The following is a 72,089-nucleotide window of genomic DNA, read 5'->3' as shown; positions in this document are numbered from 1 at the left end:
CTTGAGCATTTCTGTCATAACAAACATTGTCCCCCAATTGTGGCACCCTTTCCTCTCACAAATTTTTGAGTGGTGCTGGAACACACTCTGATATGATTCCCTTTCATTTCTGACACCGTTATGTCATTTTATGGATTTGTGCTGACAGCATTTCATTTCGACATCATTATAGCATCTCAACTGACTTTCCACACTGAGCACACCAAGAGGCTTTTGTGATGATGCTATACTAAGAACAGTTAGAATAAATAGGTTATTAACGTGATTACAAATAACCTCGCTAAAGAGTAATTATTATGCATGAACATGATTTTCTTGCTTAAATTTTCAGCTGTTGCAAATTTCATATTTTCTATCTTTTACAAATGGTCAAGAGATCCAAGGTATAGGTAAAGCTACCTTGCAACTGGAGGATGCAGAGCCTGGTGGGTTCACAGACTGCTGTTACGGCTAGCAAAAGCGGGCACAGCACTCACCAGGAGTCAGGAGCCAGTTCATCATCTCTGGTTCCTTGGAAGTCAGGTGCCTGAGCTGGGCAGCAAGGTGCTCAGGTGTCTCAATTCCCACCACAGAGAGCAGGAGGAACCAAAGGGGGTTTGACCTGTCAGTGTTAGACCAGTCTCTTAAGGCGTGATGGGATGAGATTTTGTTTGGACCATGGTGGTACCAACTGCAAGGGAGACTGGAGAAGTGAAAGGGCAGTTGGAACTAGATGATCTTTAAGGTCCCTTCCAACCTAAACTGTTCTATGTTTTTATGATTCTGTGAATTAGCACCACTGCCTTAATTTAAAAAAAATAAACTTAGGAGAGTCTAGTTCTATCTAAAGAGGTGATGAAAAAGGGAACTGGAGAAAAAGACCACAACAGAAAACAACAAAAAAAAGAACCCCTAACCTCCAACATGTCCTCTTATTTCTCTCAGTGCTATGTCTTAGAGATTCATGGCTGCACAAGCCAGGGTGTGCAAAGGAATCCCAGGTGACAAGTCTAAGCCAGATGCCTTTCTGAGGCCTCTGTGATTAGAAGGAATTGATGGTGGGAGAGGTGCTTTTGAAATGACATCCATGTAGGCTGGCAGTGCAGCCTCCTCAGGATCAGGCATCTCCCTGGCTGCCATGGCCGGTGTCTCTGGTTCCCAGAGTCGAGAAACACTTCTCATCCAGGCAGCTGGGCTTGCAAGATGCAGATTGTGATGCAGATTGAAATGCAGACTGAGCTCTGGGTGGGAGCCTGAGACAAAAGGACTGCCAACCTTTGGGATAACAAAGGCCACAAAGATGGGTGACCACCATCAAGGTGAATGGACACTGAGAGACACTTCAGCAGTTGGGAATTGCTCATCTTTTGGATAACAGAGGACATGAAGATGGGTGAAAGTCCCTGAGTTGAGGGTCCTCCTCAGAGACACCAGCTCTGGCAGTTTCTGTATTACTGCGCTGTGAATAAATGGAACCAGACATCTGAGACTCTGTTATGAGAAAACTAGAGCCGAACCGGTAAGGAAACCGGATCTGATTGTGTGAGTGGGATGTGCAGACAGTCAAGCAGGGCTCCCATCAGCTCACTGGAGCTGCCTGCTCTGAAGGACCTTCGGTCCTGGCAGTGCAAGTCTCTGGTCTTTGGACAGTGACTGGCAGAGGGTCAATGAATGGTCAGACTGGGTAGTTTCCTTAACACCTGAACCCTGCTGCAAAACCTCCACCTGAACCTGAGTGTTCCGAGACTTGGATTTGCTCTAAACAAGAAAAGATATGCAAACTCATGCACAATTACAATTACAAGTTATAGAATATTTAAATAGCAGCTGAACCAAACACAGCAAAACTTAGATTTATCAAAATGTGTGATATTCAGAAAGCCTTCATTCATCTCCCTTCTGGAAGTGTGTTCTAACACAGGCTCTAATTACATCATCAACTACTGTTTTTTTTTAATAAATTGGAACATTTGTGTTGGTGAGGATATCCAAGACATGCTTAGGAAGTGAGATAGGTCAGTATTTTTACTGCCATTTTTAAATTAGTGATCTTCTTAACTAGTGCATTTGGTAAAAGTCATTTCTTCATGGTCTTTTGCAAGAGTGGGAATTTTCTAGTTTCTGTAGTATGTAAATCCCTTAACAACCTTGATAAGGTTTTTCCTAAGGTGAAATGAGATAATGAATAGCATTACCTCTGCTGTTTTAAATGGAAAAATGAGGCAGAGGACACTTACTGGAGTCCCTATTAAAGTCAGCAATTTGGGCTTCCACATCCATCTTGCCACTGTCTCCACCTCTGTGCGGATATCCTCAGGCAGATAGAAAAACAGAGATCTGTTTTCTTCTCCTTTACATTTTATCCCTTACATTTCTCTTCTCCTTTACACTTTCACACTGCAATAACATAGTAGGTTGCATGGAAAAAAATGTGCACCTGAAAGAATAAAAATTTATGGTGTGCTTTTACTCAGCTAAATCCTCAGATAAATGTTCCAGCAAGCCCTGGCTGCACGGGATAGCGAGCAGGACTGAGAGGAATCAGATGAGGAAGTAATGAGCTAGGAATACAACTATTTAAGACAGTGCTGCATATTTTTTATTTGATATTTATGGATCAGCTGATGTAGATCAAAAAAATTACCAGAGGGCAGTTCTAAATGATTTTATTCGAATGAGAAATCCCAGGTAAATGTGAAAGTCTGGAGGCACAGCACTGGGAGCTCAGCAGCCTGAGACTGCTCTCAGTTCAGCAGTACAAGGTTTCCTCCACGTGCTTTGGAAAGTGAGTAGCCATAGCATGTATGACATGAATGTGGAGTGGTGTGTAGGAAATGAGTATGCCACCTGTAGACTGACCCATGAATTATTAAGCTGATGTTTGTCACAAAATTATTTTTTTGTAAGAGATGACTTTGGAATATTAATAAAGACTAGTTCTGCACCATGGATGGCTCTAATTGCAGGTGAGTTTATCTGTAAGACAGCAGGTGAAGCTGCTGTGATCCTTAAACATGTTCTGTCACCATACAGAGGATGCTGCTGCAGTACCTGTGAACCTCTGTCTCCCCATCCAAGTGTAAGGGTTTGGTGGCCTAGACAGTCCAAGGGGATCTCATTTACAGGACCTCTGTATATATATGATACACCTCATATCCAAACATGGAAACAGCCACAGCTCCCATCCATACTTGTGGATGACCCACAGAACCACAGAATGAACTAGGCTGGAAAAGACCTTTGAGATCATCTAGTCCAACCCATGCCCAAACACCACCTCATCAACTAAACCATGACACTGAGTGCCACGTCCAGTCTTTTTTAAACACGTCCAGGGATGGTGACTCCATCACCTCCCTGGGCAGCCCATTCCAGTGCCCAATCACTCTTTCAGTGAAGAATTTTTTCCTAATGTCTAACCTAAACCTCCCCTGCTGCAGCTTAAGACCACCCTCTTGTCCTGTCACTGGCTGCCTGAGAGAAGAGACTGACCCCCACCTGGCTGCACCCTCATTTGGGGGAGTTGTAGAGAGTGATAAGGTCACCCCTGAGCCTCTTTTTTCCAGGCTAAACAACCCCAGCTCCCTCAGCTATTCTTCATAGGGCTTGTGTTCCAAGCCCTTCACCAGCCTTGTTGCCGACCTCTGGATGTGTTTGAGCATCTCAATGTCCTTCCTAAACTGAGGGGCCCAGGAACTGGACACAGTACTCAAGGTGTGGCCTCACCAGTGTCAAGTACAGGGGAAGAATGATTTCCCTGGTCCTGCTGGCCACACTATTCCTGATACAAGCCAGGATGCCATTGGCCTTCTTGGCCATGTGGGCACACTGCTGGCTCATGTTCAGTCAGCTGTTGACCAGCATCCTCAGGTCCTTTTCTGCCTGGCCACTGTCCAGCCATTCTGTCCACCATTGGAAGTATTCAAGGTCAAGCCGGATGGGGCTGTGAGCAACCTGATTTAGTGAAAGATGTCCCTGCCTATGGCAGGGACTTGGATGTGATGATCTTTAAAGGACCCTCTCAACCCAAACTAGTCACCTACCTGTAGAAAAGTCTCCCAGTCCAGGAAGAGTTTTAGATGTTTCCGTGAGCAAGTAAGAGGATGAGCCACTCTCTTGATAGCTCCTGTAGGCATTGCAAGGGAAGAACAGAGTTTCTCTTGTGCCATCTCAGGTTATTCCTGAGCTAGTGAAGCCTGAGCAGAGACTTGTGAAATGAAGCTTGTCCTTTCAAATCCAAGCCTGTGCCTTTCAGCTGCCTCACCCCAAGACAGATGTGCTGCACCAGCCTCCAGAAAACCTGATTCATGGCTTCATCCATAGCCCATTGCCAACAAGCAAAATATTTCCGTTGACTTCACTCAGTTTTGTGGCTGGCTCCTGGGACTCAAAACACATTGCAAAAGGCCAGTTCTCCGCTGAATCTGTCAAGGGTCTCCTGTGTTGTTAGAGCCAGCAGGGCCTCACTGGTTGCTGCCAGCAGGGAATTTGGCTCTCCATGCCATTTCCAGCATGGATGTTGCAAGATGATGGTTAAATGATATATCTTGAGTTTCTACTGATAAAAAATATGTCAGACTTTCTGGAAAACCCTACCTCTGATACTACTGCCAAGTGTTTCCTTCTCTATTGCTACCAAGTTTTGACTTCAAATGGAACTTTCTAATTACACCACAAATATTATATCATGCAAATTGGGAAGCTGTTAACATAGCCCAGAATAAAATAGCTGAAAAATAACAGACTACAGCCTCTTTTTATTACACTCTGAAGGTCTAAAGACTTTTGAAGTATAAATTCTCAATCCTGTCTGAGTATTGAAGAGCAGATGACCTCACAGCAGAACAAGCTGGTTGCTTAAAGAAGCTGGCTAATCCACGAGACATTATTTCGGTCTTTTTCTGTTGGCATCTTTTGTAATAGTTTATTAACAATGATTTGTGTCCTGTTGAGTAAGCTGTGTTTGTATAACACCATTGGCACTATATTAGCTGAAGCCAAGGGTATTCTGGCTAGTTAGTCACAGCTATCAAATGCTTGGAACTTAATTTTCACTGTTTTCTGGCTAAGCATTTTAAACAAATATTTTGCTGCAGGGTAGAGAAAATCCTAAATACTCAACAGTATTGTTTGCAGGACCGGACAGGCATTTGCAGCCAGATGAATATGTTTGATGTGCTTTTGCGGTGGAAACACAATGACATCTACTGGCTGATGAAGACGGCTGTCAGAGTGTCTGCTGGAGCAAAACAGCCCAGAGTCGACTCTGCAAGGAAAAGGGATGACATTCTTCTGAGAGGCAGGATGACAAATCAGAACAACACCCACAGATATCTCAAGAAATACAATAGAGATTGAAAAACAGAAAATATAAGGTCTTTTATTCACGTAACACTTGTTTATTGTTAGTTGAAAAACAAACAAACAAACAACACAAATCATCTGATGGTGTAAAGTTTCTCTGTTGTCCTCAGTAGTGGCTGTTAGAGTTTAAAAAGAAGTTAAAGCAACTTACACTGGGTGTAACCAGCTAAAATTCACAAACAAGATCCAGAATGCACAAGTGCCTCCTGTCCTTTTAAAAAAAGGGATACGTGTGAGCAGGACTTTCTGATACCCTAAAATGACAGAGTCTGGCACAGCACTGCAATTAGTGCATTTTTTCTCTTAACATGATGCAATCTCTGAAAGTCTTGTGCAGAAGATTATACCTAATCAACCCCAAAGGCACGGTGCTCCAGCAGTATGGTATTTCTCTTGCAAATAGTGTTATTAAAAATAAATAAAGGAGGGAATCAAAACATGTCTGTTTCTGAAACTGAATGCTAACGATAGCAATGAGAATAAATTTCCTATCAGTTCACACTTCTTGTGTTCAATGTGTATAATTTTTAAATCTGTTTTCTTCCATCAACTCTCCTCCTATAATTTTTAGTTGTGTTGCCTCAACAAGATGATGCAGTTCAGCAGAACCAGCACCTCTGAAAATCATCATGCTTGCTTTCCAAAATGGACAGGCTGTGCTATTTACTCAGTGAGGGACACTGGGCTGGAAATGTTATACAGTTGGTGTATCAGTGTAGCATCCAGAAGAGGAACTGTGTGGAAAAGAAGGCTTTGGCTTCCATTCATGGAAGCAAATCAATCCAGAGGTAAGGAATACAGCACAGACTAGATCCCGTCCATGGTTGTACAGGCCTCTAGGTGGTGACAAGAAAATTGAGGCTGTCCAAAACTGATGAATATTGTGCATGGAAGTAAGAGCAGAAAATATGAGCAATGCATTAAATGCAGTCACTGTAATCCATGGAGACTTGAGTACCATCTCACATTGGATTTAGCAGGAGTCAAGAATGTGCTTGAACTGGAGCAGCATCTTGTATAAGGTAGGTCAGCGCTTCAAAGCTCTGTACAATTTTGCATGTCACTCCCTCACTTAGATTTCACCCCTTACAGAGGAGATGAGGGAAGGTGAAAAAAGAGATTTGACCCTAATGTCACAACCCTACTGCTCAACAATGGACTTTTCACAGTGTTGTTGCAAGGAAGAAAAGAAAAGGGGAGAAGGGAGATGGCATAACACAAACAAGTAAAAAATGGCAAGGTGTTACTTGTTCAGTCTGTGATTATGAAGATCTAAAAATGGTTCTCCTCATACCAATAAAAGAGAAATCTGTGATAAAAGTGGTCTGACCATCAAAATATTGCAGAAAGTTCTTGTCAGACCATGTACAGCAGATGATTCCTTCTGTACACTGCATAGCAGTGGGACAACTGTGGGCTGGATTTCCCTCCTCAAATAATTTCAGAGTGTCAGAATTGGCATTTGATTCCTGACTGGCAGCATTCAGGATGCAGGACAAAACAGGAACGTGTATATCTGTGAAGCTGCTTGTTTGTGTATGTCATCCTGGATTGTGGTTCTGAAAGGCTATGCTGTATTGAGACAAAAAAAAAAAAAAAAAAGAGCAAGAGGAAGGAAATGTCTTCCATATTTTCCTGATATGTGTTTTATAAATAGAGCTCTTATGGGATATGCATTGTCATGTTAAACATAGTGACATCTAACAATGAGAGAAAAATAAATCAGATGCAGATTTCTGGGCTGCTGTCCTATGTTGCCATACCATCCACGACTTTTGCAAACAGTCATGTATGTTAGTGGTTTTCACACTGCAGTAACTGGGTTGCAGCCTGAAAACGGTAAGTGTGGTACTTGCGTCCTTGTTCAGTGCTAATATAAACCCTCTGGTTTTTATGCTGGCAGGCGGGTGCACCATGTGTCCATGGGTGTGTTCCACAATAGTTCTGGGTAATAATCACTCTGTGGAGTCCCCCTAGTTATTGTCTTCCCTCATCTGACTTTTACTTACATTTCCCACAAATATTCTTATATAGAAGTATTAAAAAGTATTTCTTTAGGTAATAAGGGGTGGGGTTTGTTTTTTTCTGCCTTCCAAACCCCAAAAATCTGCTGACTGTCTTTACCAGCCAAGAAGATATTCACTGGTAACCTTCATTCCCCATCAAAAAGCATTGCACTGCATGGGTTATTTGTCTAAAGAGATACTGTGCTGTCAAGCTGGGACCTAAAGATAACAACTTGAAATACAATTCTTTCAACAAACCTAAGACTCGTGGAGATATTTCTATGTTTATAATTTCCAGTGGATACAGGGGATTTTCTTGAATCCTTATTACAAATAAACATCTTCCACTCAACCAATGCATCCCAGACAAAGCAGCCTTATGCTTGTGCATGGGATTTAGGGAGTAAAAATGATGAGAAATTCATTACTTAAACTTGAAATGAATCAAGTAATTTTGTTTAATTTTGAAGAGGGAGGAAATACAGCGGGGCAGTTAAATACTCGAAAAATATTAATGTAGTCTCAGAAAGTAAAGGTGGGAGGGCTAAGCACCCTGGTTAAAAACACAGTTGGAAGAAAATTTGTCCTCAGGTGTGCCAGATCACTGCTATTTCCAGTTAAACAAAGTTGGGAGGAGCCCCTTATATGATTTTCTGCATTCTTGTTTTCAATACAGAGATCCGTTTGCATATGTGGATGCATAAATATGTACCTTCTCCACATACATATGTAGAGATGAACCAGAGAACTTTGCATGCACAGAACTGCAGTCTCCATCTGGACACACTTCAGGAGTGAACTGCAGTATTCACTTTGTGTGCTCACTTTGAGACATCCTAGAATATCCTGCTTTTTGGGAGCACAGAGCCTACGCCATCCTTAGGACACTTAATCCAGACTCTAGATGTAAAGAACACTTCATTTCCAGCCTGAGAGCATCGTCTGTCAAGCCTAAAGACAACACTCCTCTGGGACATGCAAAACTGGACACAGGAACTCCCAGAGTGAGGGGTGAAGCCAAGAGAGGCAGGTGAAGATGCTGATGTTGAGGCTACTCTCATCTTGCCTTGACCCCTTGTTGGTCCTGGGTAAATCTCTTTATTTTCTTCAGCAAGGAGATACCCAGTGAGGAAGGGATGATTACTAGACAGTGAATGAGCCAACTGTGAAATGTCTAAACAACATAGCCATGGTAATCATTCTTAGCAGTTTTTAGTCCTCATCTCCTTTAAAATACATTTTTTTCATCCTGTGGCAACACTCATCTGTCTTTCTCTGGTCCTGCAGTGTGGTACAATGCTGAGATTTGGCTTACCACCATCTGGAGATGAGACGGATAGAATACAGAACTTCCACTTTGCTAAATGACCAAACACAAAGAGCTGTCTTTGACCACTTCCTCCTTCTCCACCCTGAAAAGACCAACCAGAAAATGGAACAGGATGAAAATAAAATATCCTTAAGCTTGTGAGCATCTCCTGGTAGTTGGTGTTCATATAACATTTGAATGTTTCAGCATTTAGTTCTCTTTGATTCTTCTGAGGTTATATGGGTGGTTGCTGGCAGAATTACACAAATACAGTCTTCACAGCTCAGCAATCCTTGGATCCAGATTTGGAGCTCAATGTGGGTGGCATAGGAGTAAATGCCAATAAGAAGGCTAGGACAGTGTTGTTACTTTCAGAAACTAAATGACTCAGTACAGAGCCTTTGCAAGCAGCAATTAAAGAGCCAGAAGAATGTTTTGTAACTACTAAAGAGTAAGAGGGAAACCTCATTTTTTTTTGTAATGATGTTTTATTTTCACTCTTTAATGAATGTTTTAATCTTGCCTTAAGATATATTTCTGTTACTGAATGTCAGCTAGAGACAATCAGTATCTTTCAAGTCTTTTGCTGCCAGGGGCATTTCCAGCTTTGCTGTGGGAACACCCTTCAGTTCATTTTAGGGTTAAAGCTTCAGATCTCAATAGCTGCATGTTCCTTTTGTTGAGTGAGCCTCTACAGGATATATAGAAAGCATTTACTAAAATCCCCATAGACTTTACATTGATTTGTATGGGTAATACATCATATGATGATGATGATGTATTGTCCAAAAAGTTTTAAATAAAAACTGACACATTGACACAGTGTGGAATAATACAAAGTTGTGCAAACCTCAGAGACAATATCAGCTATTGGCTGAAGTGCTGAATTGAGACACAGGAAAGCCTTAAGTTGTTGTACCATCTCTGACACTGTCTTACTGAATGCTAGGTTGGCATGATGCCTCAGTTTCTCAAGTTTCCCATATGTTGAATGGCAGTGTGGTACTCTCAGACAATCTCAGTGTACCTGGAGGCACATTTTGATAGGCAATGTGCCAAGCAATCGGTGAGTGTCAAGTACACATGCACAGGACACAGTTTATATTGTGGGAAGTACTGGGATGAGTTACCAGAAGGAAAAAAACCAGCACCCTATTAAAAGCCTTAAAAATCTGATTACAAAGTAAGCCAGAGAAATATAGTTTTGGTATGCTACTTCAGAATGTTACAGTAACAAAGCAGTTTTGTGTGCACTTGTGTATGTGTGTATTTGTGTCCATGGACATACGTATGTGAGTTTGGAGGGGCATGTGGGTGTAAGTATATGTATATACATTTATATAAAAACAGGTTTATGCACATACAGTGCATACTACTTGTGTGGCTTATCTGTGGAATATCTATTCCTTTGCTTGTACAGCAGCACATGTATCACAGAGACAACACTTCAGAAGGAATTGAAAGTATTTACTGACAGCAAGAGAAATGATTCATGTTCTAGTATCAGAAAAGTAATTTTCGATTTTGTTTTACTTTTTCTAAAGCATTAGTAGTGTTAAATATTTCTCAACTGGCTGTTTACCAAATTTCAATAGTCAGTGTGGTTAGCTGAAGAATTAAGCTCAGGATCAGTCTGCAATATACACATATTTCATGGGTTTCATACCCTCAGATTTCCCTGACCTGTTTACAAAAAAAAAAAAAAAAAAAATCAAGAATCAAAAATTGCTAAGCATCTCCACAGGGAGGGAGGAATTACTCCAAATTTACAGTGAAATGTTCCACAGTTATTGTCACGACTAAGTTTTCAAGACAATCATCATATCCCAGTGGATTTCCGAGCATATAAAATGCAGTCCTCCTGGGAAGGTTGAAAAGAAAGGGTATTATCTGAAGACCTGTTAGACCAACTGACTTCAGACCTGCATGGATAATGTTGCCTCTGGCTCCGGTGAGGTGTAACAATTTTCAAAACATGTTGGAGATGCCTGTGGATTTCAGAGCACTTTGAAATCCAGGTCTTAAATGAGAAGTTTTGCTCCCAGGGCATAATTTTGAAAACAGAGTGCAGGAAGACAGTAAATGAGTCCCAGCAAAGACCTCTGGAAGCTGTGAAGAGTACAGTTTTGATATACAAAGCTGAACAACAGAAGGGGTAAAACTCTTGTCCTTTTGAAGAATTTCTGATGTACTGATCCCCTCAAGTACAGCTTTTGATATCACAACCTGATATTTGAAATAGACACTGTACCCTAGACCTGGATGGGATTCTCCAATTTTTCAAGATGACACAGCAATCATTTGAATTTTAGAGCTCACAGAAAAATAATCTGTCCTACAGAATGTCATTTTCACCATAAGCTGCAGGAGTACATTGCTGCACCTTTAAACAGCTTGCTTTCAAGATTCATTGTCAATTATTTTTAAATATACATTATCTTTGTACCCTACTAGTGAATATAAAAAAATTATGATTTATATATGGTGGGAAAATAACACTGGAGAATTAATAATGCTAGGACAATTGTAATTGCTATATCCCATCAGTGAAAAGTCTCCAACTTTTTTCCTTTCAAGAGAGTGTGACCATCCTACTGTCTAACATATTAGACTGACACAGTTGAAATTTTTATCCCTACATCTTGGTCTGTGCTTTCTATAGCACCTGGAGCTGCTACTGCTCCATAGCATACAAGAACAAGTTATCTTTCAACATCTCAGTTTAAAATCAAATCTCAAAGAAGTAAAAAACCAAATGCCACTTCCACATAAGCAGCAAGGAGTTTGGGATCACTAACTTACTTATTTTTCAGTCTAAAAATTATTCCTGTGGCACCTTGCAAATAACTTTTGTTTTGGTTTAGGAGAAGTGAAAAGCCATAATTCACAAAGCAACAGCAATAAACTCATTATTAAAAACCATATCACACAGAGGTGATCATTTCAACACTAACAAATGCTACATGTCTTTTGATTACCACTGATCCTGCCTTCAGGGGATTTGGGGAGGGGGCGGAGGGAGGAACTGATTAACAGTGATAGTGATGTTGGATAGAAGGGTTTAAGGAACTTTGAGTATTTATTTAAAAGCTCCTTTCTTTCATGTGGTATCCTATAGTGCCATCCTGAATCTCAACCATTAACACAAGATGTTATATCAAGAAACCACATAGGAAAATCCTGACTATCAAGAAATGTAATCACAAATATTACCAGATCCAGTGAATAATAAACCTTGGATGAGTAGCCATCCAGATACACACCAAGTCTGCAGTGTGGTGCTGAGTTTCAGGGCAGGGAACACAACAAAAAGACACAAACAGTTTCAAAGCTACACAGTTGCATGTTGAATTTGTTTTCCTGATTGATTACAACATCAGAAACTGGATAGAGACAAGAGATGCCTATCCAAGGCTGCACACCAAGGGTGACGCCAACTGTTTTTAACGTGAGGCCAGTTAAGTATTCCGGAACTTGGCCTGCATGTTAAATTGTCCTGGACAGACCGGATGCATTCAGAGGGCTATCAAAGTGCTAGAGACCTGAGATGGAACATGTGCTCTGCTGATAGCATACTGTTTATGCCAAAATAATGAAAGATGTTGGATTATGCATGCTTCATTTTAAACAGCAGACAATGATCTGGATTTGTGAAACAATAACAGTGTTATAGCAAAGCCTTGAACCTGAAAATCTGTAACCACTAAGGATGGTAAAAAGGAGAAATCCAAACACTCTCAAAGGCTGACAAAATTTATGTTTGGCTTCAAATTTTGTGGGTTTGCCCTCATTTCTGCTCTGAAGTGTGCAGCACTGCCTGGGCACTTGCAGCTGCACCTCCCATGGTCAGTGCAGTCAATGGCTTAGTTTCTCTCCCAATAGGAAGGTAGGGGTTCCCAGACCAGTATGAGCCACAGGGCTCATGCTTTATTGGTGACATGTATCCTGTTACCTATATATCTTAAAAAAGCAAGAAGGGATTTCCAACTGGTCTGTGATTACTTGGTGGAGGGAGGGAGAAAGAGAAAGCATAGTCTTCTTCCCAGTCCCCTTTGGCTCAGTACTAGTGCCAAAAACTGAAGCAGCCACACAGAGAGCAGAGGAAACTTAAAAAAGTTAATTAGGGAAGAAAGCAAACAAAATAATACTATGGTGTGTTTACTCAGAGCTGCAGTGCTGCCAGAGAAACCACAAGCCTTGCATCTGTAAGCTATGCTTTTCATATAAGACATATTTAATTAAAACAGGAGATGGGACAACAAGCTTTCTTCTAACTTCATTTAAACACATTTATGTTGCACTTTAAATTCCTCTTGGGTTAATGTGAAGCTGGGCTAAAAGTTTGGAAGTGATGCAGCCTACTTAGATTTATTCCCTGAGTTTAGACTTCAGGGCATGCCAGCACATCATCTGGAGCTCCCAGGACCCATGGACACCACTGCTCAGAAGGGGCTCACTTGTGCTCCCCTCCTGATGCTTTGAGGCTGGACTGTGCTTTTGCAATCACATACATATGGTCTTTTCTGCAGCTTTAAAAAGTATTAATTTTTAAATTTGATTATCTACTAACTTTTTCTGCTTCCACCCTCTGTTAAAAGCATCAACATAAAAATTTCTGCACTTGTTTTGTGTTATTCTGGAAGGAAGTTTAATGGATTTGTGGAAGCATCTTTGCATGGCTTTAAGTTTTACAGTGACTTAATAAGTAGAACAGGAAAACAAAGCCTTACCTATGAACGGTGCACACTTCATGCTATATTTGAAATAACAAAATGTGTGCTTTCAAATTGTATTTTTTTTAGCATCAACATTCTCCTGTTAATTCCCTTACTATGTGAATTAAGAGCAGAATATTGCATGTCTTACAGAATTTGAATGCAGTTAAACAGAACAGCATGTGGCAGATTAACCAGGTGAACTAGTACTGTATTTAACAAAAAGATTTTTTACAAGAGAAGAAGACACACAGCAATTCCAAATACTGGCATTTTCAAATTCTGTTTGAATTTTCAAAAGTAAAAGAATTATTTTGTAATATGGGCAACCTTTTGGGCATTTTCTTTGAATGTTGAAAACAATAATAGCTTAAGGATGAAAAAGATTTCCAGTTCACAGTCTGACTTGGCACCATCTATGAAAGAAGGTGTAGGATTTTCCCCCTAAAACCATCTTGCCTGCCATTACATTGAGTTTTGATGCTCTTTAATCATTCTACCCAAAATTTTAATTTTGGATCAGTTCACTGAGTTGAACTCTTTTAGAAAATTTCCACTGAATACTAGATGTTTCTGAAATGAGATTAAAGAAAACCCTCACAAGGCTAATCACAATCCTTCTCTCTTTCTTTCACAACATTTCCCTGAGACATGCTGGTGCATGTGTGCTTTGAAATCCAGCGCTGGACTAGGGTGAGGAGATGAAGGTGGGGAGATGGTGAGCAGGGGGGTCCACGTGCAAACCTGGCACTCCTCTGCGCTGATGCTGCCTACACTTGGCTTGCTGCAAAGCTATGCTCACATAGATTCAAGCAGAAACTTGATAGAGTTTGGTAGCTAAATTCTCTGAATATTTTAACACACTTGGCATCTTTCATGTCTGCAGCAGGCAAGCAGAGCTTCCTCAGAACTGTCAAAAATTTGTTTCGGATGATACCAATCATGCGCTTCAGATGAAAGTACAAGAAATCCTGCAATCAATGAGCAGCTCTAGCATAAGCTGAACCAAAGCAGAACTTCCTTTTAATATCCAAAAGCTACCAGCGTGCCAGGCCTGAAATTGACTGTAGTCCAAAACCAGCTGACTGCCTCTCCCTTCCAAAATTGTCACGTGCTGTATTTATTTCATCAGAAATACATTCTATTATTTGTTTTCATCCTACTATCAGATGCATGCGTGAGTACCTGAAGCCATCCTGATGAGTTGCACCAAATTACATCTATTATGGCATCTTTTTTCCTCACTGAAATGGAGCTTTTGGAAGAAAATCCTGCTCTCACTACCATGCTCTGCTGACCAGCTTGGAGCACACCCAGCATGGACTGTGTGAAGAATGCTGGGCCAGACATGGACAGGCAGTTGCCTCTGCAGCCAACACCAAACATGACTGGTATCCTCGTCAGCTGCACTTCCCCAAGCCCTGGGGAAATAGCTGGTCCATTTTTCATAGCACCCATGTATAGTAGGCTGCATGTCCAACTTTTGGGTGGGTGTTGAAGCAGACAGTCCCATTCTAGGACTGATTCTGCTTCTGTTGAATCAAGGACAAAACTCTACTCCACTTTGACAGAGGCAGAAGCATCCTCAGAATCTCTAAGTACCCATAGCTTTTTCTAAGTCATTTATGGAAGTATTAATTTTGCAGCTGTCTCCCACAGAGCAGGGATAATTCTGTGTCTTTTTAGTTTATGAAGCACATTGGAAGATGCCACAGAATGTTTAGTAGACAACTTGTGCTGTCATAACAGATCTTTGGCTTGGTTTTTGAATCTGCCTTGGTCTGGAATAGCATGGAAAAAGAAACTGTCTTGAATATATTCAAATGCTTAGAGAGTTTATTAAAAACATCATAGTTCTGAAGTAAGAGATGCAATTTTATTGTGATCTGCACAATGCAAAAAAAAAGGAAACATGGGACAGGGCTATACTTTTTTCTTTAATAGCAGGAAATTAGACTGTACTTTAACATCCATCCACAGTTTATAGAAGAAGATTGCAGATTATTCTGTGGAGGCTTTTTAAAATATGACAATACAATTTAGGTTCATCAGGACTACCAACAGTTCTGGAAAGAAATATCACATCAATGCATTCTATATTTAATCATTTATTTTGATTCACAAAAAGAACTTCTCTCAGGATGCTCTTGATAATTTAAAAAATTACAGCAATTATACCAGCTCAATAAATACTTCAGCTTCACCTTCTTTAGTCAACATAGCACTGATAAAAGGAAAAAATAAACATGAAAGTGTTCCTCCAGTCTTTCTACATTTGGAATTAGGACTGTAGCAAACAACATGGCCACTCTGGCAGATTCACAGGGCCAAAAGCTCAGAAGGATGGCTAAGAAACTAGGCCACTTTGCATCCATGCTTTACCACAGATTTCTTGTAAATCCTTGGGAAAAGGCTGAGATGCTACTCATACAGTTACCAGACATGCAAATAGAGATTTAATATATTGGCTAAGCCACTCCACCCGCCTTTGTGCTGACCTATTGCAAAGCTGACACTGCCTCCCCAGATTCAAAGGCACTATGATGGAGTATGGCACAAAGACACTCTGGTAGGATCCCCACCAATTCTAGCACAACGAACACTGGGCCAGTTCTCTAAAGCCTGGTTGGATACAGAATAATCCCTAACGGGTTGTCTAAATCACTTGTACCATAGTACATCCTTCTATCGACACTTGAAAGGAAGTAGTGATTAATTGCCTCCACTTGCCCAAAAAGGAGTGGGATGAACCATTCTCCTGAGATGCCTCTTTCTCAGATGCAAGCTAAGAAGTGTTCCCAGGCTGTGGAGCACCAGGAGCAGTAGGACAGATGCCCCAGCGCCCTGCACAGAAGCAGTGCTGCCTGGAAGCAGAGGCAGGAACCAACAAGAGGCAAGCAAAGGAGCTGCACTCATGCGTGTTAACTAAAATTGTGTCTGGATTCAAAGTGTGGCACAGATATTTTGAGTAGTGATGATTGAGAGGTCATTATATGGAAATAATGCCTCTAATATCCTATTCTATCCTATCCTATCCTATCCTATCCTATCCTATCCTAATGAGTTCTGATGGGAAGACCTTTTGTGCCCATACACAAAGAATAACTCAACTCCTCTGCTGCCTCTCCACATTGCCTGATAGTGCAGAGACCTTCGAGGACTTAGGCATATAAAAATTGTTAATAGACAAAGACTGACAACTTAGACTGTAATCAGCAGCTTGATGAGCTTATAGCTCTATCTCCTCCTCCATGGGGAATTCACTGGTAAATTATTCACTCCTCTAGCAGCACCTAGGGAAGGTGCAAGGAAGAGGCTCAAGAGCTGCAGCTGAAGCAGCCTGGAGGTGCAGAGATCTGCAGGAATCCTCCCGGGCAGGAACAACCTGCCCCACAGGACGGGCAAAAATGGCTTTTGGTCTCTGTGGACAGAAACACAAGATGTAAGAAACGTTGAAGGTCACACATCTGCCTGAGTTAGTATTTAAGGAGCCTGGCGAGTATTTGAGCGGCAAAGTGAGTGCCCAGCAGAGGGCTTAAGCAGGCCATGGAAGGAAGAGGATTCCTAAAAACCACACACGGTGGATGTAGCAAGGAGAAGGCTCTCAACGTGCAACATGAGGTGGTCAAGATATAATAAAATATTTAATAATTTCTCTAAATGAATGCACCCTGACATGATCCGGTGGAATTGCATCACTGCAAATAAGTGATACTGCAAATCAGTTTTTTAACCTCAATCCTTTTAAACTGTGAATGTATTGAACGACATATGGTAGACAAAATGCATTAGGTCCAGAAATCCTTCCTCAAAGAACTGTCTGCAGAAAATACAGTTTGAAAATATAGCAAGACCAATCAATTTTAGGATCAGGCCACCTCTGCCAGGGCCTGACTGCTCACTCCGACAGCATTACCAGCATAAAAAGGACAGGAGACTGTCGTTGAGGAAAAGTGAACCTATAAGCATTTGCTTTTATTTCAGTAACTTTGTGTTACTAGGAACTTCAGTTTTCCATCAGTGAAGTGCTTAGGACAATAAATAAGCATAAAGAAATAGTAGTCAGTAAAATAGCCTGTACTTTGCTTTTAATGCTGTGGCTCTCATATCATGACTTGGGCTTTTGATGAGGCAGTAAACTTTTACGTAATTTCCTAGTATTTTAGTAAAGCTTAATGCTCCCTGGTCTATGGAAATGTTTCCTTTTTGTTTTGAATCGTGAGGAATTTGACTGGCTGGAAGGAGCTTAACACTCACCCATAATGAGGCAGGACTTTTGCCACTGCTGCCACTGCCTGACTCTGCTTTTTCCATAGTATCTATGACTGTTGACATTTGAAGGTTTTTCCGCATGGGCGAGTTGGATGCGATGTTAAGCTGCTGAAAAAGCTTTATGGAGAGCTCGGGAGCTGGAGCTTGGGCTGTAAGTGGGAGGTAGGAGGAAGCAGGAGCTCGGTAGTGACAACGTGGTGGCACAAAGTCCCCAGCAGCCCCACGGAGGCAGTAAGGTTTCTTGCTATGGCTCCTCTCGTCTCACAGTGAAAATGCCAGTAAATAAAATTTAAGCATATGAAGCTTGCGCTTCGTGGCGTAATTAATTTGTGCCACCCTGGTGCTAAGTGCACAGTCTCTTCTTCTGGTGGTGAACCTGGAGCCAAAAATGAACTGTTTCCTTTATATCTATATCTATATATCGTGATCCCTACCACCCACATCCGTCTTTTTAAAACAACATCCTCTACGCATTTTTACATCTGCTATTTCCAACTGCATTTCTTGGTACCGCTTTAAACACCACAGCCAAGACGCAGCCTCCCGGCTCCCGAGCGGTGCCGCCCCACAGGGCCCGCGGAGCGCTGGTTTGGCGCGGCGGCCGCGGAGGAGGCGCGGCCCGGCCCTCGGCCCGCCCCGCACGGCCGCCGCCATGGCGGGCGCAGCGCGCCGCCTGTACCGCCGCATCCTGCAGCTGCACCGGGCGCTGCCGCCCGCCCTGCGCCACATGGGCGACCGCTACGTCAAGGAGGAGTTCCGGAGGCACAAGGCGGCCGGGCCTGCCGAGGCCCAGCGCTTCCTGCGGGAGTGGGAGGCAAGTGCCCGCCGCCCTGCGGGGCGAGGACGGGGCCGGGAGCGGCGGGGCCCGGCGGGGCGCAGGGCAGGCCCCGGCAAGGTCAGGGGCGCCGGGCGGTCGCAGCTGTTCAGAGGTTGGACTCGGTGATCTCAGAGGTCTTTTCCAGCCCAGTCGATTCTGTCTCCTCGGGCATGCTCCCCTGAAAGGCGAGCTCCTTACAGAGCTGCAGAATGCCTTGTCGCTCCATGTTTCTGGGCACGTTGTCTTTTATGGTTCTCATTGCCTTGCCTCAAATATTTGTGATCATAGTTATGGACACACAGGTATATGTAACAGAGTGATAACAGTTAGATAATTAGGTATATATAAATGCACAATTATACGTATGATCTGTTACAATTTATTATATAAGTCTATATACATATTTATAGCTACATACATAACTAATTGTATAATTATAATTAGCTAGGTACATAGCTTCCCTATGAACTTGCATTTCAGTTTTGAGTGACATTTTTTCAGTGTTTCCTAAGGAAACAAGTCTTATGTGAACATTGCTTCTCTGCCTAACACCCCTTCCCCTGAACTTAGTGCATGGTTTTACCAAGGAGAGAAAAGCAGATCACTCCCGAGTGATGTGGTTGTAACAAGTTTCACAAGCAGCAGAGGACGGAGACCCATAAGGTGCTTTCCCCACATGCCTGGACCCCAGCAGATACTAGCATATTAATAGGTCCCCCAAAAAGTTCACATGGCAGGCAAATGTGTAGACACTTCGCAGACAGGCTGCAGTTAAAGTATGAACACAGCTGCAAGAGAGAAAAGTGTAGACAAGCTTCCCATTAATTTTCATGCTCCTTGAACTACTGGTGTGGTAGTATTTTTGAATCTCAAAACTATTTTCCTTTCTGTGGAAGGAAATTCTGTTCTGCTTTGCAGTGGAAGGTGGTTAGCATAGGTAGCATCCATTGCCTCCCAGTTTACCAGTAGAAGGGTAATAGGGGAGAACTGACTCATCTCTTCTACCTGCAGTAGATGAAATCTTGTGGGTTAAAATAACTTGGGCTGGGGCATCAGGAATAAGCAGGGAGAAGACTGCCTGGTATTCTCTACAGAGGAAAGGATTAAGTATGTTTTAATTGCCTCTTGCCAACTGATAGATCCTCAGATCAGAGAAATTTTTATCTACCTCTCAGATGCCTGATGCTATTGTAATTCTCAGTTGCCATTTACCTGATATTGCTGAAATGTTTCTGCATCACTGCTTTCAATTTTAACATGTGCTAAAAAGACAAGTTACAGGTTACTATTTTCAGTGCTAAAATCTTCCTTAAAATAGTTTTAGAAAAGGAAGTAAATGTTTACATTGAAATGTTTACATTGAAATATCTTTAGCCATCTGTAAAGTGAAGTAAACAAATAGTGAAAATATTTCTCAGTTTTGAAATGTTTTAAAAGTAGATTATAGGGAAAATTGTGACAAAAATTGGACTATAAGTAACTGAAGTTGGATTTTGAAACCTGACATTTAGTGCTATTAGCTATGATATGTTCAAGGAAAGGAAACTAATTTAATAACTGTTTTGAGTGTGTGAGTATAAAGAACTTTGCAAATATGTCTGTCTTCTAACAAGGTGCTGGGAGATATTATCAGATAGTTAACATGTCTCTTCTCATCTTTAATTTTTGTTTTGTTCTGGGATCTTTTTCTCACCCAAATAATAATCTATTTCAAGTGTGGAATTTAAATCAGACTTTCAGTTTTTTGGCCTGTGAGACTAGCTTTGCATCTTGTGTTATGTTGTGGTTCTCAGCCCCATGAAGATTTGAACTAGGTAATTGAGGAAAGTGGACTGTGGACAAACATGGATTAGGTAACTCTGGGCTCTAATTACATGCTAATTCATGTTGGTGTCAGTCGTCTGACCTGGTTTTGGCTAAGATAGAGGTAATTTTCTTCATAGCAGCTTGTTCAGTGCTGTGTTTTGGATTTAGTATGAGAATAATGTTGGTAATGCACTGTTTTAGCTGTTCCTAAGTGTGCTTGCTCTAAATCAAGTATTTTTCAGATGCCCGTGCTCTGCCGGTGAGGACATGCACAGGAAGCTGGGAGGGAAAGTAGCTAGGACAGCTGATCCAAAGTGGCCAAATGGATATTCCATACCATACAACCTATAGTATGTTCAGTATATATACTGGGGGAAGTTGGCCATGAGGGGTTGATCACTGCTCAGGCATGGGCAGGGCATCGGTCAGCAGGTGGTGAGCAGCTGTATTGTGCACCACTTTTTTCTCTGGTGCTTTATTCTTTGCACCCTTCCTGGGCAGCAGGACACTCTTTTGACCAGAAACAGGCTGGAAGCTCCAGGGCAGTTTCTGCAGGACACACCAGCATAGCTGTGAAGGGCCTGGTTCTTGCCTAAGAGTCGCACAGGTAGCCCTGAGTGAAGCTGTGATAATGCTAATTTTATTAAACAAAACAAAAACCAACCAAACCAAACAAAAAAATCCACCCAAACAAATCACGACAACATTAATACAAACTGCTTGTTTAAATTTCCTGTTAAGTTTAAGTTTCCTTTTTTTTTGGAAAAATGCATAGTTACAGCTCTGATAACAGTGTTTTGGTGTGTTGCATTTCCAACATTTTTCTTTGCAATTTGCTTGTTCATTAGGCTAAGTATATACCTTGCTGTATGCACTTTAGTGTTGTCAATATTCAGCTTCCATCTGGAAATGTTCTTTCCTCATGCCTTCTGTTGCATGCAGGGCAGAGCATCTGGTACAGAGTGGCATGATGTCTCATGTTGTAGAAAATTAGTATTCTTAATTTTATGTTAAAATAATATGTCTTGATGTATATTCATCAGAGGGTAAAGATTATGGATATGATGATTGCAGTGATGTTTCTTGACTGTGAATGAGGATTTCAATATGCAGTGTAATCTTAATAAGTCATCCCAAATGCTTTTTGAATGAAAATTTCCAAGGATGTCTTATTTTAACATGAAACTACTTGACTATTGCTAAAACTCTTCAGGTTCTTTTTGGGTAGTCAGACCTTCTGGGTGTGCTTGAATATACTAGTTCATAGTCTGTGGTGTGCTTTCTTGTCCTCCAGTTTGATTCATATTAGCTAAATGGTTAGGAAACAGGCTTGGCATTTCAATCACATTATGTTTGCCTCAATTGATCCCCCTGCCTCCCTTACTATTTAAGTTATGCTGTTTCAAGGGAACTGGGCATATTAATTTGAGGTAGTAGCCAGGTGAAAGTCAGCCTCTTGTCCTAGGCAGCTGGTGACAGGGTGAGAGAATAAAGCCTCAGGTTGTGCCACGTGGAGGTTCAGGGTGGACATCAGAAGGAATTTCTTCACAAAAATGGTCGTTAAGAGCAGAGTGCCTGGGGACGTGGTAGAATCACTATCCCTGGAAGTGTTCAGGAAATGACTGCATGTGGCACTTAGCGCCATGTTTTAGTTGACAAGTTGTGTTCGATCGAAGGTTGGACTCGATGACCTTAGAAGTCTTTTCCAGTCTGAATGATTCTGTGATTGTGTCTCACAAACTGAACAAATTTCCTTTATTTCTTGTGAAACATAATGGAAAACCTGTAGGGAGGTTTCTAAGGTCAGCTTTAAAAATAAAGGGGGCAAAAAAGAGGTAAAAAGCTCTGAAATTATATTTGCTGTAGTATGTGAATGGTTCATGTTGTTTTCCTGTAAAGGAGATGAGAAGGGATCTGCTTGTTTAGAATGCACAGAAATTGAGGGATTTAGTGTTAGAGCCAACCATGTAGATGGCTAATGTAGTTTTGTAGGAAACCTAAGCTGACCTATTTGCATTTATAAAATAGGGAAACTATCCACTGAATATTCTTGGAAGAGTTCTTAAGTGGGTACGACCGAATCCATATGTATTTATATAGAAGTAGAAGAATGTAAATATTGTGGTTTTCCTATCGTTGGTATTGGATTGCTAGTTTGTGTCTGGAAACTGCTGGAAAATATTAAAGGGGGATACAAAGCTTTGTTGTTCAGGAATTATGCTTGTTCAGGTAGATTCAAATTAAGCGTATAAATTATTAATATATGTTCCTATCTATTTTCTAAATATTTAATATTTTAATTAAAATAATTGGTACTCATTTACAGGAGACTGCTGATATAATTAGATTGATACTGATTATTACCTTGGAATGCTATTGAATTAATGTTGACAGGTATGATAAGTCAATTAGTTCAACAGTCTTCTAAATCATATGGTAGTTGATGAGAATGCTTACATAAGATAGGTAATATTAAGATAGTATTGATTATTTCAGGTTGCAATAGGTACAATATTCAGCGGAATAATTTCAGTAAGAATTTGTTTCACATTTAAGCATTAATTTTGAAAATTACTGTTTTGTACTTGGCTTTTTTAAAAAGCCTGACTCTGTAGATGAGAAGGCCTGGACTGTCTCTAAGATGAGCAGAATCATTCTGCAGAATTACACTATGTTTTCTCGATCTAATAGATCGAATAAATTGCCTTGGAAATTCTTTGGCCGTTCTTGACCCTGAAAGCCTTTTTACAAGCTTTCAAATGAACTGTCTGGGGAACCTGGTCATGTAGCCTCTCAAGAATGACTAAATTTTTTTAATCAGTATATTTGGTGCAATACAAATAATTGTCATTCATCAAATTTATTTTCAGTTGTCTGTGTCACTTGCAGTATTTACTTTGCTGGGATGATTGTGGGATGCTGTCATATTTCAGAGAATATAGTTGTTCTGATACGTCTTTCTACTCATGAGTGGATACACTTACAGAACTTTTTCATTATTAATTTTCTGGGCGAGTATGATCTTCCCTCTTGATTTATTTTTAAGCTACTGGCACTCAAAAATATGTTGAAATGTTGAATGGAGAATTTGAAGAGCAAATAGTCAAAGAGGGTGGAAGAGGAAATTGTGGCCAGTAGTGGAGTCAGACTGAAATGGGAATGGGATGTGTGGGTTGCTCTTTGTGCTGTCTTTCAGCAAATAATGTAGGTTGTATAAGTATAAAACTGCTGCTGGCATTCTGAATTCTGCTCTCAGTTTCAGTGAAGTACATTACATAAGAGATGTTTTCTTTTCCTGACAAAGAAATACTTTTTTTTGGAAGTAAAATATGTCTTTAGGTTTTTTGCCATTTTATTACTTTTATTAAAGTTGTGAAATAGGATTTTAGAGTAGTATTTCATTTTAACATTACCGGATACATTGGAATTTGCTTTTAGTGATTTTAATGGCTATCTGGATAAAAACCTTCTTATTAAGAGTAAATTCCTACTGAGTCCTATGTTTTTATCCCCCACTTAGGGTGTTCACTAGTTATTAGTTTGTAAGAACTACATTGGAGTCAATTTCCTCTATTTTCTTTTATATTTCTCAAAAGGCAGGAAGGAATTTTGCACTTTTCTGAGAGGCAGGGAGTTGTGGCTGATAAACTGAAGAGTGTGTGGGATTTGGATATGAATGGCCGCAGGAAATCAGGCTGCTGCTGTGACCTAGCATTCCTGGTGGCCTGCTTGGTTGCAAGATTTGAAGTCTATCTCTGATGAAATTTTGCCTGGGTGCACCCAGGATTTGGTGGGTGTCCTGAATTAGTTTTTATATGCAATTGCAAAGGTTGACCATGTGGATCTCTGTTGTGAAGTATCCTGCAAATAACATCTTTTTCAAATTATGCCATCTCTTCCATCCTTTCAGTGCTCTTTCAGATTCGGGTTTAGAAGCAGGAGTCTGCTTCTTTTCCACGGAGAATCCAGGCAGTCTGGGAGCTTTCTGAAGTGGTGAGACTTGGGCTAGCCTGGTGGATACCCACTTGCTTGTGCATGATGCACATCTGTTGTGGGAAGGGATATCTGTTACTTCTCACCTGGAAAGCAGCATCATTCTCTTTCAGGTTCATCTGCCCACTGCTGAGGCCAGTGACTTCTAGCTGGGCTGTTTTGTTTTTTTTTCCCCTGTGTACATACTGGTTTTAGACCTTTGCTGTATTTTCCAAATCTAAAATTTTATAAATTGTGGCATCAGTATTCTCAGTGCTTCTGTCATGTTACCATACCAATTATCTATATGCTGTCATATCTGTGATTGCATGTAGCTAGTCAGATGGCTGTTTTGATAATTGATTATCTGCTAGTTGAAGTTTTTATTTACAAGTGTTTTGACACAGCAGGAAATAATATCCAAGCCATAGGGGTCACATCCAGCAGTAATGTCAGTCACTTGCGTGTGCCAGTCACCTCACAACAAGGAACATTGCAAGTGTAAATACATGATGTGCAAATAGGTTTATAAATTTCAGATGGTTTTGTAGCATGCCTTTGATATTTAAAATGTGACATGAATTGAATCCCTGAACTGAAATTCTGTGGCAGAGTGTAGCAATTTTATTAGTTGTAACTTAGATTGAGAAGTTTAAATTGCTGTAGAAGTGGGGTGCATGTCTACTGAGTGTAACAGTTTATTCCTTGCATTGGGTAGCACTGGCAGGGCATATTTCTGTTAATGCTCTCAGGGCTGAAGATACTGTAGAAGTTTTGTGAATGTCTGCCCCACGGACACCTTCCTAATGAGTACAGGCTGGTGACAGCCAGTGTGAGAATAGATTGCTAAATAAAAAACAGCCAGACACAGTAGAAGCAGAACCAGTAGTGGAGCATTTACAGAATTGTCAGTGTAAAAGGTAATTCAGGTTTCCATCTAGTGGTGTTATAAAATTCTGTCCAAGCCATTTGAGACAGCATGTGCATAACCATGCTAGCTAACATACCGTTGTACTTGTGTATGTGTGTGAAACTTAGGGAATCAAAAGCCTTTATTATATATAAATTATAAATGTAATAACACATAATTCTCAGGACCTCCATATTTTTTTAAATTAGAGCTGCAATGATCAGCAATTTGTTACTTTGTGCATTCAGATATCCAAATACTCTTTGAACGTAAGTTTATCTTACTTGCTGTGAATTAGGCTGATTCCTCTTTTTCAGTATTCCTTGACAGCCATTTCAAAAAGTTTAACATGACACAGGTTACTGAAAGCACATGGGTGTCCGAAAAAGCTTTTCTTCAAGTTGTATGTATGCAAGTATGAGTGTTGTTAGATTTCTTGCTTTCTCTTACATTTAAACAAAACAAAACAAAACAAAAAAAAAAAGGGGAGCAGATGGGTATTCTGATTGTTTTGCCTCCAGAGTTACAGCCCTATTTTTAGTATTTAAAGTATTTTGCAGTAGAATTTAGAAAACCTTACCGGGTTAGGTTTTCAGATGAAGGTATTGAGGTCTGAACTCTGTTGCATTTTAAGACAATGTAGTGGGTCAAACAAACAAACAGAGTATGAATTGCAGTTGCAATGCTACAAGGATTTCTGTTTGTTTGTGTTTTATTGATGCCTTCCTTCTAGCATTTGTTTGGTACTTGTGTGAATATTGTCAGCATGGTGTTTTGTAAGCATGGTAGGTTTTACTGCGTTGTCAGTGCATTTCTACTATCAACACTATAAACACTGCCAACTTTCTACAAGTGCCGTCAAGTACCATATTTTGTAATTACTGCAATAATATTATGAGTGCTGTAATTGCATGTACTGTATAGATGTGCCTTTCTGTCCTGTGTAGACACAAAATTGATATTTTCTGCAAGTTTAAATGGCATCTGGAGCACATCAGAATAATTGTTTGGAAACTGTTTTGGTTTTTTTTCTTCTTCTTCTTTCAGCATAATGTGAGGTTGTACAAATAGAGTTATGCATCTTGAAGGGTTTTAAAGCCCCAGATTTTTATATATAGAGCTATACTTAGGACATAAGGATGTATACCCATTGAAGAATGAAAGATTTTTTATACAGTTCACTGATATTAAAGTAATTTAATTGCGTATTGTTTTTTGCAAGAAACTGAACCCGAGATTTTGATCTCATAATCTTGTATTTAGTCATGTCTTTATCACCATTCATGTTGCTTTAGCTATCTTTTGTAATGCTGAGAGCTTTGGCTCTTTTGAGGCTGAAGCTGACTGTACTTACAACCGTACGTAGTCTTAGTGATATCCTGCTTTTTGTGCAGCTCACTCCTGGGAATCCATCAAGCAGAAAATTTCTGCTCAAATATTTTTTGTTTCTGACTCAAATCTGCTGATTTCAAACTGTATTTTTGAAGGATATAATTTGGAAAATATATTTAATCATAGTATCTGATAAAATGTTTGAACTTACAGCTTTTAAAGGTAATTTCCAGAAGTAATGTATAGTAATGAGGCATTTCTAGTGAACAAGTTAGAATTCATACTAGAAGCAGAGTTACTGAGTGTTGGATTTCAGGCTTATTGATGTGTGAGGGGGTTGAGTCCTGTTAATATGCTGGTTTTTATTGTTTCAGGGACATTAGTGAGAGGCAGAACAGTCTAAGATGAAAGAGAGCATGATGCACTTTTTTCTCGCTGCAGTAACTAGGTAAATCTGTAAAATACCTTCTAAATGGACCTTGCACCCATATTTCAAGACTGGCTAACAACAGACACACTGTAGATGCACCTTCCTTTTCGTTGTGGGAATCACTGAATGGCGTAAACTTGATAAACTAGTTTTATGCAACTTTATAGTATTTTTTTCTTCTTGCTGAACTATTCCATAATTTAGAGGAAATGAACATTAGGTCACTGCAACATTCTTTTTTTTATTCTTTTTTTTTTTTTTTTCTTCCTGAACCAGAAGAAATGTGTGAAAGGATTTGAGTTTTAAGTCCCCATCACCATTGCTTCTTTGGAGATGTCATGGCTGAAGGTATTGGGTGGTGTTGGAAGTATTGATATTTGCATGGAATAAGTCAGAGCAACTGGTTTATTTTTTTGTGGGCCATCAAATACCATTTACTCATAATCAGTTTCTTGCTTCTTATGATTGCATAGTGAAAGCATGTGGTGTTTCTAATAGAATTTGGATTATAATAGGCAGTCTGTATTGAGGTAAAAACTCACATTAGCAATCCTTGAAACGTCGTCACCTTCTGGCTGACATCTGTAACGCCCTTTTGTGTACTCTCATGGCTGATTCTTGACCTGATGAAGGAAAAGTATTGTTCATAAGTTTGCAATTTTTAAAGTGTACACATGATGGCAGCAAATACTTAGCTAGAGAAGCCTTGTTCCTGTGCTAGAAAAAAGTAGGATGCTGAATTTAGTAATATAAGCTAGAGTTCCTACAGATTCAATTATTGTTAAATTATTTATTGAAATATATGTTGAGAATTGTTAACTTAATGCTCCAGATTTTGAGAAGGCTTTTCAACTAGAAAACTTTATTGTGGTTTCCACTTGGTTTAGTCATAATGTTGTCGTAATGTGCTTTCTGGTTTGGATTTGCATTGGTAAAGTGTTTGGACAATGCTCTTTGGTACAGGGTGTGACTCTTGTGGATGGTCCTGTGCAGGGCCAGGAGTTGGACTGATCCTTGTGGGTCCCTTCCAACTTGGCACATTCCGTGATTATAAAATTCAGGTCAGCCGTGGTAGTCCCCAGGAGAGTATGCCCAGAGCAGATGGAGCCTCAGTATGTAGATACAAAACTCTTTTAAAAAAATTTAGTTATTTTAGTTTTTTCATAATGGATCTATTGAGTTTTAAAGCAATTGTATTTTTGGAAGTGTATAGTAATACTCCAAATGGAAATTTTTTTTCACCAAATGAAAAGTTTTATTGTTAGTAAGATGCTGTTACAAAATATGTTGGTATTGCATAGTACTGTTTTCTTTAAAAAGAAAGTTTTCTTCAAAAATGAAAATATAGTATAAAATATTATTTATTCCTGCTTTTATTCCTGGACACCAGTAAAACATTTAAACTGGATCTTTCTCTTTTTTCCTGTCCCTTTCAAAATGAATATGGCATGTTTCAGTGATTCACCATGATACTTTAAGCCAACAAATTACAGTTTGCCACAGTTCCAGGAATAAAACCTTGTGGAAGGTGTAGGTCAGCTTTTGGCTCTGGTACAAGCAGGCTTCTCTAAAATTAAGGATATTTTGGTTCATGTTCAATTATTTGTTCTGTCTATGTACTTTATTTGCAGTGGTTTAAACTTGATTTTATGCTTAGAATTAATTTTAAGGTGTTCAGCAAATCATGACATTCAGTTGTTTTCTGGGCCTTTTAAATCCAGTTTATTGTTCACAGTGAAGTACCCTGGTGAGCTATTTAACATCCATTACAGTGAGTCATTGTAAGAATTTATTTAAGAGATCCATGATGTGAAGGGTTTTAATTAAATGGCAAACATGTCTTTTGTTCTTCAGTTCAGCTGCTGATTGAGAAGTGAAAAGAAATCTCATTGGTAGTGCTAGCAATGTTGTTCTGGTTCATGGGCAATTCAGTACCGCCAGCATAACTGAAAGGAGTTAAACACTGTTGAGAAAAACATCATCATCCTATCAATCAAGAAGGAAGTGAGAGTTGCTTTGTGAATAATGTGAACTCTGATTTGTCTTTTAAAAATTTTTTATTATTTGTTTTACTGGTGAATCTGATTTTTGTGGAGTGCTTGTCTGCCAGCAGGTGCCACTCCTCAGCAGCAGACTAGTTTCCCAGGCTTAACCAGATAGAGAAAAATAGTTGTGGTAGACCCTTGCTTTTAGAAACATTGATGGCAGTTTGCCTAGGATTGTCTTTGTTTTCCTCAATAATAACAACCTATGGTATAAACAATTAAATATTTATATTTTACAATGGAACTGTTTGAAGGTTTATTTTCTGTTGATGCATTAAACCCCAGGGCTGCAAAAATGGTATTATGTGGGCTAAGATGCCTTTGTTCTTCAAAGTTTTGTGTAGAGCAGTATTTTAGTTGAAGAGAGGATGACCCAGAAATCATTTAGGACTCAGGGAGCTTCATTACGGAAGGTGGAAAGGTGTCTGTGTTGGATGGAATTGCTGAAAAGATGTAATGAGAAAGACTTGGCCTCCTGCAAGCCATTGAGACTTCAGCTTCTAAGTCCTTGTAAAACCTTTACACATATGGAAAAACAGATGGCCCAGTTTTAAGTGTAAGAAGGAACTAAGAAGCTGTGCAGTGAAAATAGGCAAGGAAATCCTGGTAAGAATACTCTGTTGGTCATTTCTAAATTTTGAAAAGACATTGTCCTATGATTATGTGTCCTGGGACATGAATAATGATATACTGCTATCTCTAAACTTTAACAGCCATCTTTTTAACAGCTGGTGTGTTGGATATGGGCAAGGCCTGTCTTGGCCTCTGTAGACATCTTCAGTAGAAGACTATTCTGATAATTGGTAAATATGGTTAGACCACCAGACCTTGGACTGAGATGATGGATGTCACCTTTCCAGCCTTGACCCCTTCCATCTGTCTGCCAGTAATGGAAATACTCCTGATATAGCTAACAAGGTTTTGATTTTTCACACAGAGCCACCTGTGTGTGTTGTTGTTTTGTTCTAAAGGGTTTAGTTTTATATTCCTGGTGAGAGAAGATCTGTTTTATATATATATGTGTGTGTGTGTGTGTATATGTAGATATATAAAAAAATATAATTACACTTATTATGCCTCCTCAACTTCAAAAATAATGCAGACTACTTTCTTGTGGCTGGTGGGAAATGTGTGAAGATCTGGGGATGCCATTAGAGCCCTGGAGAATTAACTGTGAAAAAAGCCATCAGTGCCAATTTTATTGCATTCCCACATGTTTCCTGGGAAAGTTCTCCTTTAACTTCTAGTTTGTATTATATAGCTTGGGTTTCATCAGCTCTTCCTTGGAAATAGTATAGCTGCATTTTGTTTTATTCCTATCTCTTTCAGGAAAAAGTGTTTCTGACTTCGTTTGACATTACAGCAAACTTGCCTCTCCTAAGGATGTTTTTTGTAGCATTGATCAGTTATCAGTTATCCAGTGTTAAGAACCTTAAGTGTTTCACAAACTTAATTTTCTAGATGTTAACTATTTCCAACCTATTGGAATTGGGTTTTTTTCTGTATTCATGTATCTATAGCTGTGCAGTATACATGCATGGTGTATTTCAGGGGTTTGCCACCATCTGCTTCATTGAGTGTTTAATGGCTTTGACTTGAAGCAAAGCATATTGAAATCATAGGGTGATTTCAGTGGGTTCTTCTGAAATTGCAAGTGGGCTGCACAGTGTCCTCAGTGGACAGCAGCTGTGGGTGAAGTTGCTTTCAGATCTTTTACTGAAGTATGAAGGTAAAGCCATTCATGTATCAGAGTATTTGGTTAAGAGAAAGAAGTTGGAATTTTGCAGTTGGGGAACTTAAAACATTTCCTGTTTGCATGCAAGAAAACCTTTTTATTAATTCTGCTTAACAACATTCCAGATGTTGTACTCTGCTGTGCAGAGTCTTCAGAGACTTCACAGTGATGGGGTTTTGGAAAAAATTATCCCAATACAAAAACTACGCACTACAGAGGAGATACTAAGACAAAAGCAAGCAGTGTATGAAATAAGCTCTTGGCTTGGGAATACACCTCTTGCAGGGCGGGCTGGGGACTGTTCAGCCACAGCAGTGTTGAGCTAAAGGTGGGTGTGTACTGCTGAATCGATGTACCTGGGCTGCTTTGCAGCTGGCAGTGGAACAGCCCATTTCCATGCTGTTAAGCTCTTGTGCTCCAAAGCAGGGTGGCCACATCCAAACTGCCTGCTGGGAGCAGTCCCTGATCTGTGCCAGCTCACTGGCAGAACTTGGGAGTTGTTTTGCAGAAAGATGCTTATCCTTGATCAATACCTGTGCCAGGGACAGTGGCACCAAGCTCCCAGGTTCCAGTACCTTCTCAAAGCATTCCCTGGCAGTGCTATAAGTTTTTACTGCAGACAGAACTCTGACTCCTTTGCTGTCAAGTGCAAGTGCTGCTTTTGTTCTGAATTCTTTCTGTCACCCATTAGCAGATTATCAACAACTGTTAGATTTATCTACCTTTCTCCAAATCAGGAGTTGTCATATCTGAAATCTGTGTGGAGATTGAACTGTCTAAGAAACAAGCTCTGAACTCTCCAGAGCTGTTCTGCTGCTGGTCTGGTGAAATAAGAGTAGATTCTAGGCCATAATGAAATTGCACGTCAAAACTGGGTGGTGTGTCTGCACAGTAGCATTTGTGAATGTTCAGCTGTAGGCAGGTGGAAAATACATTCCTGGAAGGAAAAGAAAGTGAAAAAACCCACCCTTGCTGTCTTTCTAACCAGGAGGGATTGTCAGACGTGTCTTGTTATTATGCATCCTAGATCTGTAAAATATTATTTGAATACTAACATTTATTTAAAATTTCAATTCTGAACCAATTCTGAATCAAATAGCGTTCACTGCTATTTCAGAGGCCTCTGGAGAGCATAGGCCAGCTGCTGTTCATAGTTGTGCTTTGTGTTGATAAGACAAGTAAGCACACACTTTCATCATTCCATTTTACTGATCTGCTTCTGAAATGTCGTGGGCCAAGTTTACACTCTCTTGGGCTACAGAGATGAGACTGAGATTGGGAAGTTTGTTTTGTATGGTGCTTTTTGGAGGGTGTTGTGTGGGTGAAGGAAGAGCTGCATGAAGAAGCCCTGTTAACTTGTTTGGGTGACAGTGGCTACAGAGGAACTCCCAAGTTCCCTGGAAAAACTAGAGCTATCATCTTACACAATACCTCAAGGGCAAGCAGGCAGGAAATAAACCTTTGGGTAATGCAGGGTATTAGAGCATTTCTAATTATCCTTTGCTGTCGTTGAACCTAATTTGGTGAACTGCTAAGATGCACTGCTTGTAAATTTTGATCAGATTTTTTTTGAGTGCTGTTGCATAGTGTGTATTGTGTTTCAAGTGGGAAGGAGGTTTTGTTGTTCTTTTCACTTGTATGTTGTACAAGTAAAGCTTCAGTGACTTTGGTTTAGTGAGGAAAATTATAAACACAGTGTTTCTTTTCTGAAAAATATCTGCTAATGAAGTTTTGTGTTGGTTATGAAAGAATAGGATGGAATCTAGCTTCTGCGTGTGTTAGTAAAAGCTTGTATACTTAAAGTTTGAATAAATCAGCTGATTATTGAATAATGCCACTGTTCTATTACCGATCTCTTAAGTATGTGAACTTGTCTGTCTTCGCGAACTTTGTAGTTGATGTAGTTATTTGAAACAATTGCCTTGGGGGAGGAAGAGAGCTGTTTGATATAGTATGGTATCTTCAGTACTGAAACATTTGAAAAAAATCTAAAATCTGGTAGTCCTCAAAACATAATGTCAGATCTTACCAATGTTTCTTTACCAATAAACATAGTGTCAGATCTTGCCAATAACCTGAGATTTGTATTTTAAATATTTTTAACTTGAGGCTAGTCATTAAAATATCACTTGGACTAATCTTGGGGTTTTAATGAATAGAGTAATAAAGCCGAGGTAGCCTGGAAGACCTTGACTGGAAGGGCCATTTTAGATCAGGTTGGTTGTAGCCTCACCCAGTCCTTCACACAAACCCTTTTGGGTTTTGCTGGTAGAGGTTGTGTAGAGGATGAGGAGAAAAGATTTGACTTAAAGTATAATTTTCAAATGTGAGGTGAGAAGGTTCCCAAAGTTTCTTATGTTCAAGCAAAACTAACTACAGTTCTAAAAGTTGTAACCTACGTCGGATTCACAACTGAATGGTACTGAAGTACGAGTGCTAACTCAGCACTCTGAAAGTACATGATCACTGACACACACTGGTATCCTTTGTGGCACATTTAATCGCTTGGTTTCAATCCAAGAGCAGTACGTCCCCAAAAACTGGAAGTCGTATACTGTGTTGGGTTTTGCCTAATAATGAGTTAAGTTTATATATAAATGTAACTGTGTAGGTGTGATGTTGGCAGTGTGTTTATGTTTCAGCAGTATGTTTATGCCGAGACAAAGTCAGCCATATAAAGTGTGTATGTCGTTGAAATGAGGATTAATGTGCTAGACAGCGTGGAATATAACTGTGATGGAACAACTTTCATGGTAATTAGCAAGAGCTTGGAAACCTGTATTATACTGATGTGAATGCTGTCTGCATTATTAATTTTTATTGTATTGTTTTTGATGGATTGTTTGTGCACTTATTTGCACAAACACACACTTTAATGCACAGTAACAAGTATAAGAATAAATGAAGTGTATGAGTTTGTGCATGTTCTTCTTTTGAAAATCAGTGCCATGGTATCCAAAAGACTTAGTTCCAGTCTTTCAGGGCATTAGATTGATACCTAACAGTTTCACTTGAATTTATTTAGTAGTCTAGCAGAAAGCATGCAGCAGTGTGCAGTGGATTTAGTTGCAGTGTGAATGAGCACTTTGAATTTGTTTTATTTGGTTTTGTCCTTTTTTTCTTCACCTTCAGATGTTCAATTCTGTTGTGTGAGATGAGGTTCTGATGATCCCTTGTACTATTTAGCATGTCCCATTTGTTGATTAAAGCTTTTGGTACAGTGATGCATCTGTCACTGAGTACTTACCAAGTTACTTGCCAAAGATTTCCTTTTTCCTGGGTAATGGGACTTCTTTGTTTTCATTTGTGATTAGATAGCTTGTAGGAGCATTGTTGAGGGAAGATAGATTCCAAAAAACATTGCAAATAATAATTTTGACAGCAGTTGGAGCAGAACTTTCCCAGGTAAATTCTCTACCTACCTGATGAAATATAGCATTACCAAGCTGAGTTCTGTAAAGGAAGATGTTTTGCAAAGCTGTTATTTTTAAATTCACTGCTGTAATGGATATAGCAAAAAGTTCAGTGAAGATGAGGAGATCTGCTTTATTTTTCTCCTAAATATAGACGAATACAAATGATCCCATCACTTTTCCCCAATGCTGAATGGTCTTATTTTCAGTGTTTTCATCTTTTGAGAAATCAAAAATTTGTGTTAAAATGTTATGCTTTGACACAGAGAAGTTACATTTTGTTCCAGTTTTCTAGGGCAGCAGTCAATAGTCAAGGCTAGTCCTGCACTATAGCAGCAGGTGGACTTCAGGCTGGATTTACTGTAGTGCATGTGCCTGTGGGTTGGAGGTCCATGGGCAGCTTTCAACGTCTAGCCTGTAGGGACATTTCACAAGCACGTTTCACAAGCAGCCCCCAAGTGGGTTTTAGAAGAAGTGTTTATTCTGGTCTACCCTTGTCTTCTATGATAGAAATGATGCACGTGCTGGGATGGCAGAGGAACTCTTGCAGTCTGATGCCTTCCTGTGCATAGCCAGTGCTCAGAGCTGTGACCTGCAGCAAATGTGTGCTGTACTCACCTGCTGCATCTCATACAGGTGAGGGGGAGGGCTTTCCCCTACATTACTAAACAGATGTAGTGGGACTGGTCTAGGCTCCCCTCTCAACTGGTGCCTTCACAAGTTACTTTTTTTCAAAGGTACATGAAACATTCTGCAGGACAGCAAATCATGCTAATATCCCCCCCTTTAAGACTGAAATAAACCCCTGCTCACAAAGACCCCAACAATTGCCATTCAGTGTGATCCATGAGGTTCTGCTGTGCTTGTGGGCAGATGTACACAAGATTTTCTTTTTCGTATTTGTATTTGGCTAGCAAGCAAAATCCATTAAGACATATAAACAACGCAAAAATAATTCAAGTTTTTATTGCTCAAATAGCATTGCATTGCTTGAAATAAGTCCAGAGTAATTTTAAAGCCATGCAAATATAAGATGAGATAATTCCTCAGTGTTGACAAGTCTTGAAACACAAGTGAAACCTCTTGAATAGCTTTAGTATTCTCTGACTGGTAGAAATCTTATTTATTGCATATCATCAGTGGACGGCAGGCAGAGATTTTTCTAAACTTATTATATAGTCGATTTGAAAACTCTTCCTGATCATATACAGTAGAAAAAGAACTTGGTTCTTTAGTCAGTATAAACAAACGGTGCAGTGGTTTGACACTGATGCTAATGATAGGAGTATCATGGTATTAGGGTGGAGAGAGCAGCTGAACAGATGGGGGTGCACCATACCAAAATGTTTAAATGGTACCACTTAGAGCAGAGGCAGTATATCATGGGACTTCTGGACATAGAACTAGCATGTGACACTTCCCATTTGCGCTGTCTTCGCCACAGGCAGGCTGCTTCTGCTCCAAATGTTAATGCTGTCTTTACCTCTTAAGTGAAGACCATGGCACTTGGCTGTGGAAGCACCTGTGAGGCTGGCAGCCAGAGCACAGAGCTGAGCTTGCCTGACCAATCTTAATGTGGTGCATCCCCATTTCTGAAAGGTTGCCCTCATATTTTCCCGGTTCTGGTGTTTTTGCATGCTTTCCCTTTAAAGTATTGAGGTAAATTAATTTCTGTTCCAGTTCAACACATCTGTTTGCTTGGGACTGGACATCCTGTTTTTGTGCAGAGGAAAAAATAGAGGTTCTAGGTGGGTGAAAATTTTTAGGAATATGTAGGCAGTCTGGATTTTTGCTGTGAAATCTTAGAGCTTTGTTAACTGAGTGTTCACTTAAAAATGAAGTACATACAGGTCTAAGCTATTTGACATACTTAATTTCCATCCCTTTATTTTTCCCCTATCCTATTTGCCCTGTCATTTGCTAATTGAAAGCAAGCCCCCTTTAATAGCTGGAAAACCTCTGGCAATAGCAGGAAAAAGAAAGAAAAAAAAATAGAACAAGATACAGGTGAGTTAATTTTAAAGTATTTGTTGTATAGAGATTACAGGAGAACATGCGGAGGCTTGAGTTTGATATGTATTTGATCTCCCCAAGAACAGTACAGAATATTTGATGGGTTTTTTTCAGAAGTACGTTCCGATTAGCTGTGTCTACAGTACTTTATTGAATTTTGAAACTTGTTTAGCAGATGACTGAATTTTCCTTTTTCATTATCTGCTTAATCCCTCCAGTCTTCTGTGACAGTGCAGCATTCACTTGCTGTATTGTGACAGACACTATAAAAATCCTCTTAAATGTCAGAGCTGTTGGATAAACAGATAGTGACTTGCAGATGATTACAGAAGTTTTTTGGTTTTTCGGATTTGAGGGTTCTGATGCAGTAGCATAAAGATTCACGCTCCCTTTTAGCAGCTCTTGACCACACTGATGACACATTTGTTTTCTTTGGTTAACTTCTGCGGCTAGTTCTGAAGTAGTTCAGAAATTATATAAAAATCTGCAAGTTAAAAAACCCTTGCTAAGTAAGATACATAGATTTGTAGGCTTTAGAGTTTTTTACCTTAAGAAACTGCCTAAAGAATAAGCACAGTTTTAGAATTATGTTTAGAATGGGAACTTTTGGTTTCTCTGAGCATCTTTGTCTGCAGTTATGCCAGAGGACTTTCTGGCATGTGTTATATCACAACATTTTAAGAAACTAGAACAGAGTAAGGAACTTTATGTTGTAATTTTTAGAGCAGTAAAACTAAAGATGAAGGAAATGCCGTGATTTATTCTGTTGCTTGGAGGATATGGAAGGCTTTTTAAACAATGTATGCTATTAATTTCATTTGAAAGAGTGTCATGGTTTGACCCTGGCCCAATGCCAGGCACCCACAAGAGCGGCTTGCTCACCCTCCCCTGCCACAGCTGGGCAGAGGAGGGAAAAGGGAAAAAAAATTAACAAAGGCTTCATGAGTGAGGTAAGGACCGAGAGAAACACTTCAAGGGCAAAAGAGGCAAAGTGAATTTATTATTAACAGAATCAGAGGAGGATAATGAGAAGTAAAATAAGCCCTTAGAACACCTTCCCCCCTCAGCCCCTCCCTCCCTCCCACCGAGAGCGCAGGGAGACAGGGCGTGGGGGTTTGGCCAGTCCATCACTGAGATCTCCTTCTGCTGCTCCAGGAGAGGAGTGTTCCCCTGTGAGGCCGTGGGTCCCTCCCACAGGAGACAGTTCTCCCTGAACTTTCCCGGCGTGGGTCCGCTCTCAGGAGCAGCAGCCCCACCGCCCCTGCTGCAGCGTGAGCCCCTCCCACGGGCACACAGCCCTCCCAAACTGCTGCGCCATGGGTCTCTCTTCTGCGGGGTGCAGTGCTCCAAGGACAGGCTGCTCCAGCCTGGAAGCAGGGCCCTCTCTCCACCGGAGATCAGTGGATCACAGCCTCCTCCAGGCATCCACCCACTCCAGCATGGGCACCTCCCCCACAGGCTGTGGGTGGATCTCTGCAGTCCCCATGGACCCATGGGCTGCAGGGGGACAACCTGCTTCACCATGGTCTGCACCACAGCCTGCAGAGGAATCTCGGCTCCAGTGCCTGGAGCACCTCCTCCCCCTCCTTCTGCACTGACCTGGGTGTCACCATGTTGTTGTCCCTCACATGTTCTCACCTCCTTCTCTTCTCTGACTAGAATCCAAAATCTTGTGACTTTGTTTTGATTTTCTTCTTAAATATGTCACCACAGAGGCATTACCAACCTCTCTCATTGGCCAGCAGCATGTCTGTCTTTAGAACCATCAGCCACTGGCTCTGCCAAACATGGTGGGAAGCTTCCTGCAGCTTCCTCACAGGAGCCATTTTTGTGGCGCCCCTGCTACCTAAAACCAGGCTGTGCCAAACCAATACACAGAGGGAGGTGTATGTGTATACAAAGCATATGTGTGGTCTAAAACTTGAACATCATTTAACATATTTTGCTGCAGCAACAAGAACTTAAAAAATTTGCACTAGGTCTAGCACAGAGAATAATAAGTTAACCTTTTTTGCCTTTTATTAAGTACTGTGAAGTAAATGTTAATTGCAGTAACATGCTTTTTTTCCACAGAGTGAGTTTACCAATATAGACCAGCATATTGTTAGTTGTCTTAAGGAAAATGTCAGTTATATCAATTTGCATTTCTTTTCAAAGAGATGTCTCATTGCTGCTATTTAAAAGTAAGAAGAACTGAATTGCAGCCAAATTACTGTGGCCAAATACACTGATTTATTTTTATAGAGTAGGACCTTCATAAGTTCCAGACTAAATGTCATACTTAGATAAGTAACATCCTTATAAGAATTCACCTGTGTTTCCCAGTGGCAGTATTTTTAAAATTTTTAAAATCATGAGTCTGCCTGTGAGTAGGCTTTCTTTTATTGATGGTCAGTCCCCTAGGTAGTGCTCTGTAAAGAGCACACCTCAAAATGTTTTTGTCTTCTTGAAGAAGCAGTTTGTTCCGGTTTGGCCAAATTTAGAAATATATCCTCTGAGAGAAGGCACAACCACCCCTCCCCCACCAGATTCGGGAAAAAATAAATTTTCCTCGAAGGAAAGTGAAGGAGATAAAACTATTTATTTACCAAACACACGGGAAAAGGAAAATAATGCTAAATAATAAAATCTTTCGCTGTGGAGGAAAAACCTGGGAAAGTGTTCGAGTCCTCCCTTTGGTCTCCTCGGAGCTGGGACTTGGCCCAGGGCCAGGCCCTCTGTGCCTGGTGGAAAGTCCTCCTGATGCGTTCTGAGGTTGAAAGCAGTCCAGTAGAAAAGGGAGAAAATCCAGAATTCCAGGGAAGGAAAAACAAAGCCCAACTCTCAGTCTCTCTCTGGAGAACAAGAAACTGAAACAACTGGCCAAAAGCTGACTGGAAAGCAGCAAGCCGGGTGCTTCCTCGCTTCCCTGCCCCAGCTGGGGAAAAAAACCTGCTGTCTCTGTGTGACCTTGAACAAGCTGCAAACTGCTTTGAAAAAGTTTTGCTCAGTTTTTTCCTTCCCCCTCTCAGGCTCAGTTTAGAGGCATAGAAAGACACAAAAATTAATTTCTGGGCATAGGCAGTGATACCGGATACACATCATAAGGTCACCCCAAGACACAGTTAGATAAACTTCCATGACTCCTTGTTTGTCTGTTTTAAATGCCTCCACAAGCACTGACGTAGGGCTTGTCTCTCTCCCCTCTTGCTGGAGGGACCATGGTAATACTGGCCAAAAAAATCAGCCTCTGATTCAGTGTTTTCTGATGCCAAATTTGCTTTGCTAAATTAGTATCCTATTTATTGTATTGGAATTGGTAACGTTGACTGTGTTCATTTAGAACTGGAGAAGTTTCTGTCTGTTTGTCCTAAGGGGTGAATCTGACTTCTACACTAATGACCTTTTTGTATGTTTATTAAATATTGTCCATAATGTTTGCTTAATTCATTCAAGCACATATTTCTTCTACAGCTCCATTGAAGTAAAAAATTCAGTGCACCCTCGGCAGAAAGGTTATTTGCGGTGTCACAGAAATCAATGTGAGATGCCTATTAGGGGATTAATTTTTTGTTTATACTTGAGGTTTTCTTCGTTGCTGTGTTAGTTTTTGTTTCTAATGAGCATGTAGAAATGTGTGCAATGGGAAAACAAGAATGCCAGATCTCCTTTGGATATATATGTGCACTTTAAATGCATCATTAGAAGAACATGCATGGAAGTCTTTGAAGTGTTATCATCTGGGATATATAATCTTCTGCATGTTAGTATCTAGCGGCCTGGCAAGTAATGTGGTTGTCTTGGAAACAGGCTTTATTTTCCTTTTGTGAATATCTAGATGTGAAATCATCATCTTCCTTGAAAATCTAGAAGTAATACTTCTTAAAGAAATAACTGCAGATTTAAGATGCCTATCCTCTATTTAAAGAATTGATGCAGGAGTCTGTAAGTGATGTTTGCATTGTGAACTTTAATTATAGTTGTGTGCTTATGTTGCTAAAACAGTCTTTAGGTAAAATTTTTAGGTAAAATGCCTGTACTTAGTGTTGATATTTGTCTGGGAATTATCTGCAGTGAAACACTTGGCCAAGATTTCCTAGCTTAATGTTTAAATAGAAATATTACAGTGTAACTGATGCGTTAGAAGTGAAATTCCTAAAAACAAACTGATACTATGGTTTCCAGTCTTTTCCCTTGCCTTGTTTGAAATTAACAGCATGTGATAAATACTTGGATGTTCTGTGAGATTATAGCATAATATTTGCCAGACGAAACATCAGCTGTAGACAAAAGTGCAGAGAAAAGCTTTTTTGTTAGCCAAAGAGCTGCCATGCACAACATAAAATGCCAAAGTAAAATAGAAACTGAGTCAAGAAATAACCATCTTTCAAATTGCTGGGGTTTTATTAGGATTTGTATGAAAATATGAAATAATGTTCTTGAAATTTAATTTTCCTGGTCTGTAGATTATTTGTCCATTCACAGCAGTCTGATAGTTTGGTACTAGCAACAGTGTAATTTCCTAATTTTTACAGATGAAGGTCCAGACTGAATAATTTTCCATGTTTTGTTCTTAAATTGTTACGTTTAGTAAGTTTTTTAGTGGAGTTTTTAATATAGTTCTCTTTCAAATATTTTTGTCTCCATTACCAATTTAAAAGGCTTTCAAATACTGATATGTACTTCAGAGGAGAATATTTTTTAAAGTCTCTCATAAAAGAACTGGTTTTTTCAGTGGAACTCACACTTTGAATGATACAACCTGTCCAAGGATAGAGAATCATGGAAAGATCTTGTTTAGCCATTGGAACCCAATTGTGTGACCATTTCTTTCATTCTACCTCCCATCTCTTCCTCCTGCTTCATTTCTTGTGCTGCACCCACATTTCAGATTGATCTCTCTTTCCAGAACTTAATTGGCCATTTTATTTTTGCTTAAATGTTCAAGTATGTTCCAGGTTTTTTTAACTTCTGTATTCCCTAGAATAAGACCAAGCTTTCTATATAAGGCCTGAGATGAAGCTTATTGCCTAAGTGGAGAGAATCTTAAAGACTATGGTTGTTACCAGATGATGCGAAAAGCTTTTGGTGACCTGTATATTGGCCCCAATGTACAGTAGGGGTGTAAGTATTCTGCACCCAGAAAGAAATAAATAATCACAGCTTGTTTTTCCACAAATGACAGTAGTCACTCTGATGTATTCTAATAGTGTTGTGTTCCATTTTGGATGTAATAGCATTTATATATGTTTACCTTGATGGCCAGGCCATAAACTTCCCACTTTCACCTCAAATTATGATCTCATAAATCTTAAAGGACATTGAAATAACATGTTATTTAAGCTACAAAAAAAAGCTGAGTTAGTCCTTGAGCTTTTTTCACATTCTTCTAAATAAATGTCATTTCTTCCAGTTTAACAATATTAGTTAACTGTATTCAGAAAAAGCAGTCCATTTTATACCTTCCTGATCAAATAATAATTCTCCATGCTGATTACTAAATATTACATAATTATATTCCCTGACTCCATTTTAGTGGAACAATTTTTCATTCTTTGCTCCCAACCTGCAAACAAGCCAGCAACTGAAAAAAAAAAAAACCAAACCCCTTTTGGTAACAATTCTATGTAGTTACAGTATGTGCATCATTGTGTTACTGTGATCAGTTCCCTGAAACTGGTTGATAGTCAGAGACTCTAACATCCTTCTTGAATATCCTAGGAAAACCTAATATTGTTGAAGTTCTCATGGCTTTTCCTTTCAGATTAACAGTAAACTTCAATGTTTTCTTGTTCCTATTCTTTATGATACAGAGATGTAGTCCTGGAGAAATCTGTTTTACCTCTGTGCATTGTAATTAGAAATGGTGACATGGTCTTTCATCCCCAGAAATGAAATTATGCATAATTCAAAGTTAGTTATAAGGATAAAGAGGAAGTGCAGTTTTCTTCTCTCATGTGTTTCACTTCAGGATGTTGCCAAGTCTGGTATCAGCAGCATTAGAAAAAGATAAAACAAATTCCAGGGGAAAGACTGTAGAATCAATCAAGGAGAAATGGTATTTTTGTTGCCTTTTGTAATTAAAAAGCACAAAACAAAATAACTAATGAACATTTCCTTTTACCATAAGCAAGGAAGTTGGTTAAATACAGTCATTTACAGCCAGAGATGCAGAGACATGTAGTAGCTTTCTCAGTAATGAGACCCGCATCTCTGGAGAACAGTGTATCCAGTCATCACATCATGTTTAAGACAGAAGTTTCTCTCTCCAATGCCCAGCAGAGAGACAAGCTACATCTCTAGCTTCACTTAGGCACGTGATATTTAGGTGTAGGCAGTCCCATTGCAAGTGCATGACTTGGCTTGAAATGACCTGTGCAAATCTTTCCATCTAATAATGGACTGAAATACAAAATAGCTTATCCAAGCTGCTCTTCACACAACTTGTTTTAGAGCTTCTCATAAATTACAATTGGGTGTGTTTGTTAGAAAAGGGAGGATTTTGTTTCATCTGTATAATTTTTTGGGGAGTTGGAGATGTATCTGGTAGTGAGATGGATTCTCCATACTCATCATCTCAAAGGCTACTCAAGAAACCAGTTTGCCATCTGGCAAACCGTGTCAATTTTGTACCTTTTGTGTCTTGCATTTGCTTAATAAAACCTGTGTGCTGCTCTGCTGTTCCTGTGTTTCCTTCATTTTCTGGAGTGTGACTGTAGTGGCTGCTTCAGCAGAGGGGCAGGGACAGTGACTGTGAGTTACCAACTCTGATGTAGCCCCATTTTTGGAAGTTTTTCTCTTTGGGGATTCTTCAACTGCCCTGCTCAAAAGGCAGTGGTGCACAGGGGAGGAACAGGGAACTCCTCCTGGGGGGAACACATTTTTCACTTGCTGGATTTGAAAAAAATGCTTTAAATTTTTTTTATTTTGTTCTTACATGTAATCTGAAGTTCTCAAAATTTTATATGAAAATGTGCTTTCCTTTAATTTCTGAAAAGAGTGCTTTTTTTTTTTTAAATAAGAATGAGTAATGTTTCAGCATTAATAAAAATAAAGTACTCTATTTGATACCTTTTTTGATTCTTGTTTATAGGCATTTTAAGTTTCTTCGTAGTGTTCTTAGGACTTAAGCTACTCAGTCTAGTTTTTAAGTGTTTGTGAGTAAAATGTATATGAATAAAACATACTTACTTAATATGTTGTATCCTAACTTCTGCTTAATTGAAACTTTTATTATAAATGGACAGTATCAAGGGTGGCTGAAATTTGAAATGTGACAGATTCTGTAACTTGTTTAAGGCATCTTATTCTTTACATCTAAGAGCTGTCAGAAGGTGGTAAACAGGTCTGTGAACAGCAGCATTTATAACCAAATTGCTTTCATGAGATACAGATGAATCATTCAGCAGGAGAGCTAATTATGTCTGTAGCCTGAAGCATAGCCACAGGTATCCTGGCCGTTAGCTACCTTGGTGCTTCACTCAAGCCAAAGAGCTTGTGTTTGCAGTGTGTTCAGTTTGAACGACAAAGGTTTGTGTGTGAATCCAAGGAGGACTGGAATATTATTTAAGCAATACCTCAGGATAAGCAGTGGTAAGCAGAGGACATGGACATCATTTTGTCACTTACCTCTGTTGTTAGAGCCTTTGTGGGCTGCAGCACCATCCCAGGTTTCTGACTTAGCAGCACTGGCCACCTTAGCCCAAACTGCTCTCTGAAGGCTCCTGTATGGCTTTCTTCAACATGTTAGTGCTGGGTTTTGAAGCCAGAAAACTTTGTGTTACTTTGCACAACTCTGCCTCCCTTAGTAGATATTAAAGATGATGCTGAAAGACTGTGTGCTCTGATGCTGTTAATGAAGGAGAAGCTAGAACGAGAAAACATGAAGAAAAACACTGGTTTCTGTCATAAATAAGCTTGTCTCTGTTTCTTTCTTGTATATGCTTGGTGTGTTGTTATGCATTTGATGGATGCTGAGGTGATTCAAATGCCTCAGGAGAAAGTTGTTTTTTCACTTTCTATCAAGACTTGCAGTAGGAGCTGGACATCGTTATTCCTTGGAGGTGCTCTGCTGTGCTGGCTACCTCAGTGAAAGTCTTGATTCTTCATTATGTTGCCTTTTCCTCAGCAATTACTATTTTAATTATTCACATAAGAAACTCTTCTAATGCTCTCATATGTCATTACCTGGTATCATTCAAATACCATTGGATGGGTATTTTCAAAAGCAGGGGGAAGGCTTACTCAGAACCCTTTGTAGTATATTGATTTTTCTTTTTTTAGGTGTTAATGGTGTGACCTTTACAAAACTAAAGGTAATTTGAAATTTAAATTTTGAAATCCATAATACATTGCTCAGGATGTGTGACTTTACATAGCTGTTTATTCACATAGGTTAATTAATTTGGCAGTAATTGTATTTTATGCAATTTTTAAAATGTTTAGGGCTATTTTAAGTGGTCTTATCTGGTGAAATATAGATTGTTATGGGTTAATGTGTACGTGAGTGCATGAAAATATTTGCTGTAGTGGTGTATTAAGCTGAGCTTAAATGTGGTATAATTTTCCTGGGTTTATTACTGCATTTCTAACTATACTTGCAGCTTCAGGTAAAATGTATGGAGATACTCTGAAATTTCATGGGGTGTAGCGCCCATTTAAAAATCACTCCTGTAATAACGTATCTTTTTCTGATTATCGGTCTAACATCAAAACAGTTTTGCAGTAAAAAATATAGTAAATAATTTGCAGAATTCTGTCTGAATGAGTATGAAATAATCAATTCAACATATCTCTGCACAGCAATAAGAACAGGTTGCTCATTGCTGTGCTGTTCATTCACAGCTGTTCCTTCATGCTGCCACCCTTAGCAGCATGTGTTTGATTTTGCTCTGAGTAGCAGCACAAACTCTTAAAATGCTGCAATTTGAAATTAACTTCCAGGGAGCAATGAGGGTGGCCTGTCAGGCCATGCTAATTTTTTTTTTTATGTCACCCTGAGAAAAATAAATTTAAAGTAATCTGATAGCATTTTTCTAGTGCCTGACTGTGCCCTGTTTGTTTAATACATCTCAAGAGTAGCATTTTCTGATCTTGCCACAGTAATGTTTTTTATCAGTGCTGTCATTAGTTTGGCTGCAAGTGGAGATAGTCTTTTTGGAATGGATCAATACTTCAGCTTTATACTTCAACTGCATAAAGGAGATAAAAATTTTAGACCTTTTTAGAGAGAAAATCTGACTAGAAAGTGAATTGTGCAGGTAGTACTGTGAACAGACATATCTTTCTGAGATTTTTGGAGCAATTTTCTAAAATGTAGCATTGTACATGTTTAGGAGGATGCCAGAGAAAATAAAAATTATGATTGCTGTTCTTTCCAGTGAAAATGAGAAAATGGGCTCTTAACCCATTTAATTTTATGGTTAAATCATAAATGTCTATCAGCACTTTGTGTTAGCATATAATGTGTGTCAGTGTGGACTAGACCTGGTAGGAGTCTATATATCTGGCAGTCAGGGAGTGGGGCTTTTGGTTGTGTGATTTTTGCTTTTATTTTTCTATTTAATCCTTTCTCAACTTGGAAAACAAGAAGGCTGATGCTCTTTCTGTAATGTGTGTAGAGAAATGGCTGAGTGAACAGGCATGTATATGTGCACAATCCAAGCTATATTAGTGAACTGTCCTTGACTAGGGAAGACAGAGAGGAGCAATGCTGATGTGGCAAGCAACAGGATGTTGGGGAGGGGGATGCTGACCATAGAAAGAGAAAGACTTATGTTAGTTAGTCGCGTGCATATTCATTTGTAACCAATCGCTTGCTGTTAAAGGCTGCGTGAACAGTAGCTGTAACCCAATAGTATGGAGCTTGCTTATGTGTGCTAGGGGAATTAGGGTATAACTATGGGACTGACAATAGAATAAAGGGAGTTCCATCATATCTCTATGAGAAGCGTGGTTCATTCCGGCAGATCTCTGGCAATTATGTGTGATATTTTAAACCTCAAATGTTACCCATCCCCTTGCCCTTTTAATGAATTTTTGCATTCTGTGAGAGCAGAGGAGAACTTTGTATTTGCTTCACTTAGTGAATTTAAACAAAAAACCCTAAGGTTATTGATTATAGCAAACACTCACCTATTTTTTGTATAAATCATTTAAAGGTTCAAGCATTTAATCATACTGTAGGATTTTAAAAGAGCCTGATGCTTGGGTTCAGCATGCATGCTGTAGATGGCAGTGATCTGAGGCAGAACCATCACCTGTGAGGAGTACATCAAACCTTTTAGGTGAGGGATCTGTCTCTGCACTGTGATACGGAGAGTTTGGGGTGTCTCTGCGGTTGCACACACTGATGGCAGTGCAGTGACGTGACCAGTCTGCGCCTTGGGACTGTTACCTTGGGCCTCCTTTAAGATGAGGAGGGCGTCTGTGATACGGATGGACAGCAGGCTGGCATTTAATACAGAATAAAGCAGCCATCTTTTGATGGTAAATGGTCAGGAGAGGTTGTTGAGGCTCAAACTTGATTATGATCCTCTGTTTCTGATGGCAGTCACATACAAGGGGGAAAAACTTTTACCACTCAGCTGGTGGTTTGGGTTTTGCTTGCTTTTTTCATGTAAAAGCTCAGGAAGTGTACAGCTGGTGCAGGCAGAAGATCATTGCAGTTAAGAGCTACTTCCAAAGAAGCAACCAACCAACCTAAAAAACTGCCAGAGAGGAGAGCTCCTGTGTCCCTCTGCCATCCTTGTGTATGTTGAGCCTGGCTCTGTGAGGGTGCAGGAGTACTTGGTACCAGAGCTCATGCCTGCAGCAATAGCTGCAGGCTGCTCCCAGGTGGTTGTTATTAGCAGTGGGGAGGACTTTTCTCCTGCTGTGGAACCTACACTGTTAGGACATTGCATGGAGGGGTTTTTGGGGTTTGTATGTTCAGTCAGATCTCTTGGTAAGATGTGAAGAGTTTTGCATTGCTTGCTTTCAGTGTTGTTTCTGAATTACATGCTGTGAATGTTGTTGTTTGGTATAATGAGAGTGGTCTGGGGTTTGTTGGTTTGGTTTTGGGGTTTTTTTTTTATGTGGGTTTGTTAGGTGTTTGGGTTTTTTTTGTTTGTTTGTTTGTTTGCTGGTGTTTTGGTTTGGTTTGGTTTTTTTTTTGTTTTGTTTTTTGTTCCCTGGTCCAGAGCCAGTGCTGACTGGATTGTTCTGTGCAGAAGTGTGAAGATAGAATAAAATAGAATTAGGTGGAATAATTGATGTGTCACTGTCAGTGTGTTACTGGTTTGCTAATAGCTTCAGAGATCACATTTGTCCATCTGCCTTGGTAAGAAATTCTGTAAATGGCAAAGCTGAAGAATTAACCCATTATAATTTTTTATCGTCATTACCATTTGATTGTTCAATCATTGGGAAAAAAACTATTTAGTTCTTTTTAAACCCTACGCCAACTCTACCATGAGGTAATACCACTGAGGTATAGGTTTACCACGGGAATTAACTGTGGTGTCACTCTTCCTGAATGCCTATTTAATGTAAAAGCAGGAGAGGTGATGTTGGGAAGAACCTTGAGGAATCAGTTTGGTTCAGAGTCTGGTTTGTTTGCCCCAGTTTGTTTTAGCTATCTGTTTTCTTTAAATAGCCATGAATTAAGGCAACAGGGCTGGAAAGATCCTGCTGACTTCAGTGAGGCTTCACATGGTCCATTAACAATGTAATGTATTTATGTTAGCAAATGGTGTCATTTTGAAATTTTATCACGGGCTCATCTTTCTTTCTTCTAGCCCACTTCTCTGGAATTATTAGACATACAGCTGAAGTAGTGGCTTTAGTTACTCTGCTGGTAATCAGATTAAGAGTTCACTATGCAACTAAAAAAAGGGGTTTTTTAGCTGAAAATTGGGAATTAATGCTTATATCTCATTGCTGTAATGCTGTGCTTTTGAATACCCCTGATATTTAATCCTTTCTTAAAAAAAGGTTACCAGAGAACAGTCATCATTTTTAATATTCAGAAAATAGGTTTTTTAAGTTCAGTTTCTTACGTTGTATTCAGAGTTGTGCTTCAAACTTAAAGGTACTTTAAAGGATACCATATTGAAGAGAAGCCTGTATTTTTTCCAATTAAAAATTAGCTTTTGAAATTAATTTCTTAATTGTGGAGTTTGTTTTTAAGTACCTCTTAAGAAAAATATAAGTTTAGGCTCCCTTCCAACCTGGTGTTTAAACATGTACTTAACTTTTAAACATCTGAGTAGGTTGACTGACTTCGCTAAGTACACAGACCACGAGGCTTTTGAATTCACTCATTACAGCTTTTTGAGAGCTGCTGCAGTGGGGCTGGTGCTGGGCAAAGGGAGCTGGGGAGTGTGCGGGGACCTTGGGCACAGCAGTGTCAAGGGTAGCACTGCCAGCAGAATTAATTTTGCAGAGCTGCCCTCCTTGCAGAACCTTGAGTGTTGTAATTTAGAGAAGTCATAATGGTCAAAGATTGCTCCAAAGTGGTGAGAAAGCAATTTTCCATCTGTGCCCTCATTACCAGTGTGACCCATTGGCCACTTGCATTTCTGCCCTTGAGAAAGTTTTGCTTTTCTTGTGGTGCTCAGCCTGGTATTGCTGTAATACACGCTGACTGTGTCCCGTGTCCACCGACATAAATGCTGTTATCTAAGTAAATGTGGGCCAAATGATTTCTGTTATAACAGGATTGTAAGTAAGTCTGAACAGACTTAAATGTGTTCAAAACAGTGTGGGAAGGGGGTTATCCTTTTCTTCTTTTCCTTTGGGAATGAGTATATGAAGTAGGTATATGTCCTTTAAGCCCCTTCTTACTCTCCTCTAATTTTTAGTTTTGTTAACTAATTTCTTCCAAAAAATTGGAAGAATGACAGAAGTCTCACAGTTACTGAATTTCTACTGCCCTTGGAACAGTCCAGGATGGATGCAAATGACCTTACCAGTTCTGAGAAAAGCAGAGAGTGGTTAGGCAGAAAGGCTTCAGGGCATGTGTCTGTAGCGGGTTGGGTTTCTAACTGGGCAGAAACACTAATTTAGTGTAGTGGTTTGGTCTAAGATACTCATTACTGTTTATCTTCTGTGAGATAAGAATTAGGAGAAACGCAAAGCAGGCACCAAACTTGAAAGAATATAAAGAAGTTTATTAACAGACCTAAAAGAAGAAAAAAAAATCATACCACACCTTCAGAACTTTCCTCCTCCCCCCACCTTCCTCCTTTCTCCTACTGACAATGTAAAAAGACAACCCTTAAGATGTTCAGTCTGTTTACCACTTCCATAATAACCTTGTTCAGTCCATTTAGGAAGAGGAGTCTCTCTTGCTCATGCTATGAACACATTATCACAACGAGACAGCCGCCCACTTTCAAATAACTTTGTTCAGTCCATTTAGGAAGAGGAGTCTCTCTGCTCGCATGTGAGTCCCTTCCCCCAACTTGCAGCTTTTCCCACAAGGTTTTTGGGGTACAATTTTAAGGTTGAGCCGTTCAGAAACAAAAGTTCTTTTCACCCATCTCTGGGAGCACTTCATCTCTAAGAACAGAGGCCCTTCTCCTTCCCTGGGAGCAAAGGGTCTTCTTCATCTTCATCTTTAGGACTATCTCTGGGAGCATCTCTAGGAACTGAGGTTTTCTCCTTTCCCGTTTGGAGCAAAAGTCCTCATCTGGTCCATCTCTCCCTGTCCAAACTTCTCATGAAATTACAGCTGCGTCAGCATCTGCCAATCTCAGCGCAGGTGCTTTTGCTAACAGGCATGAATTGAATACTCCACCCCCCATATCTTCATGAAATTACAACGGGTACTCTGACATATCATAGCTTCACAACAGAATTTCAGCTTTAAGCATCTCCTCTTTCTCTTCTTTCAGGTTTTCAGCTCTTCACAGCACTAAAAGGGTTAATCTCACCTAGGCCTTGCAGCTGGAATTTTGCTTATTGCAGTGGAGAGGGGGGGAGCCAAGCCGCTCCGGCTGCCCATAGCAGGGCTGTGAGGGGGTTCCGCAGGTGGAACAGGGCCCATTGGCTCCAGGATGGCCGTGGCCCGGCCCGGCCTGGCCCAAGCAGGGCCTGGCCGGGCCCACTGGCCCCCACACGGGGCCCGCAGCCACCTGTCCCAGCACCAGAAACGAGAGAGAGAGTCTGCCTTGGGGTTTACTGTTCTTAAGTGTGGATCACAGAGGGGTCACAACTTAAGTGGCTTAAAGAATTGTCCATATTCAAACTGGCCAGCTGATAGGTTCTATCAGGTCCCAGAGGAAACTGTAAGCACCCCTTAGCAAGGACATCCCTTCCAGGACTATGCTTGCTAACCTATGACAGTGTCTAATTGTAGAATGCTTTTTCTAATACATTTGTTCAAGAATAATACTTTTTTGGATGTATCAGTTTACAAAGTGTATCCTATTGATATCCTGATAGATAGGAGAGATTATTTTAATAAATATATTAGATCTATAATTAAATTTTGTTTTGTTTTCAATAGTAGTATAGGATAGGACATTAATCCGTACATATATGCATTTTAAACTAGCTACATAAAATTGACTGTAGAATTGCTTTAATAACGTTTCTTTCTTATAAAAACTGTAATTTGTTTTAGTCATTTGTTAATGATTAATAGACTGTTGTGGGAGATTGTGTAGGAGTATGTTATTACAGTAAAATGCTATTAAAAAAAGTTGACCTGAATCTTGCATTTGTCAGTTTTGTGACCTTTATATTTCTTTCTCAATAGAACTATGCAGCACTGATCCAGCAACAAATTAATGAGGACAAACAAAATGTGAGAGAAAAGGCTGTATATGGAATTCAGCTCACAGAAGAAAAACTTAATGACTTCCGTGATGAACAGATTGGGCAGCTGAAGGAACTGATGGACGAGGCTACCAAACCTAATAAAAAAATCACCATTTCTAAAGACTCGGAATACAAAACCTAAAGGATTAAAAAAATTATTTTAATGCATATAGAAGCATTCTGAAACTGCTTTTTCCAGTTGTACTTGAATGTGGTTTCTCTGAGATAATGGATGCAGCTATGCTATAACTTGTCTGAAATGGATGTGTTTGGCTTTCTGTGCAAGAATAAATGAAAAAATGGAATAATCACAACACTTTTATGTTAATTGCATTATTTTTGTTTTCTCTTCTTTTTTTTTCCTCCTAATGGGTGCTGAAGGCTGAAAGAATTTGGGAGAAGTAAATTGACATTTTTAAAATAGAAAGTTGTTAGTTTTGGGGTTTCTTGTTTTGTAATCTTGGCACCTAAAGAGCAAAACATCTTTCTATTTGTTTGTCATCATCTTCCTTAATGGAAAAGATGCAATTAGCATTTATTTTCTGGGCTGAGGATTCAGTAGACAAAGGAATGGTACTAGAGTGGGTTTGTTTTCATGGAAAGAAATGAGCAGTATTAGAAAAATATACTGTTGGTGAAATTGGAAGTTGGTTTTCTTCTTGAGCTTTATTGTGAAATTGACTTTAAAATAAAAGATGTAGCTCATTATTAAATGAACCTTGAATCACTATCTTATGCAGAAAATTCTGCTTTTTTTTTCCAAGCTAGATTCAGATTATTGTTAGTATCTAAAATTTTTAAAAACCTTTCACAAATGGGTTGTGCTGTAGTTTGAATTCAAAGGTTCTTAAAAAACTTGGTATCCCATATTATCCAATATTTTATATAGACCAGAATTTTTAAATGACTCAATCACAGAAATTATCCTGTTCATAATACTGTATGACAAACATTCGTAATTTATTTCTAATAGGCTAAGTCTGCAGTAAGACAATGTGTGCCTATTGTAACATACACTGTTGGGACTAAAAAAAAGGGGGTTTACCTTTCTGTGCAAAAGACAGCTTTCATTTCATCTTCCAAACCTAGTTTTATATTATTAGTTTTGTTCTATTTCTGGACCTTTCCCTGTCTGTTTCCCACAGCATGTTCAAGACGACAAAATTTCTTTGCTCTTGGGGAATAACAGCTTTAACAAGGAAGCACATTTCCATCTGTCTCAATTTGTAACAACATGCTGTTTGCCAAAGCTGCGCTCCTGGATCTAAAAGAGTGGGGAGCAATTTGGGGAGCAGCCTCTTTCTTTCTCCTTTACCTCTCTTCCCAATTCTTCGAAGGGCTTGTAGACTGCAGGTTGCGCATTTCTATTAAAAGTTCACTTGCAGGATTACTGTGTGAGGAACATGAGGTTGCTTTGCTGTGTTTTCCTCTGGCACCCACAGGCTTTGTTGTGTGTGCAGTAGGAACATCCTGTAGCTTCAAGCACGCAATGCAAACAGGATCGAAGGGCAGAGATGACATCCAGACTGCCGAGCTGTTCACAGGTCCTGATTCTTGGTGCTTCAGGGGCATGGTTGGAGAGAACGGCAGTTCCCTCCTGGCCTGCTCCGTACCGAGGATGCCCCAGCATCAGAGTGGGAAGCAAATGTCACGTGCATTGTGTTGATTTGACACGGGCTGGTTTTTGGTAGTGGGAGAGGGCCACAGAGGTGGCTTCTGTGAGAAGCTGCTAGAAGCTTCCACCGTGTCCAGCAGAGCCAATCTCTGATGGCTCTGAAGGTGGACGTGCTGCTGGCCCAGTGAGAGAGGTTGGTGATGCCTCTGTGATGACATATTTAAGAAGAAAATGAAAACAGCATGCGCGCAGTTTTTTCCAGGGGTGGTGAGACGCGGCTGCTGGGGCATCCCAGCCATGGCCTGTGATGAGCCTTGCCTGCCTGGCCATCCCTCGCCAGCTGTGCCGCAGCAGAAGGGCAGGGGCGGCAGCGGCGGCTTCTCCCTCCCGGTTCCCCGCGTGAAGAGAGGCATTGAATAGTTCCAGCGCCGCGGCGGCCCCCAGTGCCCACGCGGTGGTGGCGGGGGCCGTGTGGCTGACAGCGGAAACATGGCAAGCCATTCCCTGACACGGAACCTAGACGAGATCAACCTCTCTGCCCTGCGAGATGCTGCAAAAATCTTTGAATTAGTGGAATTGTTGGCAGTAGTGTACCTATGGGCAGCAGCTTTTTTCTAGATAGAGAAGAGGAGGAAGTGAGGACGTATAAGAGAGAGCAACATGGCAGCACCAAGGTCAGTGGAGAAGGAAGGGGAGGAGGTGCTCTAAGCATCGGAGCCGAGATTCCTCTGCAAGCTGTGGTGAAAAAAACTGTCCCCCTGTTATCTGTGGAGTCCATGGGGGATGCAGAGATCCACTCTCAGCCCGTGAGAAAAGTGCTCATGCCGGAGAGAGTGGATGCCACAGAAAGCTATAATCCAGTGGGAGACCCAAAGAGACAGAGGGCCCCTGCTTCCAAACTAGAGCAGCCTATCTGTAAAAGACTGCACCCCATGGACAATTGACCCATGCCACAACAGTTCTGGGAAGACTCTTTGCCTGTGGGAGGGACCCCACAGCATAGCAGAAGAAAAACTCCTCTCCTTGAGCGAACTGAAAAAGATCTCAGATGACGAACTGACCAAACCCCCACGCCCTGTCTACCTGCGTTGTCAGTGGGAAGGAGGGAGGGGCTGGGGGGAAAAAAGGTGTTTTAAAGGCTTACTTTACTTCTCATTATCCTCCACTGACTCTGTTAATAATAAATTTATTTTATACCTTTAAATTTAAACCTGTTTTGCCCTTAGAGTGTTTCTCCCAATCCTCATCTCAGCTCGTGAGCCCTTTGTTAATTTTTTCCCCACTCCTCTGCTGAAAGCGAGAGAGGGTGAGCAAACGGCTCTCATGGGTGCCTGGAGTTTGGCCAGTATTAAACCAAGACAGCATACAGGAAGCTTGAAAATTGTCTCTGATAGTGCCATTCACACATTCCCATTTTTCTTTTTAGTTTTACAGTCTGTAAAAATGTAATCCAACTCTGGAGTTTAGGGCATGAGGATTTATTCCGTTGCACTTCCATCAGATGTAATCAGTAATTCCATCACTAAATATATTTGGCTTTTATACCAAAAGTAATTTTGGGGTTTTGACAACAGAGTTTGTTTCCAGTCCTTGATTGGTAGTAGACCTGTGGCTGCTTTCCAGTCAATATCCAAGTTGCTTCAAATTTATTTCAAGTACTGCAATTTAAAGCATTGTTACTGTTATCAACACCTTTAGTGAAAGTTGGTAGTTCAGTGAAACTAGTTAAAATACTTGTTTTGCGTCTGTCTACTCATGGGTGCACCTAGGTTTTTAGAGGCTAAATTAATTAATAATGAAAAATTGCTTTTTGGTATGAAAAACTTAAGCTTATAATGAGACCTAAAGGGAGTTGGAGGTGAGGGTAATCATCTTTACATCCACAGCCCCTTTTCTAGTAAATCAAACAATTTTTTTCTTTCATTCCCAACAGTAGTTTGTATTTTGTATAATATTTGTGTTCTTGTTTGAAACAATTCTCACAAAAGCCAAAATTCCATTGCAGGAATGAAGCATCTTTCAAGAGTGCTGGCTTTAAGACAGCCAGTGCTGATAGTGCTGTGGTCTGAGCAGGGCTTATGCCAGTGTTGGGCCCCACAGAAGCTTCATGTTGCCAGCAATGCATTAATAAAATTCTTTGATTTACAAATGTAGTTAATGACAGTTAAGTTGAGGAAAACAATGGGCTTCTCATCTTGGCCACAGAAAGACAGACTGACACAGATACTGTTTCTTTAATGTTTGGGGTTTTTTAAGGTACAGGATACTTCTGTGGGTAACTTTACACTTGGTTTGAAGGACAATGAACAGAGGAAAGCATCTGTCAAAAATACTTCGAAACTTCAAGCAGTGTGCCATTTCAAATGGCAAGAGTTGCCTAGAAAAGAAAGATGCTACTCGCCTTATAATGAAAAATAGCTCTGATCCCTTGAGAAAAGAGTACCAAGTTTTGACTTGTGTTCTCTGTGTTGGATGGATTGCTATTATACAACTCGCCACTGAAAAGCTTTTACCACCTTTAAAAGACTTCTCTCCATCCAGCTTATCCATTAAGAAAGATCCATTTTATTTTGTTGATCTCTTCTAGAGCTAGAAAAGAGTGATAAACAATTCATTGGTTGGCTTGGCTGAGCCTTACCTGTGGTAACACTTCATGTGATTGCCTGGCAGCTGGTAGGAGTTGGGAGGGAGCTGAAGTTTTAAGTGGCTGGAAAAGCTGCAAGCTGAAGTCTTATCAACAAGTAAAGAATTTTCAGAAATCTCTTTCATTAAAAACTACCGGTTTTGATAAGCAAAGTTATACATCTTTAAAAGAACAAATAAAATGTCATTCTTTCAGTGTTTTATTATGCCTATGATGTGGATTTACGTTTTTTTTAACTGACTGCCTGGCAAGATCTGTTAGGGCATATTTCTTCCTTAAAAATAAATTAATAATGTAATGTATTGAAGGTAGGATTTATAAAGTTTTATTCTTTAGCTATTTGGACTTTATTATTTTTGAGTTATTAGTGGACATTCTATTTCTTCCTCTTGGATATGTATTTGTGGGATGCTGACTATTCACTGATGAGTCAGTGGCCAGATTTTCATTGGCTTCTAGGTAAAAACATCGGACAATTGGTGAAGGAAACATGCTTTTCCCTGCGTGTTATAAACTATTTTAATTTCTACTTTCTATAGCTAAACTAATAGCAGAGGGAAGGCTGAATGTCTTAGCAGACTGATTTACCCCAAGTGGGACCATGGAGGGTCTGTGTATCTTTGATGTAGGGTGAAAGCTGAATCACTGTAAAAAACAGCTCACGTTCTAGGGCAGAAGTTTTTATGTGCTATCCTGCTTAATTGTTGATTTTCAGACCTCGTGGAGAGTCAGCAGCACAGGTCTTGGGGGGCTTGTTTGATAAACAGGACTGCCTGACCCACTTCCTACTGCTCTGTGTCCTGTTGCTGGTCCAGGCTTGGTGTGCTTGCCTCACAGTGAAGAATGATTGTACTAGTTTGAAAACAAAACAGCAGGAGATTCCAAGTCAGAACTACAATTTAATAGGAAAGTTAAAGGCAGTATTACAGAAACACTGGCTTTAACTGAGAGAGTCAGAATATGACCTGACACCCTGCCAGTCAGGGTGGTGGTAGCAGTCTGATTAAATGGTGACTGCAGTCCTGTTGGAGTGATGGATGTGGTTTTGTCGAAGCAGTGGTCCTGTAGAAAGATCTGGTCTTTCTCTCGAGGTCCCGTAGTGAGTATCGAGCTCTTTTCTCTGGAAATCCAGTGGTAGTGCCCCTGTGGTGTTCCAAACCTCAGATTATATCCAGGTAGGAATGTCAGGTTCCTCCCACTGGGCGGGGCATGTCACAATGGGATGATGTAATTTTATGAGTCATTCTGGGAGACCTTGATGACCCATTAACAAAGATATCCCCAGAGGGTGTTATCAGGGCTAACTCGTGGAGAAGATAAAGAACACTACCCCACCTCTTTTAACAGTTTATGAAGATGGTGACAAAATATATACTTTTGGTTGCATCTTACATTGTAACCTAAGACAATGGTGTACAGAGAGGTCTTTCCCATTGAGCCACATCAGGCAGTTGGCTGTGAAGACTGGTGCAAATTAAGTGGTGTTTGAAGTGATAATGTTTGTGCTTGTAAATGATCTGTTCTTGTTTGTGGAGGTTATGCATCTGCTGCAAAACCACTGGCTTTGGTAGGAACATTTTCAGCAGTTTCAGTGGCCACAGCTCTGCTCTGGGAACAGCCTTGACAATGCTGAGTCCTTCCAGCTTTTCCAGTGGTCTGTCTACCAGTCCGTCTCCCCTGGCACAGTTTCATGCCAATCTGTTTGGTCCTCTCACTGGTCACCAGAAAGACTGGCCAGCAGAGCACCAGTCATGCTATTGGTTGCTGATTTCATGTGGGGGAACTTAGCTCAGGCTGTGAGAGAGGGGGAATCAAAACCTCCATGAATGATTCGGATGCCTAATGATATGTGACAGACACGTTGTTGTGGTGTGGACAGGAGCGTGGCACATACAGCTGCATATCTGCAGCCCCTGCCTGCTGCTCACTGGCAGCCCCCTGCCCAGGAGGCTGGCAGCCAGGGAAGAAAAGATTTAGGGAGAGCTGGCTTTACTAAAAAATAAGTCTTGTAAGCATCTCTTGTTACTTTAAGGTGCTTTCCTCTGCAGAGCCACTGCTGAGCACTGATCCATCACACAGAACACCAAAGCCACAGACAAGTCTTGGTGCCAGACACTGACTCAGACTGTGGGGTCCAGTCTTCCTGAGGCTCAAAATTCCCCAGTTGTCCTGGAAAATTCAGTTTTTCCACTGCAGGTCATGGATGTCTCTCAGCTCCCCTGTGCTCAGGAGTGCAGCATTGCCTGCATGCCTCGTGCACTCTGCATAGCTGTGGCAGGTTCATGGCGGTAACCTGGGACAATTACTTTGGTTTTGGTGCAAAGATAGCAACGCAGCCCCGTATTTTCTAGGGATTTAGTACAGTGTTGGCTTCCTGATCCCACAGTGGTGGAATGGTCAGAGGAAGACTGGCACTGCTTAGTGTTAACATTTTCCCTTCTCCATTGCTTTCTTTGCCATAGGCAGTTTGTGTCACAGCAGTGTGCTTTACTGCATACAAGTCCTACAGAGATAAATCCAGTACTTCCTACCTAGCCTTCCCAAGCCCCTGCCTCATACCCCAGAGCTCAGGAAAGCTTTTGGGCCTAGTTTGGCCCATGCTACTCAGCCCAGTAGCCTGCTTTCAAAACTGCAATGAACAAGTAAGCTAGAAAATATTTTAACCTCTTGCCACTCTCCCAAGCCTCAGGTGAGAGTACAGGATTGGAATTGTAAAACCGAGGAAGGGAAACATTTTTCATTGTTGCTATGGAGACTGGAGTTTATGCAGCAATGACTTGTTCTGTTTTCTATCTCCTTGATCTTAGGCCAAAAAGAAAAAAGTAAAAGGAACATGCAAATATCACTGACAAAACCTCTGGGACATGAGATTACAATTTGAATGACCTCTCAGCAGTATCACAAAGAAAAACAAAGATGACAGGAATAGAGAGTAAAGTTTTTGTGTGTCAAGACCATCTCTTTCTGCAGAGAAGGAACTAGCAGGAAGTTAGAAAAGGAACGAGGGCCACATTGAACATAAGAGCAACCTCTGGTTGCAGATTCTTTGGAGGATTTGGTGTTCCCTCTTGTAGCGGGTTCAGTTTGTAAACTGGGCAGAAACACCAATTAAGTGTAGTGGTTTAGTTCAAAATATCTATTACTTACTTATTTTTTTTTCTGTGAGATAAGAATTAGGAGAAAGCAAAGCAGGGACAAAACTTAAACAGTTGCAGTATAAAATAAGAGTTTTATTACTAATAGAATTAAAAGTAAGAAGAAATAACAAGAAATTAAAGCAAACCCCCGGCCCCCCCCCCCCCAACACTTTTCTCCCTTTTACTCAACTTGCACAAAGGATAACAGAACATGGGATTTTAGTCAGTGTTGCAGTTCTTGATAAGTCTCTTTCTTATGCTTAAGGGAAAAAGGTTTTTCTTCAGCTGCACGTGGTTCCCAAACTGCTACTAACAGCAGACCCACCCGGAAAGAAACGATCTGTGGTGTAAAACATCTCTCCCATGAAAAAAATCTCACCGTTCCTTCACGCTGCCAAACATAGGCTATCACATGGGGTTATTAATCTTATTAAGGATGAGTTACTTTGGCCTAAACACAAAGACTTTTTTTTTCACAAGTCTCTAAAAGCCTCTCACTGCTTCTATACAGCCTGGCATAGGCACTCTTCACAATCTTCACGGGCCACACGTGAATTCTCCATTCCCCCATGTACTTCAAATGGATTAAAGAGACAAACAGTTTGTGGTATTACAGTTTCTTACCACGGCATGCAAGAAGTTTTTTAAGCTACGCGTGAGAATTGCGGCACCGCCCTCTTTTCTCCCGTCTCCATTTCCAGCTCCGTCCCACGTGACTCACTTTCCCTTTGACTCTGAAGCTGCCATGTTGAAGGGTGTCCTTGTTCAGGCTTTATGGTGGAGAAAGCCTCGCTCCCTTTGTGCTGCTGGCTGCATGGTGTCCTCTTCAGTTCAGCACGAAGTGTGCTGGCTGCAGACAGGAGGCTACGCCGGCTCCTGTTGGCTCCGCCGGCTCTGTGTGTGGAGAGGAGAAGGACCCGCCAGTCCCAAGAAGCCACACCAGATGGGTTTAGCTGTGAGCAGTCCATGGCTGGTTTGAGCTGTGGCAGTCCATGGCTGGTTTTAGCTGCCTGCAGCTCTGGGACAGTCCCCCCCAGCGACCCAGGGTCCGTGCCACAGCGTTGGAAAACGAGGGGGGGACAGGGGCCCCGGCCTGGCCCGGCAGAGCCTGGAGGCTTGGACCCCCCCCACCTTCCAGCAGGCGAGTCGGGACAAAAGGGAATTCCCGCCTTTCTGTGTGGTTTACATGTGTAAATTGTGAGAAGCGTCATTAGTCTAAAAGACTGTCCATTAGCTCAGGTTCAACCCACTACACCTATCCAGAGCCACTGCTCCAGCCCCACAGTTCATGCGCTCTGGTTGTGGTCAGATGCTCAGAGAACAATGTAACACTTTGAACAGTAAGACTTACCTACGTTTTATCTGTAATTTTCGTCTTTCAACAACAGGGATATCTGGGACTTTACCTCCTCCTAAATGGCTATGGATGAGGTCTTCCCTTGCTAGTCCATTACCTGAAGGAAAATCTGCTGTAGCGACTGTATGGCAGTGTAGTAAGGAACAAATATGTACCTGTTCCTTGTGAGCACATGATCAGTGAGGGTATGATGACAGTACATGAAATCTGTACCAGGCTCTACTGCAGATCAAAGCATGAAGTGTGTCTGATCACATTGCTACAGTAAATAGATTATTTCCAGTATTTGAAAGCAGCTCTGAAGCTTCAAAACATGACGCATCCTAAGCATAATATATATTGCCCTTAAAAAACCCCCAACATAGTCGTACTGAAAAGTGACACTCTGCCAAACTAAAGGTATTTTGATGTCATGGGATTTAAGCCCTGGAGTGGAGACAAAAGGCATCCCCAACACAGTGATCAGAGAAGTTTCAGAGCACTGTGGAGAAATACCTTTTTTGCTTTATGAGCATCGAAATCCTGTGCTGAAGGAGCAAAGAAGGTGGCTGTATGGTCTCATCCCTGACCACTCAGATCCATCAGCAGCCTCTTCTGGTTGTCATGACTTGGGACATAACTGAATCCATGTGGTTTTCCACAGTGACGCATGTGTCAGTCCTGAAACAGCAGCCCAACAAGTGGAAATGCTACAGGACAAGTAAATCAGATGGAATTATCTTCTCCATTTTCTCTTCTTTTTCACTGTTCAGCTCTGCAGAGCTGCAGCTGGCTCCCAGAGCAAGAAGTGTTTCTCCTGGCTATTCCTAAACATCTGTATTTCTTCTAATTAAGAGCAGCCAGGTGGAGGGTGTAGAGATATCTGTGCTGACTGACAGTTATCAAAAGACTGGATAATGGCTTTCAGTGTAAAAAAAACCCAGAAATGAGATGGCAGGGGACATGTTGCAGGAATTTACTAGTTTGATCCTTAATGTTGAACTGTTGTAGGAATTTTACGGGATATCACAACGAAAGCTCACCAAAATCTGTACAATGAGACATAACAAGCAAGGAATATCGACCTGGAATGCCAAGGGGGTACTTGGAGCTCGAGGCAATGCTATAAAAGCTATTTTAATGTTATTGGCATCCTACAATGTGTATAGTTATTTTGAAACCAATTTTCAGCAGGTTTATAAGCCAAATTATTATTCCGCTCATCTCAAAAGCTAGGTAAATTTAAAAGTTATGTGAAAATCAGCCTTAGAGGGAGAGTAAAGTAGCTCCTGAGAAAACACCTAGAGAACTGGAAAGGGGATCTGGGGGATTGTTTAAACTCAAGAGTGTCTTCAAATGCTAAGTGCAAGTTAAGAAGCTGATACTAGATGGAAGTGAGTTCTTGCCTGGTTGGACTCCATGTGTACAGCTCCAGTACACAGCTGTGGGGCAGAGCTGTCTTTGGTGGAGACCCTGGATTAAGAGAGACAGGAACCAAGAATGGCAAGCATTGGTTTCATTTGCTTTATGTTTTCTGCTTTTTTCCCAGAGTTCTTTATTTCAGGGTAAAAGTGGAGTAAGGGATTAGATAAGAACTGAGTGAAGAAGACTTAGATCAGTGGTGATGAAGGAAAACAGGGCTGGAAAAATAGAACACATACTTTGTCACAGGATGTCCATACCCGCTTTGAGGGCAACAGGCTGCTAGATCCACCAGAGACCACTGGGTTATCAGGGAAACATCACCATTTCCTCCTCTCCATGCTCATCTGAGTTTTCTCAGCCTTTAGCAGGATGAACTCCTATGTGGTATTTCCGGTAAGAAGGCTATTTAGAAACAGATGTGCAATAATTTCGGGATCATCCTTATTTTAATGTAGTCTTATATGAATTTGTCTTCAAATCCTTTGGATGGATAATTCTTCATTGCACATGACGATTCATCATTAAAATAATAATCACCTTACTGGCTGCATAGTGTTTAATCTTTCAGCAAATAAGGAAGTGATTTAAACTTGCTCTTATCACACCAGAACAAGTTTGTTCAGAAGAAGAAAATAATTATGTTATTTTTGTACAAATTGGTATAATGAGCTGTCTCTGTGCTATTATCTCTGAGCATTAACTGGCTCTATTATGCAGGATAACACTCAGAATAATTATTACTTATCTGCGTGTACATACACTGAATAATAAAATAATTAGACCTTTTAAAACAGAGGATAGAAAAGATTCCATTTACTGTAATTCTGAATTTCTGATTATAAGGTTGGAATAAAAAATGTGATATTTCATCAGTGTGTCAAGCCACTAAATGCTGGATTTGTAGAAATCAGTGCAGGCTTTGCGTAAGGTATGTATTTTGTCAGTCTAGACTGAGCAGAGATTTACATAAGGATGTGAAGGATCTGGGCTGTTGAAATTCAGAGATGGATGAAGCTGCTGAGAATGGCAAGCTCCTTGTAAGACCAGTGTGCAACTGTGCTGTGGTGCAGGGGCTTGCAGTGCCTGTCCCATGGGAGCCTGCACATCTGGAGAGCAGGAGGAGCTGGGCTCCTGCAGCTGTGGAGGCTCATCCCTTCTCCGGGTGAAGTCTGCTCCTTTCCCTGCCAGCTGTCCAAATTCCTCATGCAGTGGAATGAGCACTGTCTGCCTGGCAGCTCAGGCTGATGTCTCGTGCAGAGCTGACCTGGCCATTGCATCTCAGAAAAGTTGTCTGGGCTCTTGGGCGGTATGAGCACACTGGATGCTCCTGAAATAATGCACTTCTACGGAAGGTTACCTAGGGAGCCGTCATGTGCTCAGACTTCCGGAGTCTCCCATCTGTCTAATGGGGCAGCTTCTGCTTCACATGAGTCCTGGGAAGACAAAAGTGATAATAGTGTTAAAAATGGTAATGTCTTACTGTACAAAAAGGTAAAATGCTCCAGCCCTGGTATTTTTTTGGACATATCTGAAAGACACGTCCTTCAGAAATGGAATCATAGAATCATAGACTAGTTTAGATTGGAAAAGACCTTTAAGACCATATCTGTAACTACTACATCTGCACATCCTTTAAATACCCACAGGGATGGTGACTCCACCACTTCCCTGGTCAGGCTGTTCCAGTACTAAACACCTTCCTTGAAGAAATTTTTCATAACATCCAACCTAAACCTCTTGGCAGAACCTGAGGCCATTTCCTCTCATCCTGTTGCTTGTTACTTGAGAGAACAGATTGACCTCCACCTTGCTACTACCTCCTTTCAAGTAGTTGTAGAGTGACAAGGTGTCCCCAAGGACATCCTTGCTCTTCATTGGAGAGGAGTGGGGAGCCCAGATGCAACCCCCGATGGCTGTCAACAGGGAGGAGGATCTGTAGGGTGGTGTAAGGCAGACCCCTCCTGCCCCAAGAGGCTCTTCAGAGCCAGGAGACCATCAAACATACAGTTAGGGATTAGCTTTTAATGTGATCACAAAAGCAGGGATCATCAAAAGTTCTTATTGTACTGGTCCAAATGAAATGGAATCAATGGGAGATGGCTACTGCAGAGAACAGTATTAAAATGTTGTGGTGGGGAGATGAGTGGTGCTTTGAGCTTCACATTTTTGGATGTTGCTCATTATTTTCAAAAATTGCATTTCTGTATATCATGCGCCCAATTCTCTTGCCTTCACTCACAGTCCCTCATGAGCAGGCTGACATTGCCAGGCTGGTTGTATGCTTATTCTTGGCCTGGGATTAAATTTGCTTCATTTGCCCTCTCAAGAGCATGACCTTCTGACTTGCACATATGCTACACAGTGGTCCTGAGGAATGGCAGGGGGTGTTATCCATTTCTTGGTGGATAACTATTTAAGGTGGAATTTGCTTGGCTGCTTGTTTTTTTAGGACACCTCAGGAATAACTGAACTGTGTCAGATAATGAAGAGAAACCAATTCATCTCATACTCTCTTGCAAATCCCAGACACTGGGTTAATCACAAAAATGATTAGGAATTCGAAGCAGACTGGTGGAACATTTTAATTCTGTTTGTTGAGAGCTGTAAACATAATTGATTTACATTTCTCTGCAATAAGTTAATTTGAGAGAGTGCTCCCATTGTGAATAATATCAGATTCAAGGCTGTATGGCTTACAGATCTCAGTGGCTCCACTGGAGAAAATACAGATCACTCCTTGCTGCAAAGGATGAAAAGGATAAAGACTAATGACTGGTAAATGTTGGCTTCCTGTAAACAGAAAATTACCAAATCTGATAAATGCAATACATTAGTACTGTAACCCAAGAAGCAACATGCTCTCCATTATCTCTGATAAGTTAATGGATCAGTGCTGAAATTTAAAAAAAGAAATTAAAGAAAATCTTTGGATGCGAAGTCTCCACTATTCAGAGTAGTTTTGGATTTAAAAAAACACTTTGTTTCCTGGAAATACTACAATTAACTGAAGGTATGATGTATGGAACATTTTTCCATCACAAAATGTAGATTAGCTGAAGACAAAGATCTCTACTGAAGGACATCCCTTGAGATAGAATCTTTTGCTTTAATTGTGGTGAGTCAGAGAGAAGGAGGGAGTGGGCTGAGCACAGAAATGCAGCAGACCCAGATTCAAACTCCTGCTGATGCTGCAAATGTTAATCTTCACTGGCTTGTCTAAACACTCTCTAATGTGTCTTTTTTTTTTTTTTTTTTTTTTTTTTTAACTTTTCTCTTTCCAGAACAATCTCTGTCATTTCTGCATGGAACCAGATCTTATGGGATTTATTTTGTCTGAGTGAATGAGAGTTCTTATATTCTGGAGAGCTCTGTGGTCCTTCCATGTAGGCAGGAGAAACACAGACACAGTGAAAAATTCCTTGCATACTATTGTTACTTCCTGTTTCCACAGCAAAGTGAAACAATTCAGAAATTTGAAAGGCCCAGTATTCAGTTTAATCAAAAAGACACTAAAAATTCCATATCTAGTAAAAAAAAACCCCAAGCCCCGCAACGAATGGGGACAAAAGCCCCTTTATCAACATGATGAAGGCAATTGGGTGAGAAGAGCAAGAGAGAAGGCCTTACTTGCAGTGAAATGCAGTTTAGCTAAATAATGCTTTAAAGCATTTCAGTCAATATTAGTAATTGCCAATATGGAAAAATTTTCCTTCTGACACAGCCTAATCACAGTGACAGGCAAAATAATTCCCCTTCTTAATATGATTAATGCAGGTCAAGGTTTGCCATGTGCTTTTGCAAGCGTGGCTTGCATTAATCACACGGGTGTTGCAAGTGCCTCTGCCCTTGCCAACACTCATTTTCACAGCTCCTTGTTTTTGGCACAGCTTCCCCAGCAGCCGGGCTGGAACACTGAGCCTTGCTCACCTGTCCAGGTGAACTCCTGGATGCTTGGGGTCCCAAGCCTGTCTTGTTAGGGAAGAGACTTTGTCGTCACCCCTTACTAAAACATAGGAGGAATGCTTTTTTTAGCAGCAAAATTTGAAAATATTTATAATGTTTGATACCAGATTCTTATAGGTACTGCTGCAAAAGCAGGTCACCTGCATATACATTTTATATATCCCTAGTAATCCTAACCCTTTCAGAGTTCAAATTTACATCCAAATCCCTTTGCTAGCAACTGAACTAAAAAATGAATTATTTATGAGGTTATTATGAAGGTGCGATTAACTACCACTGCAAACCTGAGTCTTTTCTGATCTCTGAAAGAAGGAAAGCAGTAATTTTCAAATGGATGTAAAAATTCTGCTGCATCACTAGAAAAGACAGGCTGGATATTTTCTGCCCCATCCAGTGAATTTTAGGGATGCCACTGTGGGTGCTACTCTGCTGTTAGGATGTGAAGGACAGAAGCTGTGTAGAAGGTTCTGGGATAGGTGCTTGAAGGGTGGGCAGTTGTCATACCTCCTTCTCCTCTGCCAAAACTCCGGTGAGAAGGGTGCTAAGATCTCCAAGCGTCAGTCTTTCCAGACATGGAAAACACTAACTACTTCTTACCTCAGGGATCCTGGCCAAGCCACCCAGAAACACCCAACTAAGGGCTGTCATGAGAAGTGAAAGAATATTACATGTTTGCTGGGAAATGTAGTTAGCATTAATGCAGTGCTAACATTTTGTTAAGTTATGAAAGAAATAGAAGAGGACCTCGTGCTGTGAAGTTGTACCCAAACTCAGTAGTGACTGACTGTTAATCACGGAGTTAGATGGGGTGCAGGTGTTAGAGGCAAAGATTTATCTGCTATTGCTGTCTCGAGACAGATGCAAGCCCCATCCTTTCGTATTTCTTAGCAATTTCCTCTGATTTGTTTTGAAACCTGAGTTTCTCAGAGAGATGAGAATGATTGCCACAAACTATCATAGATTTACAGGAGCCAGTCTGGCTCAAATTAGCTAGAGAAGGTTCTCCATAGATATAGGCATGAGTGCATCCTGGTTTTCTTTCTGTGAGTTTAATGGCATATGATGTTTATGAAACATTCCCCAGTCTTTAAAGCATGGTGTTTTCCCTATCTCTATCTCATTTTTCAAATCTGCTTTACTCATTAAATGTATGACAATGGCACATATGTTCTGAATAGGTCCCTGGTAATCTCTGTTTAACATGAGGAACACAGATCTGACCTAATTTCCATTGTGAAACCTTGTTACGCTCTTGAAAAACATGATCCTGATTTTGTAATGATTTTGGCTTACTTAGAAACAGGTTTACAGCCCTTTGCTTTGTTTTACAGCCCCGAGCTCCCCTTGAGCAAGTTTTTGTTGCACCTGATGATTCTGATGTCTCTTGGAGCACACTGCTCAGGGAGCCGCTGGCTCAGCTCTCCTAAAGCCGTGCCAGCCAGAGGCTGCTGTTCTGCATCCTTGTCTGCACCAAAGTGCTGCAGAAGTGTCCTGGTTCATGGATGGGCTCGCTAAGCCTCATGTTGCATTCCCTGGGAATAGGCAGATTCATCTCGCCACGGAGATGGGTCCAGCATAACTCATTCATCAGTGCTTTCTGATGGGACAATATTTCATTGACAGAAAAGGAAAGCATTTTTTAAATGGTCCTTCACAGGATGAGCTGTTGCCCCAGGCTATTCATCATAGTGATTCATTGCAATTTCTTTTCTTTTGGGAAGTGTTCTCACTGCTGCTCTAGGCCACTGTGTACCAGTATCTGTCAGCTTGGGTGGACTGACTTGCTCCACGGGGAACCTGGTGTCGGTAGGATACTGAGATGTATAAAAATGTGGAATTATTGATTATTTTCCTCCCCAGATTTCACATGAATTGGTCAGACTGATGAATGTTGTGTTTTGTTAATCAGTTTCTTGTAAGTATTCCAGTTTTTCATGGCCGAAACTCATGCTTGGTTCAAGAGCAGCTCTGAAGGATGCTGGCTGTCATAACACTATGAATTTCAACCTATGCCTCAGAAATTCTGGAAATCTTGTTAATTAAGTAGGTGTCGTATTTGTGGTTACTATAGCTCTTCAATATCCATCAGCCTATGTCCTCTTTAAACCAGCTGTAAATCCCACAAAGAATTTGGAAAAAAATGCTGTAATACCTGTCCTGTCATTCCCTCCTCTATTCTTTCATCATTAAATTACTCTGTGAAAACTCGGCCTTGAAGTTTAGCTAGCACAGAGAGGTGCTGAGGGACAGCCATGTCCCGGGACCAAAGGTGTGCTGGAGAAGCTGCTGGGAGCACCAGCATGGGCAGCCAGAGCTTGGTGGGAGCCTTGGATGGACAGGAGAAGCCCCATCTCCAAGCTCACCACATCACTGCTTCTGTGGCTCATTTGGCTCATGGTGGGGGTCCCACAAAATACAGAGTTCCATGGATTAATATAGCTTGGGTATATGTGGGAACGCCCAAGCACTTCCCCTGCGAGGGGAGAATTTTAGTCTTTATTTTCATAACTGTTGACCATAGAGGTCCTGAGAGGGGTGTGCAACTCAGGTTCCAGGCACAGGTCTCTCTCCTGGTGGTCTGGCGGAAAGCAGGATCAGAGTGACTCACACAGGGTGTTGTCAGAGTCCTCATGACACTGCTGGTGTGCTTCTCTTCTTCTCCTTGACCTGGCACACCAAGGCTGTAGGCTTGCCACACTGGATTTTATAGCTGCGTGTGTAAGTGAGTGAAAGGGGGAAGTCTACTGAGCATTCAGGACAATGAAGAGACAGTGAGGTGGGAGCTACTGTGGTGTACCTGGGTCTGGAGAAAATGGTACAGTTACTCTAAAATCAATAGCATGAAATAAAGCTGAAAGATAAATGTACACAGTGGAACTTGCTCGTAGCAAAGTCTGATATTGAGGGACCTCATCTGCCATTGATAAATTACTTCACTAAAGAGTTTTACAGAACAGGTTCTTCAGGAAATTTGTTACTGGTGTAAGAATGAAAAACTTATCCCAGTTAGAAAATTACTTGTAGCAGATGCAGGCATGTAATGATCCCGGGCAAAATTGGCGTGCAAAGCCAGGCATTCCACACCAGAATGCAGAGGCTTGAGAACTGCCTTGCTGTGATCTAGAAAGATGTGTTGCTTACCTGCAGTCTTAAATATCACAGTCTTAAATATCAACCACCTTAGCAATGTCCAGGCAGCCTTACTCAATTTTTGCTAATATTTTTCATTCCTTTTTTTTTTTCCTTTTTTTTTTTTTCTTTTCTTTTTTGGTAACATAAGAGTCCAAAATTACCAAAGCCGTTGCAATGTGGCTATTCATACCCACCTCTCAAAGGTGGACTTAGACAGTTCTAGCAACATTTGTCTACTTGCTTAAAGTCAGTAATCAAAGGCAAGTCAGTTTTTAAGGTGATTATCTCTGGGCAGTTCTGTTTTGAGGAACCTGAGATAAATTCTGTTTTCCAGCACAATGACAATGGCTATATCCTCCAAAAATGGTATGTATCTATCAATTTTTTTTAAAAGATAATTGCATTTCTCACTAATCATGAGATGTAGTAAGTAACCTGCAGGATGCAAGCCATGCTCTATATTTAATAAAGTCTAAAGGAATAAATAATAAACCTTTTATGAGAGGCTATTCTTGAGTTAAGAAGACATATTAAAAGGATTTCTTTATCCATTTTCTAAACAAATGTAGCTACCAAAAATGGAACACATCCTTTTAATCTAATGCATTTTGAAACTTTTCAAGAGTGTTTTGTTTTCTACTGTCAGACAATAGAAACAACTTAAAGAGAACATGAAAAAAGACTTTAATAAAGAAATCTTTGAAATACTGTGGTATCAGTTGGAAAATACTTTGTGGGTTTTTTTGCACCCAGCCTCTTCCACTCAAGTTTTCCGTGTGAAATGGTGGGTTTCTCATGCCATCATGAGAAACAGCTTTATCTTAGTCTTAAATAGAGAGCTAACTTTTAAGTGACTCCAGCCAAGATTTGCTGACATGGACAGGGCACTGCTATATATTAGGACCTTTAATTGCACGTGCTTAAGCTGGTATCATAAGCTTCCATCCAATAAGATATCCATCAATGATGGATATTAATCACTTGCAAATGCCATTTGCTAACTGCAAGATCTCATTCAGATAAAAACTCCCCTAATTAAATGTGATTAAAACACCTGTTTCATGTAAAACATGCATTTACATCTGAATAGGGATGGTTTACAACCCATTCTTGGCTACATTCCTTGAGTATGACTGTGGTACTAATGTATAGTTTTGGTTCTTTCTGGGTGCAGTTATCCCAACTCTGATACCCAAACTCACATTTATTCTAATAGCAGGTGATTCCTTGGTATTCATTGCTCCAGTTTCTGAAACAATCTTTTTGTTGCTTCTTCTCATGTGGAATGATTAATAGAATTAATATCATGCATAAATGGTGGTTAAACAGAGCAAAACCATCATATCCTGAATCTCAGTCATCTCTATGAATCTGCTTTCACCTCCTTCCTCTCCCCTATGCTTACTTCAAATCACGTTCGGATTTCTCTAGTATCAGTGCCAAAAATTTGGATCTTTCCCCATACACCCTTTCCTGAGATGTCAGGTCTGTGTGAGCAAATTCAGTGAAAGTAAAATTAGACAAAACTACTTAAGCAAGTGGAAAAAAAAAAGCATCTTTGTAAAATTTTTAAGAATCAGAACTAAAAAGCAATCCCTTCAATCCCATGTGTTTATATAGGCTGAATATCAGCATAATGGAGTAACCTGGGAGCTCTGTGAGCCCATTTGTACATGTTTTGGGAAGTGTGACAGTAAAATGTATTTCACTCCAAAGAAGTCAAAGATGCACTTGAGGAGCCTTTCTCCCTGCTATGAACTGGCACCTTGCCTCTCTTTCAGCAGCCTTGCCAAGCATCTGCTTCACCAGTGTGCACAGAGCAATTGGTTCTGAACCAGCAGAACCAGATCATTAGACACTGACCAAGCACCAGATTGAGTTTTTCAGAAGATTTATTTTAAAAGATTTTTCAAAGCAGCAAATTCAACTTCATTTAAAATAAATAAAAGAAACACTTACATTGAAAAGCCTGGTTTACCATCTGTGGGACTTGCATTGCAAACTTAGGGGTCTGAACAAATTCTGAAGCAGATCTTCATGCACTTCATTTTCTCCCCAGTCTGGGACAGTGAAACTTTTATTCTGGTGAGGCACGAGAAACTCCATGAAAATAGGACTGTCTTCAGTGAGAAAGCCCTTCTAGACTGCAACTTATAGAGGGAGAAGTTTCTATAATTATTACCTTGCAAGTTAATAGAGCAGCAGGGAGAAAAAGTAAAACAGTAACACTAATGGCATGACAGCAGGTGATGAGTTCAACCTTTATATGAATAAGCTCAGTGAGAGCAACAATCTAAAAGTTCAGGGAGAAACATAGCAGTGAAAGAACTGGCAACCCAGTGGTACACGATAAAGTTATACTTCATTATGTAGACCAAACTCAGTAGGAAGACAGGCTGGGGAAGGCTTTCTCCACATAAGACAGTGGCTGAAAAGCAGTGACTCCTGGTTAAGATCCTTGCCTGGGTTAAGCAAAGGACATCTGATCACCCAGCGCTGCAGTGAGTGCCCTCACAGAGAGGCCAAAGAATGGCCTGAGATAGCATCATTTTGAGTCAGGACAGGGGAAAGGTTCTCCAGGATGGGCATCGTGTGGAATTTGATTCCATGTATTGCTTTATTCACCACTGGGATATTTATAAAAAGGCAAACACTAAGAGGAGGATCTGAGAGCTCCTCATTTCTCCTGCAGCCACACAGGAGCACCTTGAGGGAAGATGCACACCTACATCCTCACAGGCAGAGGAAGGGACCGAACAGGAGTACTCTGCCAAACACAAAAATCTGCATCTTCAGCACTTTAGGAACATAGCTCACATAACAAAATGCAGAGCTGAAACTGTTCATGGGCTTGACCTTTAATAAAATGTTTGGTGACAACCGAAACTTCAAGAGTGGGGAGAAGAATTTGTTATGCTCCTGTTCTGTGCTCCCTATAAACTAGTGATAGGAAACCTTCAGAGTGCATAGATTTGCAATTCATTCACATCTTTTTATTTAAAAAAGCTTAAGAAAATAGTGTGGGATAAATTCTTTGCTTAAGTAGATCTGCTTTCAGCAAAATTCATGGCCAGCTTTCTATTTTCAGGTAACAGCCCCAACAAAGTGACGCTGAATATTTATTTGTAGGAGTTGATATAAAAATAAATGCTGATAACAAAGACTGAGAAAATAGAGATAGAAAAGAAGGTCTAATACAATGCCCAGTGTGATCACAGTATTCATTGCAAATTACAATGTCTATTCCAGAATCTTCTTTTTTTTTTTTTCAGGCATGTAGCTTTTCCCATATATAAATAGACACTGTGTGGGATCCTCAGAGTGTGAAGTGTAAAGAAAATTGTTTAAGAAGAGCTTTTGCAAGACTTTTCAATGAGTTGTTTTTTTCATTCCTAGAGGAAGAAAGGATTTTTTGCCTTACCTTTTGGTTGCAATTCAAAGGAATTGGGAAAAAAGTTTTTTTCCAGGAAGTAATACAGCATCATTTCTAAGTTAAAGAATTGTACCTCATTCACAACATTCTGCATTATGATTATCTAGACAGTGAAGAAGGGAAGATGGGGGTACCAGCTGGTTGAGAAAATGTCAAAGTGGGATTCCTGTTGCCTGACTGTTATCCAAGTAGGGCATGTAATATAAATCATCTCTGCTCTGAGCATAATCTTTGAAATGGGACTGGCACCTTCTGATGGCCCCTTCCTAAAGACGAGAGGCTGAGATCTGTGACTGTAAGTCACTCTAGAAATAAGTATTCTCTGGGAGGTGGACTTACAAAATGTTGGGAGATAAATTGATATTGTGGGAGTAGACAGCAGGAAGGGACCAAACACAAACAGACAGAAGCCCCATACTGTTGATTTGTGATTGCATGTCAATTGAATAACACTGCTGCCTTCTACCATGCAGCATGGATAAGTGTTGTATGAATTGTTACA

The 72,089-nt window shown here is 40.5% G+C and overlaps 1 protein-coding gene across 1 annotated transcript; it reads left to right on the top strand.

Annotated features, from left to right (window-relative positions):
* Window positions 1-18,264: 18,264 nt before the first annotated feature.
* SDHAF3 (succinate dehydrogenase complex assembly factor 3) lies at window positions 18,265-51,216 on the top strand. The gene is made up of 2 exons (XM_042044001.1): window positions 18,265-18,459; window positions 50,841-51,216. The coding sequence occupies exons 1-2, from the start codon at window positions 18,298-18,300 to the stop codon at window positions 51,042-51,044; spliced, it is 366 nt and encodes a 121-aa protein (XP_041899935.1). The 5' UTR covers window positions 18,265-18,297; the 3' UTR covers window positions 51,045-51,216.
* The last annotated feature ends 20,873 nt before the right edge of the window (window positions 51,217-72,089 follow it).

The sequence above is a fragment of the Corvus kubaryi genome, unplaced genomic scaffold (genome assembly GCF_017639235.1).
Source record: "Corvus kubaryi isolate FWS band 111438036 unplaced genomic scaffold, C.kubaryi_AGA036_p1.0 37398, whole genome shotgun sequence".
NCBI lineage: Eukaryota > Metazoa > Chordata > Aves > Passeriformes > Corvidae > Corvus > Corvus kubaryi.
The sequence above is the reverse complement of the archived record's forward strand: the minus strand, read 5'-3'. Positions and strand labels throughout refer to the sequence as shown.

What these genes read in the sequence shown, in the direction of transcription:
- SDHAF3 (XM_042044001.1), top strand. Translation starts at nt 18,298, where the DNA reads ATGGCGGGCGCAGCGCGCCGCCTGTACCGCCGCATCCTGCAGCTGCAC. An exon ending in GCTTCCTGCGGGAGTGGGAG is followed by an intron (nt 18,460 to 50,840) that starts GCAAGTGCCCGC and finishes CTTTCTCAATAG; the next exon opens with AACTATGCAGCACTGATCCA.